The sequence below is a fragment of the Castor canadensis genome, chromosome 1, assembly GCF_047511655.1.
Source record: "Castor canadensis chromosome 1, mCasCan1.hap1v2, whole genome shotgun sequence".
NCBI classification, from domain to species: Eukaryota; Metazoa; Chordata; class Mammalia; order Rodentia; family Castoridae; genus Castor; species Castor canadensis.
In genome coordinates, this window is record NC_133386.1 from 189952588 (window position 1) to 190013964 (window position 61377).

The following is a 61377-nucleotide window of genomic DNA, read 5'->3' on the forward strand; positions in this document are numbered from 1 at the left end:
GAGCTGGCATGTAAAATTAAAGAGAAACAGAAAAGAACACTTAGTGCTTTTACACATAATGTTCAAATGGCATTTTGGTAGTGTTGAGTTACTAGGAGAAATTGAAATATTTTACAATTAATAAATTTGCTATAGATGCCACTTTACAACATAAGCATGATAAAACATGACTATACAAATAACAAAATATATGTCCAAATTTGAATTATATCTTAATCAATAATTATATGAACATAATTATTTGCAATAAGATATAAAGTCAAGAAAAAAATTTTAAAAAACAAGTAAATACAAATGTAACACTCTTTGGAAGGCTACCCTTAACTAGCTTGTAAATCAGGGTATTGTTCCCTCTAGGAAATGAGGAAGTAAGTTCAATAGATCTGCATCTTTGATTGGTATTGCTTGTACTATGATATCTGAGAGTACATTTTGATTGAGCAAAAAAGAAGACATGCCCATTGGTGACTCTTATGCCTGATGTGTTTGTCACACTTTATTTGTCAAGAAACTCAAGAGGTAACTCCTAATTCTGTATCAGATATAAATAGACTCATCTCAGACTTTATAAACACGATTAAGACTTTGTCTTATTAGAGTCACTGAGATGAGTGTCAAATAGAAAATTTTTTTTTCACTGTAATACTTTGAAAAGTTTCTCTTGCTAATTTTTATGCATATTTATATTTAAGAAAATGATTTTAAAAAGCATAGTGTAAGTGTCAAGCTTTATAAACACTAAAATATCTTTCCATATTGCATCAGAATTATGACAACACATGAATTCATCTTGTTTTAATTTACAAATGAAAAAACTGAATCATCAAAGCAGAGGGAATAAGTGAACTCAAATTGAAGAATAATTTCCAAAATCTCCACATTCATACTTTATCTACAAAATTATTTCATATCTTACATTCATGAATATTCCACAAGTGTTTGCCTTACAAAATTGACTTCTTTCTTCTTATAATTACATTTCTGTAAGTGTGATTATTTCCATTATGATTGTGAAGACCCAGTTTCCAAGAAGTTCTGTTATTTGTCAAAAATATTAATTTCAACTGTTTTTCACCCATAGGATAGCTATATAACTGTGTTAAAATATAAAGTTCTTTTGGTGAGTGTTTGAGATTATATCAGCACTGTGGCTCTTACTAGTTTACCACAGTGAAATGAACCTAGGTACAACATTTCCAAATCCTTAAGGAGTATAACAAAAAAGTAAATAAAATTTTCTCAGAATCTTGAATATATGGAGCCAGTGATGAAAAGAGAAATAAGATAATTCTACAGTTGTGACTACATTTGGATTCAACTATAATAAAACAAGATCAGTGAAGTCATTTGGGATGAGAAGAATAATAATTAGTTTTAATGGAAATGAGAAGGAAAATGCTTTCTTTCACTAGCAAATAAGAAAAGCAATAATGAAAAGAGAAGTTAACCAGAATCCAAAGTCATAGTAGAAAAGCTTTGAAAAGTAAATTATCATCCTAGCTGCAGATCATGAAAGCCAGGTTATAAAGTTTTTATTAGAAATGCTTCCTCTTCTTTCATTTTTTCTATCCTCTCCCTCTTTTTTTGCTTCTTTTCTGTAACTTTAAAGGAAAGTGGGCATCTTATTTAATCATTTATAAATATAATGCAATAATCACTCTAATGAAAAATGTAATGATTGAGACTCTCACCGTGACCTTCAAAGTCTCTAACATATGCCACTATTTTGCTTTCCAAATGTCCTCCCAGACTTCAGACCAGTTCAGTACTTGTTCCAGTACTGAAAGTACAAGTACTTCAGACTTGTTCCAGTACATTTGATACATTTTTCACAGTATAAATAAACTAGAAAGTCTCATTCCCTGAGTTCTCCATATCTCCCAATGTCTGATAACTTTCCCTTTGATGTAACCCTTTGCCATTATCTCTACTCTTCATTTTACCTGAGACTTAACAAAAAACATAATTACCAACAAAAGCTTCACAGATAACCCTGGTTATATAAAATACTTACTAAAAACCTCCCATTCTTACAATGTGTGTCTGTGTGGTTATTTAGTGTAATATGTATCTCTTTATGCATATTCTTCTTCAAACTATTTCATTCATTGTATTTTATCATTTCTTTGAAAGCAATTTCTTTTATTCTGGTGCATTTCAGGCTAAACTGGGAAAGAGGGATTATCAGAGGTATTAAAGGAATAATTTCATGAATTGGAAATAGTATGAAATTTTTAACATGTTTATATAGTGTTTTTTATCACATATGTCTCTCTTAACATATAGCTCCTAACTTCCCCAGAACATTTTTTCTAAAAACACAATTTTAATTTGGTAAGCAGTACATAATTGCAAATAAAATTTTGTGCTTCAGAACTGTGTGTTCTCAGGGAATGTAAGATGAAACCATAAGAGACAAGCAGCAAGAAGATTAATATGCAGATAAACCCACTATTTCAAGCCACCAAAAGGCCCAAGACATGAGTGTCAGTGCAGACAAGCTTCAGTAATGGGTACAAGTCACATATGAAACGATCAATGACATTGGGACCACAAAAGAGCAGCTGAAAGGTGAAGAGAATTTGTATAATGTAATACAAGAAGCACATGTCTAGGATACTCCCATTAGAGTGCCACAGAGCTTCAAGTTCATGATGGAAGAGTAGTGCAAGGGCTTGCAAATGGCCACATAATGACAATAGGCCATGGCTGCAATGACTCTGCACCACCAAAGAAGTGTTTCACAAAAAGTCGCATCATGCATCCTTCAAAGGAGATGGCTTTCCTCCCATAGATGGAGTCCACTATCATCTTTGGGGTCATGGCAGAGGAGAAGCATGCATCCAGCAAGGACAAGAAAGCCAAGAAGAAGTACATTGGGGAGAACAGCAATGCAGGGCTACAAATAATGGTTACTACAATTAGCATGTTTCCCCTGATTGCAATGTAGACAATCAAAAATATAACAAAGAGTATTTTTTTCAACATTTGGATTATGTGAAAACCTTAGGAAGACAAATTCACTTACACATCTTGTAATTTATGTAAAAGAATGATCATATAAATTTCCAAGTATGAGAATTTCCTTCAAGCCAGTTTGAAATAATATAGTCAATAGCTCATTGAATTTGTAATTTATGTAAAAGAATGATCATATAAATTTCCAAGTATGAGAATTTCCTTCAAGCCAGTTTGAAATAATATAGTCAATAGCTCATTGAATCCAAATGTAAAATTATCTTGAGTGCTTTTATTGTCACTGAGAATACAAAATTAGAAATTCATTAAGGTGAATACTTAGAGGTTAGGCAGAGTTAAGGTAAATTATTAATATTTAAATTAGCTACCATTTTCATATAGGGAAATGGAAGAATCCACACTTGGTAATAAGATAAACAGTTTTGACCCAACTGCCAGCTTTGATAATTTTGATTTCCTAAAACAAATTGTTGAGAAACATTCTGAAGCATCATTCATGTTACAAGGAAATGGGGACTAATACTAAATGTATGTCATGCCTCCAGTTGCCAAGAAATGGGGCCAGGGGTGACTAGCATGCCATCTTCAATCCTTGGTCTGTCAAGCTACAAACAGAAGAAAAAATCACATATTTTATGAGGCAATTGCAAATTATGACTATTCCCCCAAAGTTTTGTTAAAAGTCCAAACTGGGCTTTTTCAAAAATTAATTGATCTTTATAAGAGATAAAGATCTATGTAAAAGTTCCTGGCTACAAAAATTACACATCATATGCATGCACAAAATATTTAGGTTATTTTTAATTCATCATTTGAAAATTGGAATAGACATAAAAATAATAACACCTTCTAAGTGCTGTCTTAATGACAAACTGAAATAATGCAAAGAAAGCAATCACATGAGACTCACTGACTAGACATAGTCTTGGTCCTATTATCCCTCTTTTATTGGTTGGAAACTCATTCTTCAAGAGAGTAAGTGCAAGCAAACAACAGATGCTTGAACTGGGATGTTAAAGAACCTCTGTCCTCATACCCAAGTACTTTCTACTTTATCAACAGGGAAAGGAGTAGGATTTTTTTTTTTTACCATCAATATCTTCAAAGCTGGGATGGTCTTTGTAGAGTTTCCATCTACCTATAAATGTTAAAGCCTCTGTTTGCTTGGTCATATTTGAATGAGGCATCTTGACAAAAGAATCAAAGCAAATGATGAAGAATGATGGTGTTTATTGTGAGAATTAAAAATAAGCTCACTTTATAATTTCCCTTTACATTTAACAGGAAAATTTTAAATATTAAAGAAACAAACACATGGAGTTTATACAGTTTACTTTTTGTTTCCTTTTTGTTCTGGGAATGGAACCCAGAACCTCACACATAATAGACTAACACTCTACCACTCAGCTACATCTCTAGCACTTTGTCTTGCTTACTTTAAAATAACCACATCCACCATGTTCTCAGATTCATTCTGACCCAGTATCTGTACTTTGAACTCCACATCCATACATAAACTATCACCATGGCAGCAAGAGTATAAGACACATTCTAGTTTCCATGGGAAAACAAAACAAAATTTAAGGTCATGAAAGTAAAGGGGGGTCTACTGGAAAGGTGAAAGGGAAAAGTGGGTAGAAAAAAAGGGGATAAGAAAGATTAATAGAGGGGTGAATGTGATTAAAGTAGATTACATGCATATATGCAAATGAAAATGTCAGGATAAAACCCTTTGCTATGAAAAAGTCAATATATGCCATTAAAAAATTCTAAAGAATCATTGTGTCAGTATGTAATTATGAATTATAGAGGAAAGTGTATCAATATATGACCCAGCTCTGGCCAGCATAACCTGAGGCTAAAGCAGGAAAGAGAATGCAGTGAAATGACGTAGACCCTTGTGCAAATACAGGCTCTTCTACTTGTTTTGTGATATAGAGCAGGTTCCTTAAACCTTCATTTACCCTTCTGTAAATTCACTTAATAAGTATGCATCTTAATACAGTTCTTTTATGAATCAGATAAGGTCATACCAGGAAAGTATTGATGTTGTCAGATGCACAGGAGATGATGAAATGATGATGATGTGTTGTGAGCACAAGCTGATACAGTCATTGGCACAGAGCAGAAATGACAGCATTTTACTCCTAATTCCTACTTTACTATGACCAAGGCTGATTAAATGTGTTACTTATTTTCTTATGTGTTTAAGATGTAAAGTATTTTCATTGGTTAATTGAGGTACAGAAATATATTTTTTAATGCATAACACTTTTTTTAAATCTCCTGGGTATAACCTGAAAGCATTATTATGGTCGTCAGAACCACCTGCATCCAGTTCGGTTTCAAATGATCTCACTGTACAAAGAAAACCAAGTTGGGTTTAAAGACAAGTGTCTACATTAATTTATTGATTAAATAATTCTGATCTCTCTACTTCCTTTTTCTGTGGTATTCTAAGAGCAATACCACCTACAATTAAAATACTCATTGAATAAAGGCAAAGCAACTCCTCCTTTTCTCAAACAAAAGAATTTCCAAAGTTAGTATCAAAACTTTGACAACAGAAATTATAGTGTACTCATTGTTTATCATCACACAATTTATTATTTGAAGTCATTTAAAAAGTAATACAAATGATTGGAGCCTGTCACTGAGAGAATGGGTGCAGCTATTACAGCTTATGTATGGTCATACTATTTCCTGCCAGATTGCTGGATTCTGCCTTGAATGGGAATACAGACAGGTGCTGAGATGTGTGGAGAGTTGAGGTCCTGACTTTTTGGAAGCAACCTGCTGTGTCTGGAGTGTTTTGCACTTGCCAGTTATCTCTGAACTTTGGGGAATTTCTGTGTCACCATGTTGCCTTTGAGGCTCCAACTTTCTGCCTGCTGAAGGACACAAATAGCAGCATGCTCTCCAGCCCTGGAGGCTCATGCAGGAACTCAGAGAGGAGGTCAGCTGTGTGTCCCAGCATCAAACACTCAAGTGGAGAGGAGATTCCAAGATGGCCACCAGAGGGAGGAAGCAGAAAGTGTGTTTCCTAAAGTAAAATCTTGTAGAGATGCTGGAGATACACCTTGCAGGAAAAACCACCAAGAAGAGGTAAAACTCAGACACAACCCCAGCCTACCAGCCCACTCATAGCATCCCCACTCCATGGTAAATGGAGAAACCAGGAGGGCTCCAGCACCACCAGATGCCAGCTCCTACTGGCTAGAGAGAAGCAGACTACCAGCTGAGCTAAAAGGCATGAAGTACTCCCACAGACAACCTTGGACCAGATCAGCATAGCCCCCTGGACAGACTGACCTCCACCCAGGGAAAAAAGAGAAAAAAAATGAATAATAAACAACACTCCACAGAGTGGGGATGGGGAGATCCCTCACAGAACTATAAATAAACAAGCCAGCCTAAGAAGGCAGGAGTGGCAGCCACCAACCAGCAACCTTGGAGTGGGAAAGCTTGTAATAATATCATGAGGAGGGTTCCACTGGACAATGGGGAAGAGGCACTTCCCAAGCAATCTGTAAATAAACAAGCTGGCCAGAGAAGGTGGGTGCAGCACCATCTCCCCCAGTGTGCTTGCAGAAGGGAAGGCTTGTAATAGTGGCCATTGCACCCAGAAGAACTCTAAATAAACAAAGCCTGAAGGGCTAGGTGATTGATAAGCTCATTCCAGAGATCTGCAATCAATACAGCCTCCAGCAACACCTGGCTGACAGCAGCAGGCAGGTGAGTCATACCCTCAGATAGACATTCACAAAGCTGTCTCCAGATTTTTTTTCCCTTTTTTCTCTTCCTTTGATGAGACAATGACAGAACTAGAATTGGAAGCTGAAGGATTCAAATTCCATTTGAACTTGGGATTTTTGTTTTGTTTTGGTTTTGGTTTTTTGGGTTTTTTTTCGGTTTGTTTTGTTTTGTTTTGTTTTTCCCCTTTGATGAGACAAAGACCAAACTACTTCTGAGACACTATCTCCACAATTGGAGGCTAAGGGACTAACACCAAAATTATTAAGACAGACTTTCTTGCATTAGAACTTGGAGATTTTTTTTTAATCCTCTCTCTGTATTTCTAATGCCTGTTTAGCTTACCATTGATTAGTACACTATCTCTCCCTTTTTATTTCTTTGGCACGGGTTTTTTTTATTGTTTGTTTGTTTATTTGTTTGTTTTTTCAATTGTTTGTTTTTCCCTTTTTCTTTACCTTCTCAACTTTCCCTCTCCTCTCACCCTTCCATTCTAGATATCACCATTGTTATTATTACATGCTAGACAATGGTGAATTACACACACTACAGGGACAGTAACAATAGCAAGGGCAATGATGGGAAGATGGAAAAAATAGGGAAACCAGTTTCCTCCCAGTAATAAATTAGTTCAGGAACCAGAGGGAAATGAAGAAAACAGATACTCAGATCAAGACTCCAACAAAACGAAGATAAACTATACCAAAGAACACAAATGAAGCCCACAAGAACACTCTGAAAGAAGAAATCCTGCAAGTAATCAATGAGAATTTTATAGAGATGATACTGGATATGATCACCCAAAATGTACAGGAGACACTCAAGAAATTCCAAGACAACAAAAATAGAGAATTAAAGAAAGCACAAGAACAAATAAAAGAAACTATAGAAGCACTGTATAAACACCAAAGTGAAACAAAGAACAAGATAAATAAAGAGATAAATGAACTCAGATCGAAAATACACAACAGTAAAGAGAAAGGGACTCAGGATATGGAAAATCTCAGAAAAAAAATGAAACAGAAATGCAAAACAAAATGGAAGGCCAATCCAGCAGAATAGAACAAACAGAAAACATAACCTCAGAACTTGAAGATGAAATGGTAATTAAAGGAAAAACCAAAGAACTATTAGTTAAACAACTCAAGACCTGTGAAAAGAAAATGCAAGAACTCACTGAGTCCATCAGATGACCAAACCTGAGAATCATGGGCATTGAAGAAGGAGAAGAGGTGCAAGCAAAGGGAATGTGTAATATATTTAACAAAATAATTACAGAAAATTTCCCAAATCTACAGAAATCTATGCCCATACAGGTCCAAGAGGCCTCCAGAACACAAAACAGACCAGATCAAAATAGAATTACCCCACAGCATGTTATCATTAAAACAAGTACAGAGACTCAAGAAAGAATATTGAAGGTTGTAAAAGAAGAAAAACAAATAACATACAAAGGTAAACTCATCAAAAGCACAGCAGACTTCTCAACAGAAATATTAAAAGCAAGAAGAGCATGGGGTAAGGTCTTCCAGGCACTGTATGAAAATAACTTCAACCTTAGGATACTCTATTCCATCATTCAAAATTGATGGAGAAATAAAAGCCTTCCATGAAAAGCAGAAACTAAAACAATATATGACCACAAAGCTACCACTACAAAAGATTCTTCAAGGGATTTTGCACACAGAAAGTGAAACCCAACATAACCATGAAAGGACAGGCAGAACCAAACCACAGGAAAAGAAAATAGAGTAACAATGATTTAGGTATACACAATCAAACCCTCAAACAACTAAGACGATGAAATGACAGGAATCACCATATACCTATCAGTACTAACACTTAATGTTAATGGACTTAATTCCACCATCAAAAAGCACTGTTTAACAAACAGCATTAAAAAAGGAAGACCCAACAATTTGTTACTTACAGGAGACCCATCTCACCCACAGAAATAAACATAGGCTTAGGATGAAAGGCTGGAATAAGATTTACCAAGAAAATGGCCACCAAAACCATGCAGGAGTAGCAATACTTATCTCTGACAAAGTAGATTTCAAACCTACATTGATCAAGCAAGATAAAGAAGGACATTCCATACTAATAACAGGGGAAATAGTCCAAAAGGAAATAATAATTATCAACCTATATGCACCCAATGTCAATGCACCCATTTTCATGAAACATACCGTGAGGGACATAAAAGCATTTATTAACTCCAACACAATGGTCATGGGAGACTGTAACACCCCACTATCATCAATAGATAGGTCATCCAAACAAAAAGTCAATAAAGAAATCCTAGCTCTAAAATATACCATAGATCAAATGGATGTAATTGATATCTACAGAACATTTCATCCAACTTCTACACAATATGCATTCTTCTCAGCAGCCCACAGAACCTTCACCAAAATAGATCATATCCTACTGCATAAAGCAAGCCTTAGCAAATATAAGAAAATAGAAACTATACCAGGCATTCTACCTGATCACAATTCAATAAAACTAGAACTCAACAACAAAAATAAAGACAAAAAACATGCAAACAGCTAGAAACAGAATAACTCATTGCTTAATGAACAATGGGTCATTGATGTAATAAAAGAGGAAATTTAAAAGTACCTGGAAGTCAAAGAAAATGAAAACACAACCTACTGGAACCTATGGGACACAGCAAAGGCAGTCTTGAGAGGAAAGTTTATAGCCATGAGTGCATATATTAAAAAGACTGAAAGATTTTAAATCAATGACCTAGTGATATATCTCAGACTCCAAGAAAAACAAGAACAAGGAAATCCCAAAACAGGTAGAAGGAGAGAAATAATAAAATAGTGCTGAAATCAATGAAATAGAAACAAAAAAAATACAAAGAATTAATGAAACAAAAATTGGTTCTTTGAAAAAATAAACAAGATCAATAGACCCCTGGCAAACCTGACCAAAATAAGGAGAGAAAAACCCCAAATTAGTAGAATTAGGAATGCAAAATGGGAGATAACAACAAACACTATGGAAGTCCAGGAAATCATCAGAGACTACTTTGAGAACTTATATTCCAATAAATTTGAAAATCTTAAAGAAATGGACAGATATCTAGATACTTATGATCATCTAAAACTGAACCAAGAGTACATTCATCACCTGAATAGATCTATAACACAAAATTGAAATTGAAGGAGAAATCAAGAGTCTCCCTAAAAAGAAAAGTCCAGGACCTGATGGATTCTCTGCTGAATTCTATCAGACCTTTAAAGAAGAACTGATACCAACCCTCCTTAAACTGTTCCACAAGATAGAATGGGAAGGAAAACTGCTTAACACATTTTATGTAGCCAGTATTATACTTATCCCAAAACCAGGCAAAGACACCTCCAAAAAGGAGAACTATAGGCCAATCTCCTTAATGAACATTGATGCAAAAATCCTCAACAAAATAATGGCAAACCAAATTCAACAACACATCAAAAAGATCATTCACCATGAACAAGTAAGCTTCATCCCAGGAATGTAGGATTGGTTCAACATACAAAAATCAATAAACGTAATAAACCACATTAACAGAAGCAAAAACAAAAACCACTTGATCATCTCAATAGATGCAAAAAAAGCCTTTGATAAGCTCCAAAACCATTTCATGATACAAGCTCTAAGAAAACTAGGAATAGAAGAAAAATACATCATCATTATAAAAGCTATATATAACAAGCCTACAGCCAGCATTATACTTAATGGTGAGAAACTGCAACCATTCCCTCTAAAATCAGGAATGAGAGGATGCCCACTATCTCCATTCCTAGTCAACATAGTACTGGAAGTCCTACCCAGAGCAACTAGGCAAGAAGAAGGAATAAAAGGAATACAAATAGGTAAAGAAACTGTCAAAATATCCCTATTTGGAGATGACATGATCCTATACCTTATAGACCCAAAAAACTCTACTCAAAAGCTCCTAGACACCATCAACAGCTATAGCAAGGTAGCAGGATATAAAATTAACATAGAAAAATCATTAGCATTTCTATACACTAACAATGAACAAACTGAGAAAGAATATTTGAAAACAATTCCATTTACAATAGCCTCAAAAAAAATCAAATACCTGAGTGTAAACTTAACAAATGATGTGAATGACCTCTACAAGGAAAACTATAAACTTCTGAAGAAAGAGATTTAGGAAGACTATAGAAAGTGGAGAGATCTCCCATGCTCATGGATTGGTAGAATCAACATAGTAAAAATGTCTATACTGCCAAAAGTAATCTACATGTTTAATGCAATTCCCATCAAAATTCCAATGACATTCATTAAAGAGATTGAAAAATCTACTGTTAAATTTATATGGAAACACAAGAGGTCACAAATAGCCAAGGCAATACTCAGTAAAAAGAACACTGGAGGTATCACAATACCTGACTTCAAACTATATTACAAAGCAATAGCAACTAAAATTGCATGAAATAGGGGATTCCAAGATGACGGCTAGAGGGAGGAAGCAGAAAGCGAGCCTCCTATAGTGAAATCATGCAGAGAAGCCGGAGACACACTTTGCAGACATAATCACTGAGAAAAGGCATAACTTTGACCCCTCCACACATCCAGCCGGCGCAGAGAATCTCCACTTCACATTACACGGCGAAACAAGGAGGGCCCCCGGGCCTCCATTCACCAGCGCCCAGATGGCTTGGGAAGATGCGGGCCAGGTGAGCTTCACAGTACAGCAGTACTCCCACAGACAAGCCTGGGTCTGAGCAGCATAGCCCCCTGGACAGACTGACCTCCACTGGGGAAAAAACGAGAAACTGAGTAATAAGCAATAAGAACAAATAAGACACACAGGAAAGAGGATAGGACGCTCTGAGTGCTGAAGATTGGGGGAAGGGAACCCATCCTGGGACTGTAAATAAACCAGCCAGGCGGGCCAGAGAGGCTCTGGTGGGAGTGGGGGCAGGGCACGCATCCAGCAACCAGAAGCAGGGAAGCTTGTGAGAGTGGCAGAGGGAGGAAAACTCCACAGGAGAGGATGGAAGACCCACCTCTCACATGAACTGTAAATAAACATGCAGGCCTGACAACGCGGGTGCAGTGGCACCTTTCCCAGTGCTTGGAAAGGGGAAAGCCTGTAGCAGAGGCTCCCGCACAGGAGAACTCTGAGCAAACAAAGCCTGCAGGGCCAGGTGAATGCTAAGCTCACCCCAGAGATCTGTATAAATAATGCCACCAGCAACATCAGGCTGACAGCAGCGGGCAGGACAGCCACAGCTGCAGATACCATTCTCAGAACTGTCTCCAGACCTTTTTTTTTCTTTTTCTCCCTACCTTTGATGAGAGAACAACCGAATTACACCTGCAAACAGAAAAACTTACTGAAACTATATTGCATTTGAATTTGGGACACTAGGTGGTATTTTTTTTTCTTGTGTGTGTGTGTGTGTGTGTGTGTGTAGTTTTGTTCTACTTTATGCATCCCAATTGATGAGACAACTACAGAACAACATCTGAGGCACCATCTCCAGGAATAGAGACTGAGAAGGACATGCAAATTATTAAGACGGAAAGTTCATAGCATTTGAACTTGGAGGGTTTTTTGTTTTTTGTTTTTAATTTTGTATTTTCCATTTTAATTAATTTTTAATATATAGATATTTTTTCATTTACTTATTTTTTATTTTTATTCCTATCTTAATATTTTTCTATTTTTGATTTTCAATCCTATCTCTGTCCCTGTAATGTCTGTTCAGCTTACTGTCAATTAGTACACTAACGCTCCCTGTTTATAACTTTGAAACTTTCTTGTCTGAAACCTTGCTTTGCTTTCTCCCTCTTGTCTGAGTATTTGTTTTCCCTTTTCTTTAACTTCTTGCTTTCCATCTCAGCTCACCCTTCCATTCTAAATATTACCATTGTAATTATTACAAGATAGAAAATACTTAATTGCACACAGTACAGGGACAGTAACAACACCAAAGACAATGACAGGAAGACAGAAAACACAGGGAAACCAGCTTCCCCACAGCAAAAAATTACTACAGGAACCAGAGGGGAATGAAGAAAACAGGTACTCAGATCCAGACTCCAACAAAATGAAGATAAACTATGCCAAAGGACCCAATGAAGCCCACAAGAATAATTTAAAAGAAGACATACTACAGGTACTCAACGAGGATTTTATAGAGATGATACTGGATAGGGTCAACCAAAATGTACAGGAGACACTCAAGAAATTCCAAGACAACAAAAATAGAGAATTTAAAAAACCAAAAGAAGAAATAAAGGAAACCATAGAAGCACTGAATAAACACCAAACTGAAAGAGAGAACACAATGAATAAACAGATAAATGAACTCAGGACAAAAATACACAACATTAAAGAGGAAAATATCCAGGATATGGAAAACCTCAGAAAAAAGAACGAAACAGAACTGCAAAACAAAACGGAAGGCCAATCCAGCAGAATAGAACAAACAGAAGACAGAATCTCAGAACTTGAAGATGAAATGGTAATAAAAGGAAAAACTGAAGAACTATTAAATAAACAACCCAAGACCTGTGAAAAGAAAATACAAGAACTCACTGACTCCATCAAAAGACCAAACTTGAGAATCATAGGCATCGATGAAGGAGAAGAGGTGCAAGTGAAGGGAATGTGTAATCTATTCAACAAAATTATAACAGAAAAATTCCCAAATTTAGAGAAAGATATTCCCATACAGAAGCAAGAGGCCTCAAGGACACCAAACAGACCAGATCAAAATAGAACTACTCCGCGACATATCGTCATTAAAACAACAAGTTCAGAAACTAAGGAAAGAATACTGAAGGCTGTTAAAGAGAAAAAACAAGTAACATACAAAGGTAAACCCATCAAAATCACAGCAGATTTCTCAACAGAAACATTAAAAGCAAGAAGAGCGTGGGGTGAGATCTTCCAGGCACTGAATGAAAATAAACTCAACCCAAGGATACTCTACCCAGCAAAACTATCATTCAGAATAGATGGAGCAATAAAAATCTTCCATGATAAATAGAAACTAAAACAATATGTGACCACAAAGCCACCACTACAAAGGATTCTTCAAGGGATTCTGCACACAGAAAGTGAGACCCAACTTAACCATGAAGACAGGCAGCAACTAGGCAAGAAGAAGGAATAAAAGGAATACAAATAGGTAAAGAAACTGTCAAAATATCCCTATTTGCAGATGACATGATTCTATACCTTCAAGACCCAAAAAACTCTACTCAGAAGCTTCTAGACATCATCAATAGCTATAGCAAGGTCACAGGATATGAAGTCAACATAGAAAAATCATTAGCATTTCTATACACTAACAATAAGCAAACGGAAAAGGAATGTATGAAAACAATTCCATCTACAATAGCCTCAAAAAAAATCAAATGCCTAGGTGTAAACATAACAAAAGATGTGAAAGACCTCTACAAGGAAAAGTATACACTTCTGAAGAAAGAGTTTGAAGAAGACTATAGAAAGTGGAGAGATCTCCCATGCTCATGGATTGGTAGAATCAACATAGTAAAAATGTCCATTTTCCCCAAAGTAATTTACATGTTTAATGCAATTCCCATTAAAATTCCAATGACATTCATTAAAGAGATTGAAAAATCTACTGTTAAATTTATATGGAAACACAAGAGGCCACGAATAGCCAAGGCAATACTCAGTCATAAGAACAATGCAGGAGGTATCACAATACCTGACTTCAAACTATATTACAAAGCAATAACAATAAAAACAGCATGGTACTGGCACAAAAACAGACATGAGGACCAGTAGAACAGAATAGAGGATCCAGATATGAAGCCACACAACTATAACCAACTTGTCTTTGACAAAGGAGCTAAAAATATACGATGTTGAAATAGCAGCCTCTTCAACAAAAACTGCTGGGAAAACTGGTTAGCAGTCTGCAAAAAACTGAAACTAGATCCATGTATATCACCTTATACCAAGATTAACTCAAAATGGGTCAAGGATCTTAATATCAGACAACAAACTCTAAAGTTGATACAGGAAAGAGTAGGAAATACTCTGGAGTTAGTAGGTATAGGTAAGATCTTTCTCAACAAAACCCCAGCAGCACAGCAACTAAGAGATAGCATAGATAAATGGGACCTCATAAAGCTAAGAAGCTCTGTTCAACAAAAGAAATGGTCTCTAAACTGAAGAGAACACCCACAGAGTGGGAGAAAATATTTGCCAACTATACATCAGACAAAGGACTCATAACCAGAATATATAGGGAACTTAAAAAACTAAATTCTCCCAAAACTAATGAACCAATAAAGAAATGGGCAAGTGAACTACCCAGAACTTTCTCAAAAGAAGACATTCAAATGGCCAAAAAACACATGAAAAAATGCTCACCATCTCTAGCAATAAAGGAAATGCAAATTAAAACCACACTAAGATTCCACCTCACCCCTGTTAGAATAGCCATCATCAGCAACACCACCAACAACAAGTGTTGGCAAGGATGTAGGGAAAAAGGAACCCTCAGACACTGTTGGTGGGAGTGTAAACTAGTGCAACCACTCTGGAAAAAAATTTGGAGGCTACTTTAAAAGCTAGACATTGATCTACCATTTGATCCAGCAATACCACTCTTGGGGATATACCCAAAAGACTGTGACACAGGTTACTCAAGAGGCACCTGCACACCCATGTTTATTGCGGCACTATTCACAATAGCCAAGTTATGGAAACAGTCAAGATGCCCCACCACAGACGAATGCATTAAGAAAATGTGGTATCTCTACACAATGAAATTTTATGCAGACATGAAGACGAATGAAATGTTATCATTTGCTGGTAACTGGATGGAATTGGAGAACATCATTCTGAGTGAGGTTAGCCTGGCCCAAAAGACCAAAAATTGTATGTTCTCCCTCATATGTGGACATTAGATCAAGGGCAAACACAACAATGGGATTGGACTTTGAGCACATGATAAAAGCGAGAGCACACAAAGGGAGGGGTGAGGATAGGTAAGACCCCTAAAAAATTAGCTAGTGTTTGTTGCCCTTAATGCAGAGAAACTAAAGCAGATACCTTAAAAGCAACTGAGGCCAATAGGAAAAGGAGACCAGGAACTAGAGAAAAGGTTAGATCAAAAAGAATTAACATAGAAGGTAACACACATGCAAAGGAAATCAATGTGAGTCAATGCCCTGCATAGCTATCCTTATCTCAACCAGCAAAATCCCTTGTTTATTCCTATTATTGCTTATACTCTCTCTACAACAAAACTATAAATAAGGGCAAAATAGTTTCTGCTGGGTTGAGGGGGTGGGGGGGAGAGGGAGGGGACAGAGTGGGTGGTAAGGGAGGGAGTGGGGGCAGGGGGGAGAAATGACCCAAGCCTTGTATGCACATGTGAGTAATAAAAGAAAAAAAACCTTCATGAAATAAAAACTGGCACAGAAACAGACATGAAGACCAGTGGAACAGAATAGAGGACCCAAATATGAAGCCACACAGCTATAATCAACTTATCTTGGACAAAGGGGTGAAAAATATATGATGGAGAAAAGACAGCCTCTGCAACAAAAACTGCTGGGAAAACTGGTTAGCAGTCTGCAAAAAACTGAAACTAGATCCATGTATATCACCCTATACCAATATTAACACAAAATGGATCAAGGATCTTAATATCAGACCCCAAACTCTAAAGTTGGTACAGGAAAAAGTAGGAAATACTTTGGAAGTAATAGGTACAGGAAAGAACTTTCTCAATGGAATCCCAGCAGCTCAGCAACTAAGAAATAGCATAGATAAATGGGACTTCATAAAACTAAAAAGCTTTTGCTCAACAAAAGAAATGGTCTCTAAACTGAAGAGAACACCCACAGAGTGGGAGAAAATATTTGCCAGCTACACATCAGACAAAGGACTGATAACCAGAATTTTTAGGGAACTCAAAAAACTAAATCACCTTAAAATTAATGAACCAATAATGAAATGGGCAAGTGAACTAAGGAGAACTTTCTCAAAAGAAGAAATTCAAATGGCCAAAAAACACATTAAAAATTGCTCACCATCCCTAGCAATAAAGGAAATGCAAATTAAAATTCCACCTCACCCCTATCAGAATAGCCATTTTTAGCAACACCACTAACAACAGGTGTTGGTGAGGATGTGGGGAAAAAGGAACCCTCTTACACTGCTGGTGGGAATTTAAACTAGTACAATCACTCTGGAAAAAAATTTGTAGACTCCTTAAAAATCTAAACAGATCTACCATATGATCCACCAATACTGCTCTTGGGGATATACCCAATAGAATTTGACTCAGATTACTCCAGAGGCACCTGCTCAACCATGTTTATTGAAGCACTATTCACAATAGTCAAATTATGGAAACAGCCAAGAAGCCCCACTAGCAATGAATGGATTAAGAAAATATGGTATTTATACACAATGGAATACTACTCAGTCACAAAGAAGAATGAAAAGTTATCATTTTTAGGTAAATGGATGGAACTGGAGAACATTATTCTGAGTGAGGTTAGCCTGGCCCAAAAGACCAAAAATTGTATGTTCTCCCTCATATGCGGACATTAGATCAAGGGCAAACATAACAACGGGATTGGACTTTGATCAATAAAGCAAGAGCACACAAGGGAGGTATGAGGATAGGTAAGACACCCAAAAAACTAGATATCATTTCTTGAGCTCAACACAGAGAAACTAATGCAGATACTTTAAAGCGACAGAGGCCAATAGGAGAAGGGGACCAGGAACTAGAGAAAAGGATAGTTTGAGAAGAATTAACTTAGAAGGTAACACACATGCACAGGAAACTCCCTGTATAGCTATCCTTATCTCAACTAGCAAAAACCCTTGGTCCTTCTTATTATTGCTTATACTCTCTCTACAACAAAATTAGACATAAGGGCAAATAGTTTCTGCCTAGAAGAGAGGCGGTAGTGGGGGAGAGGGAGAAGTTGGTGTGGTTAAGGGAGGGGGCGGGGAGAAGGGGGGAGAAATGACCCAAACATTGTATGTATATATGAATAAAAACAAAAGTAATACAATAAGACATTCTGGATTGAATACAAGAGGAAAAGCATAGCTATAGGAAAATTAGATACATAAATACAATCTGGAGTTTAAAGAAGCAAAATTTATCCACGTTTATTTCCCAATCTTAACTAACTGAGAGATTCACAGGATGTTTCTATACTATTTAGCAAGTTTTCTGTTAATCCAAAGTTATTCCAAGTGAAAACTTAATTTTTAAAAAAATGTTGAGTTTTTGCAACCAAATGCTAGCCATCCATGCTTCATTCCCTAGTAGCCATGTGTCATTCAGTAAACTACCAGGTCTAAACTAGAGAAAGTAACACTGGTCAAGCTGTCAGACCTGCAAGAGTCAAATATATTATTATTATGTATATGGTTTGCAGAGTTTACCTCAAAAGGATTATATAAAATATTAATGTCAGCATCATTTTAAATAACATATACACATATACCAGAGTGAGCTGGAAATTGAATCAATATAATAATAAAATATTTTTAAATCATGATTTTTAATGTATACCTGGTAAAATTGCAAATAAACTGGCTCTCTCCTATAATTATTTTGAAAAATATATTAGTAAATAATTCTAGAGTCACATGCTTCACTTCTCCTTTTTTGGTTGTGGTGGTGATAGTAAGGTATGAACTCAGGACCTCACCCTTGAGTCACATCTCTAGTCTTTTTACTTTGGATATTTAGGGTTATTTAGAAGATAGTGTCTTGTTTTTTGCCCACGGACATGGACTGCCATTCTGTGTTAGCTGGAATAAAAGGGACAATGCCGAGCTTCTCTCCATTGAGATGGGGAGGAATGGGATTCAAATTTTTGTTTTTACCAAGGCTATCATCAATCTGTGATCCATCCAATCTCAGTAACCCAAGGAGCTAGAATTACAAGTGTGAACAACCAGCAATGGCCTTAAATATGTGTGCATTATTAATACTAGTTATCTCATGAAATGAAATTAGATTCAGGGTATAAGTAATACTAGCAAAAATGGAAGAAATAGCTAAAATATCCAATAATAGAATAATGATTACATAAATAAGACTTATGAATTAGCATAAAATGTTATAAAACACTGATAATATGAGCATTTAGAAAATGAACCATTTTGGAATATGTTAAATGAGAAAATCAGAAGAGAAATTCTAATAACTTTCCTCATTTGCACCAATATTCTAAATACAACTTTATAGTCTTCAAGGAAACACATCAAAATGACAGAGAGTTTAAATTTGCAATATATTATCTGCAGACTATCATAAGAATATTTTCAATTAAACATAAATTTAAACACACAATATCCAACTGCACTTTATTTAAAGTTCAGTACTGATCTGTGGACTCTGTCACTTCTGGGGTAGTGATTTTGAGAAGTTTGCCTTCCTGTGCCTCACTAGCCACACTTCCAACTATTTCGTTCTCAACTAATTCTGAAAATAATTGTTTCAAAAGTAACAGAATATAGAATTTGCTTCATTTTGCATATATATGTGAATATATCTATATATATTAAAGAAAAATTAGTAAGGTTGTCATTATAACTAGTGTATTGTAACTATATTTCAGTAGTAAATTTCATTTGCATTTTTACATACTCATTTATGCCTAGCAGTCACATTTGCATATATCTTATTAAATAATTATTGTTAGGACCAATTACAAAATTAAAACATTATTTATAACTACCATTTCTGTAAGTTCCTTAAATCCATCCAACATATCTGATTATTATTCATCAGTACAAAATTTATTCTTCGATTCTACATAAGCCAATTCCCTTTTGTAACTATCTGGGAATTATGTTCTCTTCAGACTTCAGTAACTTTTTGCTCCCTTCAATGATGTTCTAGCCTTTCTTTGTTTCCATTTTTATCCTTCTTAATGGATAACAGAACTTTCTTTTCCATTGTCTTATTGATTTAGTTCATTTTAGGATTGACAGGAAACCATGACTGCAATCATAAAAGTTCAGAGCTTTGTCCTTTTCATTTATTTCTGAACAATTCTGAGACAGGAATCTAATGCCATTGATGACATCAAATATAATTAGAGACAATTAAGTGGGCATAGTTGACTCAGAAGACTCTGTGACTTGTGTCACACTTTCTTAACTTTTATATTCTTTCTTTTGCCATATGTTAGTTTGTGGATGTGGAAATGTTAAATGCAATATTATAGCATAACTGTAAATGCTGTATACGGTAGCAGTTGAATTTACCATTCTCCTATGTCAGTATTCTTTCAATAGCTTCTGAAAAATTAACTTTGTTATCTAAAACAATATCAAGATGAGGAAGTTTTAGAAAAAAGAATCTGAATTAAAATATGTTAAAAATAACAAATCAGATGTTAGAGAGCTAGGACAAAATGTGCACTTGTTGCATTTCTTACTTATTTGGATTAAAGTTGAAGATGGAAATATAAAGATAGGTTTAATTTCATTAGACTTGAAAGGACAGGAACTTCAAGTCACTCTACCCACCTCAGAGACTGGGTTATTATAGAATAGTTGCCATTGTTTATTAGTCACTTACTGTGTATCAAGTGCTATCCTAATCACATATCCATACATATCATTTTATACACTTCTCCTTCTACTGGTCTTGGTAATACAATCCCATTAAAGATGAAGAGTCTCAAGTCCAGAAAGATTATATAATGAACTCAAACGTACACAGTTATAGGTAGGGCCATTGATAGCATTAAACATGGTAGCATGACCACAACCCCTATGCTCTTAAGCACTACATCACAATTTTAAATCCTCTCTGAAACTGTAAAAATATGAATTATAAGTCTCAGGATGTATCGGCTCCTGGAAAATTCTAATGATGACAATTTCCTATTCTCTGTGCAGAAAAATCCACTCAGTGTCTGGTCAAACTGTCCAGATTCTTTCTAACGCTCCTCATCTGGGACAAAGGAAAAAGCAGCTCTGGAAAACCAGGTAAGAGTCACACTGCCTGTCAGGTGCTGTGTTCAACATGGTCTCAGAAAAATCTGAAGAAAAAAGAGGTTTCCTCTTGATTTCCAACTACAATTTAAAGAGGTTTCTCTGAGAGTTCATGAACCAGTAATCCTACCCACCCCTGGGCTTGGAAATTTTCCATCAGTTTGATTTTCCAAGATACGGTTGTGTGTGTGTTTTTACTACTCAAGAGTTTACAAAACTTTATGTGCTCAATTAGTTTTTTTATAAAAAAAACTTCTGCTTTTCCATTTCAAAATCCTTTCATTTTCAATCATGTTCAAGAATAGAACACTGCATTTATAGGGTGATAATGCAGTGTTCTTTTGTAGCATTGGGACAAAATACTTATATACTTTTGCATTGTTACACCACCTCATACCCCCCTAAACTAATTTTTACTGTCTTTCCCTACAGAAGTTACCTTCTAACAATAAAAATTTGACAGCAACTTCAATTCTACTAATAGCAAATACATCTCAAAACAAGATCACATTGCACTGGTGCAATTCTTGCTTTCTGTCTTGGTGCTTTCTGCTTGTGACACTTAGGGAAAAATGCTTCATTATTCATTATTCATCACATATGTACTCCTAGAAATATGATATAATTACCACCTTTGGGGAAAATGTTTACCATTCATAGATAGGAGGCAATGGATAAATTGCAACCAACTTAACACAATCTTGGTCTAGCTTTTTTCCCTCCCTGTTTCACGCTCCCCAATGCTCCCATTCTGTTTTCCAAAGTAAACTGCCTACATATGAGACTTTTTCATGGCTTTTGATTTTTGGTACTTGAAGCTGGGATGCTGACCTACATTTATCATTAGACATATCTAAAACTTGGAAAATGTTATATGAAGTTTCATTTGTGTATTCAATGTATATACTAAACATTTTCGGTTGAAGAGTTATGGGACAGATAGCTCACATCCCAAGAACTCTCCACTTATCAATGGCTATACCATTTCCATTGAATGTCTACATTCTAAAATTTGACTGTTAATATTAATACATATTGATGATATCTACTGAAACTCTACTATGTGTTATGCAGTGAAATATCCTATGATACATTTTATTCATTTTAGAGATTAGATTCTGTGCTGTAAAGAGGTAGAAAAAAAGTTCACAAAACTAATAAACACTTAAGCCAAATTAAAATCTGCTTTTCCTGATTCCAAATTAATACTAATAACAATCTGCATTGTTTCTGTTACATTAATACAGAGTGCTCATTATCAATAAGATATTGTCCTTAATGATATAACTCCATTTTCATTACTCTTCAGTGAGATAGCTTTATGATTACTGTGTTTTTTAATTCAATGATTCTACAGTAAAAACAATAACAATCCCACAAGGAAGAGCACACTGAGTTCACACCCCAGTACTATGGGGAATAAAGGAAAGGAAACTTAAGTCTTTCTCTGCTCCAAGGAACCCAAATCTACAACTTAGCTGATACCACCTCCGCATGTGAGCCAGAATCAGAGGGACAGCATAGTGCATGGTGGTACCTGCCTGTGATCCCAGCCCTCAGGAGGTAGAGTCAGGAGGATCATTATTTTGAGGCCAGCATGGTCTCCATAGTGAGAGTGCGGCTAGTCTTTAATTCATAGCAAGAATTTATCTTTTAAAAAGATAGGAAAAAAAGAACTACTTCAGTAATTACCAAACGTGACTTTGCTAAGGACACAAGCAAAAGTTGTGGGCCATTTGGTTCAAGTATAGCAGAGGCCACTGTCTTAATTCTTTCTACCTTGCTGAATATAGTTGACAGTTGTCAATAAATTCCCTGAAAATTCTATAATATATACTAATCCCAATCTCTCGCACATCCAGCTCAAGGACTTCAAAAGTTGTTCTTGAATAGCCCTAATGAACTGGAGAGAGCCATTCTTTTCGTGTGTGTGTGTGTAAATGGGGATTGAACTCAGGGCCTACACCTTGAACCACCATCTCTTTTTTATGTTGGGTATTTTAGAGATAGGGTCTCATGAACTATTTTCCAGGTTGGCTTTGAACCGCAATTCTCCTGATCTCTGTCTTCTGAATAGGTAGGATTACAAGTGTGAGCCACCAGTGCCCAGCTGAGAGAGCACATTCTTAAAAATTAAGACAACTTGATTTCATTCCTTCTTACTCTACTTCCTGGTACATAATGTTACACTGCTCATCCGTCTGACTCTCAAAGAGGTTGTCATAGATTAGTGGGATGCTTGGAGTTCAAAGGAGCCATCTTTGGGTCTTGGTTCCTTTCAAAAACAGCAACTCAGCTCAATTTGCATTAAGTTATTATACTTTCAAGTAAGATTTCCTTTAAACAATCACAAGACCTAAAATATTTTAAAACAATGTGTACTAAAAATAATAACCCCACTTCTATCTTAAAATCTATAAATCTATCACAATTCTCTTGTGACTCACTCAACTTAGCCTGACATTCAAAAACTTCCCCAACAGTAATCAATTCCCTGTTTTGTATGTCTCCCTCCAAGAGCAGTAATGACAGCTTACTGCTAGAAAACACACCTCAGCCTGTTTCATAAAATGGAAATATTCTGGGTTCAGAGTGAGTAAACTTAGTTTTTTGTCTCAACAAAGCTATTTACTGATTTCAGGTTCTTCAAAAACTAAACAATAAAATTTAAACTCAATATATGCTAAGTGATTATTAAGGATGCTGAATTCTCTTTTAATACCCCCAAAATACGTGAAATAGAAAACATTGTTCCCCTCATTTTCAGACGAAACAGATAAGTCTTAGAAAACTCTGCAAAACTTGATACAAGCCTTCTAGCAGGTAAGTGATTAAGTTCATAGCACGGGATACTAACTACTATGCTCTTCAGCTTTACTAATATATTGTGTTCTGCCATACAGCACTTTCATGATAATAAAGGAAGTAGCAGGCATAACAATGTTTGGAGGGCATAGCTCAAATATTCCTCATGATTATTTTCCATTTCCTGTAAGTATAACTTCCTGCTACCTCTGCCTATGCCATCTGGCAACAGATCCTTTGCAACACGTCATCCCTCACTCCTTCTCCTTTCAACATTGTCATCCTGGATCTTTGTAACATGCACCTGTATTGCATATTACAATATGCAATATTAGCATAGTATTGCATATTAGCAATAACTAAATTATCTTCATTGCTCATTTTTAGATTGGTTTTATCTTCTTTTGAGGATGCTTACAGATGGTTAGCTTATTATCTTTCTGTCAAATTCCAAATACTGTGGTACATATTAGTTAATTAAATCCATATAATTTAATTCATCCAAGAAAATTTTCACTTAATCATGGGTCTCAGCAATGCCAATGCCGTCCCTGCCTCCAAAAATGAGAGTGCTATAATCCAAGCCTCACTGCTATTCCTCTGGCATGCTAGCCACAAGTCCCATTTGTCATCTTTATCTTTATCACTTCCATTCTTAGACATGTGTTAATTAAATTCAGGAGCTAAATTATGCCTTGGACTCTCAATTCATTGTTAAATCACTGCCATCATATCCTCCTTACAATATAAATCTTGAAAACTTGCCAAAAGATGCTAAAGCAAATAAAACCACAAATTGTTGGGAGCTCAAGACTCTTCATTCTGAGACCACAATTTGTGCACACAAATAAAACAAGTTGGTAGATAACTGAAATGTTCAAAATATAGCTGTGAATGTGTCAGTTGATTTAATTATGACAACATCTTCAAAATAAGAGCTCACATTAATAGAAATATATTGAATACTCAAGTAAAAATTTAAGGCTTCTGCCAAAACTCAATGTGGTGTCATCACAAAGATAGCACCAGTTACTTAAAGATCCCGGTAAGTAAAAAGCAAAGATTGTGCAGGTAATGCTCAAAGATCAGGTTAAGGTGACCAGGGGTCTAGCCCCATCTGGGAAATACTCACATAAACTTTCTTCCATAAAGGAGCAAGGAATCATAACAGATTAGATTTCAAAAATAAGTAAGGACTTGTTCAAAAAACAAACAATCCAATTATTCCCCAAAGAATTATTTTTATTGAAATAACTTTTCTAATAATTTTACTGAAACATTAAAAATAAATGCTCTCAGTGTCTAGGACTTACATAGGAAACAAGTCTTGTGTTTAGCAGAAGACTTAAATTTTCTCTAACTAGGAAAAGTCCACAGAAGAAGCCAGAAATAAAACTGCTTACAAAATTATCAGTGGTACTATGTCTGTAATTTGGCTGAATTTTGAGTTTAATTTATAAACAGTTAACAAACAACACTTTCGAAGCAACACCATTAATTAGAAGTTGTTCTTTGAATAATAGACCTGGGTTAAAAGAGGACAGAGTGCCATTTGCAAATGGCTCAGAATTTCAAAATGGGCATACTTGCATCATTCCAATTGTATCCCTTTGTGGCTGTATCTCAACTACTTGAGGACCTAATCATTGTACCAGTAAACTCTCAACTACCCCTGCAGTGATCTGGAATTCCCTGGAACAGACTTTCACTGGAGCTAGGCCAAGCTGATACTTCACGAGCAAAAAACCAGATTACAGCATGACCTATTTAATTAACTACACAAATGAGCTCTGTTGTTCAGTAACAGGACAGCCAAACTAGGTAGGGCCTCCTACCCAGCTCTGGGCTACCTAGCAGGTACCCTGGTTCAAAGTTTTCTAACAACCAGTCTGGAACTCTATTCACCTGTTCAGATTATTGTTGAAATTGTGTCACATCTAACTCCATGGTAGCTGCCATTTTTAACAACTTTATTAAAAAATGGACCTCAGCCAAAAAATTAAGAACTAAATTCTTTCATACTTCATAACAGTTACTATTCTAAACTAATGTTTTCAACTTAGAAATAGTTGGTATTATAACATCCTCTTCTTTCTCTACCTTCAGTAGTAAAAATATGTCAATACCCTCTATTTACAAATACTTCAGAGATTACAATTGGTTCATTCACATATTTGACTTTCAGTCCATTGCATTTCACTCATGTTGCTCTGAAAACAAATGCCTCAATTTTACTAAATTTGATCTTCACATATGATAGTCCAACCACAGCACTTGTTCACTGTATGTTCTCAACTAACCACTTAGACATGGGTTAGAACAGTGTTTATCCAACGTTTTGTGTTATTGACACCCCTGGGAGATTTTAGTTGTTTTGTTTCCCCTTATCACCCTATTCCTGATATATCACAAGTATACTATCCACATATTTATGCATCTGATGCCTATCTGTGTTTCAAATGTAAATCAAGAAATATTTTTTCATCCCTCAAGATGCCATTTTTACTTATTTACAGTATATATCATATTCATTGTAAATACATACCTTAGATCACTTGTCATTTTTTTTAAAAAATGGGAAATAATGTGGTTATTTACATTTAAGTCTAAAAAAACACTAGCAATGCTTCAACAACTGTTAAACATCTACCCAGTTCTTTTCTTCTGCATCAATAGCTTAAAAACTATTTTCTGCTACATACTTTTAATGCATCAATAAAACTGTGTAGTTCATTAATGTGTTTGCTTATTATCCATCCACCTCCCATGAGAATTGAAGTTCTACTCAATCATGGCCCTTATTTATATTGTTCAAAACTCTATATCCAGCTCCTAGTATTATTTGACATGCTGTTGACACTAAACAAATATTTGGGTGGAGGATAAACAAAATAAACCGAAATTTTATAAACCATCCATAGCACCACTTTTCAAGTTTATACATATATATATACATATACATATACATATATATATAAAAACTTGAAAATGCATATATATACTTAATATATAAACACACATACATATATATTTTAATATATATACACAAATACATTATATATATGTGTGTATATATATACATATATATATATATTTATAATTCTCTAGAAATTAGAATAATGGGAAAAACCCTACAAAAAAGATATTTAAACCTACAAGGCTCTGCCTTTGTGTCTAAAAGTTATATCAAATCAACTCCATGATTGCTTAGCTTATTTTTCTTCCAAACATCCTTTAACCCATATGTCAATTTCTATGAACCCCTTGTATCCCACTTTTCATGATGCTCATACATCTGTGGGAATGGGGGTTTCAGTTGATTTTTTGCTGGCAAAAGAGGAATCAAGAGAGTATGAGTAATCTGGGAAGTGAAGGTAGGAAGAGGAATTGAAGAAAGTATCCCCCACCAAATAATTGGAAAAGCTTCAAGATATTCACTATATGACCAATGATCAAATCTATGATTTGATATTTTACATCATGCTAGGAAAGTGTATGAGACATAGGAAGATTGAAGGAAGTAGGATCCAAAGACTTGACATGTTACTTGACCTTATTGAGTCTCACAATCTTGTATAAAATGGCACAAACTTATCTAACAATACTTGTTGGTGCATTAAGAGAGTTAAAATATGTAAAGGACCTGACAATACATAAGCCTCATACTGTCCTTAACAATAGTTCAATCAACCCATTCACTTACATAGTCCTAATATTTTCCCTGAATAAAATGTCTAATTTAAATCAAGCATCCTTACATATCAAAACCAGTATTGTTTATCTTATAGATTTAAAAAAAAAGTACTTTTAGATTATTTTATTTTTAAGGACTAAAAATGATCAAGTGGCAGCAGTTTTTATGAAAGACTCCTGATAGGTACTAAGAAACACCTTAGCATTTCTTAAAGTTGTTTATTAGCCAGCAAGATTCCAACAAGTGAGAATGACAGGTTTGCTTGAATTTTCCTTCGTTTTCTGTACCTTCCAAGTTTCCTGTTGACAGTTTTTAATTTATCTCATTAAACTTCTCACTCCTCCACTGACTAATTGGGATAGCCTAAGATACAATCTTTGGTCTCAGTTTCATCTTCAAATAATACTTTTTGTCTTAGATTTGAAGTGACATTTTCTCAATACTTTTGTGATCCTTATTTCTGGCTTACCTTACTTCCTATCTAATCTTAAGACAATCATTTAGTCTGAAATTTCTGCTTAATTCTTAGCAGTAACTACAAATGATCATTTTAATACATTGTTGCTGATTTTGTCAACTTCCAGGCCTAGACTGTGGGAAAATGCTATATTCTTCTTATAAGTTTGAGATATTCATGTGCAATACAGAATACAGAACACACAATCACACCACAAATCAGGTGATTTCATGATCTGGCATTACTACATATTTAAATCAGCTGCAGATGGCCAGTGAGTTTGAGAAAAATTACATTTGTGAAAATGAACTGTCATTACAGTGCTGTAGTCAAAGATTCATAAGGTATTTTGTAGTTCTATTAAATGACCTGGTGTTTTTCATGTACATGGAGGACTTTTGCTGCCGAAAATGTTGATACATGTGAGAAGCAGCTACAATAAGGTTGAATTTATTTTTCACCAATGACAGCATGAATTATTAGTTTTATTTTGCATTAATAATCATAGGATATCAATTTATTTGAATTCAGTAAATCACAACAAAATCAGGATAGGGAAATGCATCACTATTATAAATAAATTACTTCTCCATAGTCATGAACATACCACAAATAATTGTGTTGTTTTATTTTTTTGAAGAAATTAGACTGAGAGCTCAAAGACCTTCATGAGAATTTTGTAGCTGAAATTCTTAAACCTATGACCTGAGGAAAGTATAACTTACAACTTTCATAGTTGCTTCTTTGTATATGGCATTAAAATTAGCAGCTTAATACATGGATCAAATAACCTAACTTAAGTGAATGTGTCTGATAGATGAAAAATAAAATATTCATTTAATATAAACCTATCTATCTATATCATACTACAGAGAAGTAGCTTTGCAAACATATATGTCTTTTGATAAGATGAAATAAGTGATTATGTAATTTTATTGCTGAAAATGTCTCCTTAATATTGGCAAAAGGTAAAAGTCTTCATGTATATTTTAAAAAAAAAGGTGAACTATGAGGATATTAAAGAAAAAATAGGAACAAATTGGAAATAATTTCAAATTTTCTGGCCTATTATTTCTTCCAGGAAAAAATTAGCAATAAGTTATAAATTGTTTCCTATGTAAGGAATTGTTTCTCCTTTTGTGAGTGACTTTTACACTGTTTTGTTTTATTTTTGTATATTCATGATACAAAAACTTACAAATTAAATAAAAATTAAAGGAAAATCAACAATGATTCACCTTCCATTCATCCATTTCATAGTTGATAGATTCTTTTTATAATAGTGTGTATTAATTATACAAAACAATGGGATTTAATGTAACATTTTCATACATGCAAATAAAGTACTTTGATTGCAGTTATACCCTAAATTGCCCTCTCTTTAATACCTCACTCTTCCCTCTGGTCTTGTTCTTTTCCCAAGAGGTTCCCATCTACCTACATACCTTTTCTTAAAAATCCACATTCCACATATTAGAGACAACATGTGATATTTGTCTTTCTGAATCTGGGTTATTTTGTTTAACATGATGATCCCCAGTTTCTTCAATTTTACTGAAAAATGACATGATTTTACTCTTCCACATGGTTGTATAATACTCAAATATGTATATGTATTCTTCATCTATTCTTTCCTTGATGGGCACCTAGGCTGAATTCATTCCTTGTTTCATCTTTTTTTTTCACTTTAACACATGCCAATGAAAACTTTGGAAAGTTCTGATGTCAGGTACTATGGAAAGGACAAGTGAAACATGTATGAAGAACTTAGTAAAGTAGCAGTGTGACTGTGGAGGAAAATTCTCTAGAATCATAAAGCTAGAGACTGCTAGATCTTTCCATTACAAATCCAGAATCTATGCATATGAGCTTTGAAGGCCTGCTACAGCACAATGAAAGCTATTAAGAGCAATTAGCAAATGGTCTAGACAAAATTAGGTGCCCAATAAATGTAGCTACTGGGGTTTTCTATCAAGATTTCTGTGACATTCTTCAGAGAAATAGAAAAATCAATCCAAACACATATGGAAAAACAAACAAACAAACAAAAATCTCAAAAAGCCAAAGCAATTCTGTGCAAAATATCCAATGCTGGATGTATCACCATACCCAACTTCAAACTGTACTGTAGAGCCATGACAATAATAACAGCATAGTATTGGCACAAAAACAGGAAGAGCATGGGATTAAAAAAAGAAGACCCAGATATAAACCCATGAATCTATACCAACTGATCTTCAACAAAGGAGCCCAAAACATATGATGGAGAAAAGACAGTCTCTTCAACAAATGTTGCTGGGAAAACCAGATATCCACATGTAAAAGACTGAAACTAGATCCCTGTCTTTCACCTCACACCAAAATCAACTCAAAGTGGAAAAAAGACCTTAATATAAGGTCTGAAACTTTGAAATAACTCCAGGAAGTAGTAGTCAATACACTGAAGCCTATAGATATAGGGAATAACTTCCTAAATTGAACTCAAAAATCTCAGTATCTAACAGAAATAATGAAGCCAAGCCCTGGTGGTTCATGCCTGTAATCCTAGCTACTCAGGAGGCAGAGATCAGGAGGATAATTGGACAAAACCAGCCTGGGCAAACAGTTTATGAGGCCCTATCTCAAAAAAACCCATCACAAAAGGGGATAATGGAGTGGTTCAAGGTGTAGGCCCTGAGGTCAAGCTCCAGTACTGCAAAAAAGAAAGAATGAACAAATGGGAGTGCATTAAACTAGACAGCTTCTGCACAGCAAAAGAAATAGTCATTAGATTCTAGATACAGACCACAGAATGAGAGAAAATCTTTGCCAGCTATTCATCCAATTAAAAACTAACATCCAGATTCTAAAGGGAACTCAAAAAACTCAACCCTGGTGACATCCAAGACAGTGGCTAGGGCACAGAAGCAGACAGCATGAACTCTGAGACTCCAAAACCTCTCTGAGACACTGGAGCCACACTTGATGGAAACAAAGCAGCAAGGAAAATCAAAACTTCAACTCCTTGAACCCCTAGCCCATGGAAAGCTTCTCCATGCCACGTTACACTGAGAAAACAGGAAGGCTGCCACGCCACCAGACCCTGGCTTCAAACCTGCTTGGGAGACATTTGGCAGACCAACAAGTGAGCACCAAGCATCATACAGTATTACCCCATCCACCCCTAGGATAAACTAGTATAGCCCTCTGGGCACACTGACCACTTCCTTGCAAAAAAAAAGAAAAAAAACTGAACTATAAACAGGAACTTAAAACTACCACACAGCAGAGGGACTGAGTTGCTGAAAGCACACCAGAGAAAGGGAATGGGCAAGAAGCTGATCTAGGCTTGAACTTTCAGTTAACAAAGGCTGGAAAAGCAAAAAGGCCAAAAGCAGGCCAGTGATAAGCTGCTGCCTGAAATAGGGCAGGTAATGGTCCACAAAGCTCATCTCCTGAGCCAGTGACATCCAAAGGCAAACAACACTGCAAAATTGAAAAATAATCGTCAAACCATCACAACTCGTGGACAGCTGGGGGCTGGCTGACAGATCACTGAACTTGCCCAAGAGGAAGAGGGTGAAGCAAAGAAACAAGTACCCAGTAATCAAGCACAGTGATAACTCAACTCCAAAGCAGGACAACTGATGGGCTACTGAGCTGATTCCAGAACCTGAGGACAACAAACAAATTTAAACTGCCACACCCCACTGAGGGAGGTGCTGACCAAGCAGATACTCTGAAAGACAGAAGAAAAACAAAAAAACACTACTCAACCACCTGCCATGACTAGAACAGAGCTTCTGATTAATACCAACACCAGGATTGGATACTGGAGGAGTAACACCAGAACTTAAAATAAGACTGAAATACTATTGTTCCTAAACCAAGAATTTTTGTTTGGTTGTTTGTTTGTCTGTTTGTTCTGTTTCTAGTTTGTGTGTGTTGTTTGCTCACTTCTCCACATTGATTTATTTGCTTTTTTTCTTTTTTTAGTTTTACTATTTTGAATTAGAAATCCTATGCTATACCCAGACAAGGGACAGAAAAAACACACACATACACTTAGTGACAAAACCAATACAGCCACAAAACAAAATTAAACCAAGGGAAATAAAACAGGTGACTAAAACCACCAACTAGCCTATCAAGAATATAGTTGGACAGTACCAAGTGGAGTGATGAGAAGATGACAAAGGGATGGAAATGATTCTTCCCCAAAAAATAATTCAGTATGGGATTCAGAGGGAAATGAAAAAAATGAATACCCAGTACCAGACTCCAGGAAAACAAAGATAAATGATGCCAAGGACCCAACAATGCCCACAAGAACATCCTCAAAAAAGAAATCCTGCAAGTAATCACTGAGAATTTCATGGAGATGTTAACAGACATGGTTGACCAAAATGAATAAGAGGTACTCAAGAAATTTCAAGACACCAAAAATAAAGAATATGAGAAGGAACAAAAACAAATAAATGAACTCATAGGGGCCCTAAATAAACACCAAACTGAAACAGAGAACACTATAAATAGAGAAATAAATGAATTAAAGACAAAAATAAACAGTATTAAAGAGGAAGTGACCCATGATATGGAAAACCTCAGAAAAAAGAATGAAACAGAAATACAAAACACAATGGAAGGCCACTCCAGCAGACTAGAACAAGTGGAAAACAGAATCTCAGAATGTGAAGGTAAAATGGAAATTAAAGGAAAAACTGAAGAGATATTAGTCAAACAACTCAAGACCTGTGGAAGGAATATACAAGAACTCATTGATTCCATCAAAAGACCAAACCTGAGAATCATGAGCATTGAAGAATGAGAAGAGGTGCAAGCAAAAGAGATTCATAATATATTCAACAAAATAACAGAAAATTTCCCAAATGTACAGAAAGCTATACCCATTCAGGTACAGGAAGCCTCCAGCACACCAGAGTTGACCAAAATAGAACTACCCACAACATATTAAAATTAAAACAACAATCACAGAGAATGGAGAAAGAATATTGAAGGCTGCAAGAGAGAAAAAACAAATAACATACAGAGGTAAACCCATCAAAATCACATCAGATTTCTCAACAGAAACCTTAAAACCCAGAAGGGCATGGAGTGAGATATTCTGAACATGGAATGATAACAACAACAAACCTAGGATATTCTACTTAGCAAAACTATCATTCAAAATAAATGGAGCAATAAAAGTCTGCCATGATAAAGAGAAACAAAAACAATATGTGACCACTGAGCCACCACTACAAAAGATTCTTCAAGGAATTCTGCACACAGAAAATGAAAGCAAACAAAACCATGAGAGGACAGGCAACGCCAAACCACAGGAGAAGAAAAGACAAGTAATCAGACAATAACATTAATTCAGCTACACATAATCAATCCCTCAAACAACAAAAACAACTATATGACAGGAGTGACCACATACCTATCAATATCAACACTGAATGTTAACAGACTTAACTCTCCCATCAAAAGACACCATCTGGCAAACTGGATTAAAGAGGAAGATCCAACAACCTGTTGTTTACAAGAGACCCATCTCAGTGACAGAAACAAGTAAGGGCTTAGGGTGAAAGTCTGAAACAAGATTTAACAAGCCAATGGTCCCCCAAAACAGGAAGGAGTAGCAATACTTATCTTGGACAAAGTAGACTTCAAACTTACATTGATCAAGCAAGATAAAGAAGGACACTCCATACTAATAAAAGGGGAAATGCATAAAAGAAAATAACAATTATCAACCTATATTCACCCAACGTCAGTGTAACCAATTTCATCAAACATACTCTGAAGGACCTGAAAACATATATAGACTTCAACACAGTGGTAGTGGGAGACTTTAATACCCCCTATCACCAATTGATAGGTCATCCAAGCAAAAAATCAACAAATAAATTCTATAAATAAATCACACCATGGATCAAATGGACCTAGCTGATGTCTACAGAATATTTCATCCAACATCCACACAATATACATTTGTCTCAGCAGTCCATAGAACTTTCTCCAAAATTGACCATATCTTAGGAAACAAAGCAAGCCTCAGCAAATATAAGAAACTAGAAATAATCTCATGCATTCTGTCTGATCACAATGCATTAAAACTAGAACTCAACAACAAAAACAACAGTAGAAAACATGAAAAGAATTGGAAGCTGAACAATACATTCCTCAATGATCAGTGGGTCATCTATGAAATAAAGAGGAAATTAAAAGGTTCCTGGAAGTCAAAGAAAATGGAAACATGACCTACCAGAACCCATGGGACACAGCAAAGGCAGTCTTAAGAGGAAAGTTTATAGCCATGAGTGCATACATTAAAAGGACAGAAAGATTCAAATCAATGGCCTAATGCTACATCTCAAACTCCCAGAAAAACAAGAACAAGAAAACCCAAACAAGCAGAAGGAGAGAAATAATAAAAATAAGGGATGAAATTAATGAAATAGAAACAAAAATAAACATGCAAAAATCAATGAAACAAAAGCTAGTTCTTTGAAAAAATAAACAAGATTGATAGACCCCTGGCAAACCTGACTAAAATGAGGAGAGAAAAAACCCAAATTAGTAGAATCAGGAATGCAAAAGGGGAGATAACAGCAAACACAATGGAAATCCAGGGAATCATCAGAGACTACTTTGAGAACATATATCCCAATAAATTTGAAAATCTTGAAGAAATGGACAAATTTCTAGATACTTATGACCACCCAAAATTGAACCAAGAGGATATTAACCACATAAAAATATCTATAACACAAAATGAAATTGAAGCAGCAATAAAGAGTCTTCCAAAAAACAAAACTCCAGGAACCATTGGATTCTTTGCTGAATTCTATCAGACCTTCAGAGAAGAACTAATACCAACTTTGCTTAAACTTTTCTATGAAATGGAAAGGGAAAAAAAACACTGCCTAACTCATTTTATGGAGCCAGTGTTACACTTATCTCAAAACCAGACGAAGACACCTCTAAGAAGGAGAACTATAGGCCAATCTCTTTTATGAACATCGATGAAAAATTCCTCAATAAAATAATGGCAAACTCAATCCAACAATATATCAGAAAGGTCATTCACCACAAGCAAGTGGGCTTCATCCCAGGGATGCAAGGGTGGTTCAACATATGCACATCTATAAATGTATGCAGCACATTTATAGAAGCAAAGACAAAAACCACTTAATCATGTCAGTAGATGCAGAAAAAGCCTTTGATAAGATCTAAAACCTGTTCATGATAAAAGCTTTAAGAAAACTAGGAACAGAAGGAATGTACCTCAACATTGTACAGGCTATATATGACAAACCTATAGCCAACATCATATTTAATGGAGAAACACTGAAACCATTTCTCCTTAAGTCAAGAATGAGATGAGGGTGCCACTATCCCCACTCCTATTCAATATAGTCCTGGAATTCCTAGCCAGACCAACTAGGCAAGAAGTAATAAAAGGAACACAAGTGGGTAAAGAAACTGTCCAAATATCCCTATTTGCAGACAGCATGATCCTTTATCTTAAAAACCCAAAAAACTCTAAACAAAAACTCCTAGACACCATAAACAGCTTCAGCAAGGTGGCAGGATACAAAAATCAACTTACAGAAATTGTTAGCTTTTCTATAGGCCCACAATGAACAAATTGAGAAAGAATATATGGAAACAATTCCATTTACAATAGCCTCAAAAAAAATCAAATACTTAGTAATAAACTTAACAAAGGATGGGAATGACTTCTACAAGGAGAATGCAAACCCCTGAAGAAAGAGACCAAGGAGGACTACAGAAGGTGGCAAAGTCTCCCATGCTCATGGATCAGTGGAATCAACATAGTAAAAATGGCTATACTACCAAAAGCAAGCTACATGTTCAATGCAATTCCCATTAAAATCCCAACAACATTCATCACAGAGATTGAAAAATCTACCTTAAAATTCATTTGGAAACACAAGAGACTGGGACTAGCCAAGACAATACTCAGCAAAAACAGCAATACTGGAAATATCAAAATATCCAACTTCAAACTATTTCACAAAGCAATAGCAAAAAAGACAGCATGGCCCAGAAGACCAAAGATCATATGTTCTCCCTCATATATGGACTTTAGATCAAGGGCAAACACAACAAGGAGATTGGACTATGATCACATGATAAGGCGAGTGCACATAAGGGCAGTATGAGGATACATAGGTAACCCAAAAAAACAAGATAACATTTGATGTCTTCAATACAAAGGAACTAATGCAGAAACTTTAAAGCAACAGAGGCCAATAGGAGAAGGGGACTAGGAACTGGAAAAAAGGTTAGTTCAAGAAGAATCAATTTAGAATGTAACACATATGTACATGGAAGCAATGCTAGGTATCTCCCTGTATAGCTATCCTTACCTCAACTAGCAAAAACCCTTTGTCCTCCTTATTGTTTATATTTTCTCTTCAACAAAATTAGAGATAAGGGCAAAATAGTTTCTATTGGAAGCGAGTGGGTGAGGACAAAGGGAGGGGGTGGGGGGAAGGGAGGAGCAATGACCCAAACATTATATCCACATATGAATAAAAGAAAGAAAAATGGTACTGGCATAAAAACAGATATGAAGACCACTGGAACAGAATAGGGGACCCAGATATGAATCCACACAGTTATGTTTTTTGAGAAAGGTGCCAAAGACATACGATGAAAAAAAGACAGCTTCTTTAACAAATGTTGCTGGGAAAAGTGGTTATGTGCCTGCAAGAAAACTGAAACTAGATCCATATTTATTTACCCTATACTATATATTAATGCAAAAGGGATCATGGACCTTAATATCAGACCCAAAACTCTGAAGTTATACAGGAAAGAGCAGGGAATTCCCCGGGAACAATAGGTATAAGCAAGGACTTCCTCAATAGTACTCCAGCAGCCCAGCAACTAAAAGAAAGGATTCACAAATGAGATTATATAAAATTAAAAAGCTTCTGCACAACAAAAGAAATGGACTCTAAACTGAAGAGACCACCCACAGAGTGAGAGAATACATTTGCCAGTTATACAACAGACAAAGGTCTGATAGCGAGAATATACAGGGAGCTCTAAAAACTAATCTCTCCCAAAATCAATGAACCAATAAGGAAATGGGCAACTGAACTAAACAGAACTTTCTCAAAAGAAGAAATTCAAATAGCCAAAAAACACATGAAAAAATGTTCACCATCTCCAGCCATAAAGGAAATACAAATGAAAACCACACTAAGAATCCACCTCATCCCATTATTTTTTTTTACACTTTAACAACAAATAAGAAAATATTTAATCTGTGTTTTATCCCCCCATAGGAAGAGACTAAGAAAGTTGTGTCTTAATTTTTTTTTTCTGCAAAAAGAAAATGAAGACTAAGGGGCAATATGATTAAAGTGACAAATGGCCTTCCCATTTTATAACCATGCATGGATTTTTTCCCAGCAGTCCCAGAAATATGAGAAATGGCACAATGCATTATTTAAAGATTTACATTTTCATTCTGAAATGTTTTCTAGTTGATCTGCCCAGAAATTCAGTCTCTGTCATTACCATTTTCATCTTTTCCTCAACAGTTGTGCACAGACAGAATGTTCCAGAAGGCCTCACCATTCTTGATCCATGCTGGTCATTACCAATGGCTTCTCACGATGATTTGAAGTCAGGAAGTACTCTGGCTTTCCCATTTGGGGTCAAGAAGCACTTCCCTATACTTTGGGGCACGGGAGTTTTGGTCTCGCCTGGAGGTCTGATGTATACATTAAACTTTCCTCTGAGAGTGTCACTACTGTCATTTGTCCAAAACTCATGCTGAAATCTGAAATCTGATTCCAGTGCAGTGATGGTGAGATGTGATGAGACTGTTGACCAGTAAGTAGGTCGTGGATCTCTCTGCCTTTTAACAAACTAATGCAGTCTTTTATTATTACTATTATTATTCATATGTGCATACAAGGCTTGGGTCATTTCTCCCCCCTGTGCTCACCCCCTCTCTTACCACCCACTTTGTCCCCTCCCTTTCCCCCCAACCCCCTCAATACACAGCAGAAACTATTTTGCCCTTGTTTCTAATTTTGTTGTAGAGAGAGTATAAGCCATAATAGGAAGGAACAAGGGTTTTTGCTGGTTGAGATAAGGATAGCTATACAGGGAGTTGACTCACATTGATTTCTTGTGCATGTGTGTTACCTTCTAGGTTAATTCTTTTTGATCTAACCTTTTCTCTGGTTCCTGGTTCCCTTTTCCTATTGGCCTCAGTTGCTTTTAAGGGCAACAAATGCTAGCTAATTTTTTAGGTGTCTTACCTATCCTCACCCCTCCCTTGTGTGCTCTTGCTTTTATCATGTGCTCAAAGTCCAATCCAATTGTTGTGTTTGCCCTTGATCTAATGTCCACATCTGAGGGAGAACATACGATTTTTGGTCTTTTGGGCCAGGCTAACCTCAATCAGAATGATGTTCTCCAATTCCATCCATTTACCAGTGAATGATAACATTTCGTTCTTCTTCATGGCTGTATAAAATTCCATTGTGTAGAGATACCACATTTTCTTAATCCATTCGTCTGTGGTGGGGCATCTTGACTGTTTCCATAACTTGGCTATTGTGAATAGTGCCGCAATAAAAATGGGTGTGCAGGTGCCTCTAGAGTAACCTGTGTCACAGTCTTTTGGGTATATCCCCAAGAGTGGTATTGCTGGATCAAATGATAGATCAATGTCTAGCTTTTTAAGTAGCCTCCAAATTTTTTTCAAGAGTGGTTGTACTAGTTTACATTCCCACCAACAGTGTAAGAGGGTTCCTTTTTCCCCGCATCCTCGGCAACACCTGTTGTTGGAGGTGTTGCTGATGATGGCTATTCTAACAGGGGTGAGGTGGAACCTTAGTGTGGTTTTAATTTGCATTTCCTTTATTGCTAGAGATGGTGAGCATTTTTTCTTGTGTTTTTTGGCCATTTGAATTTCTTCTTTTGAGAAAGTTCTGTTTAGGTCACTTGAACATTTCTTTATTGGTTCATTAGTTTTGGGAGAATTTAGTTTTTTATGTTCCCTATATATTCTGGTTATCAGTCCTTTGTCTGATGTATAGCTGGCAAATATTTTCTCCCACTCTGTGGGTGTTCTCTTCAGTTTAGGGACAATTTCTTTTGATGAACAGAAGCTTTTTAGTTTTATGAGGTCCCATTTATCTATGCTATGTCTTAGTTGCTGTGCTGCTGGGGTTTCATTGAGAAAGTTCTTACCTATACCTACTAATTCCAGAGTATTTCCTACTCTTTCCTGTATCAATTTTAGAGTTTGTGGTCTGATAGTAAGATCCTTGATCCATTTTGAGTTAATCTTGGTATAGGGTGATATACATGGATCTAGTTTCAGTTTTTTGCAGACTGCTAACCAGTTTTCCCAGCAGTTTTTGTTGAAGAGGCTGCTATTTCAACATCATATATTTTTAGCTCCTTTGTCAAAGACAAGTTGGTTATAGTTGTGTGGCTTCATATCTGGATCCTCTATTCTGTTCCACTGGTCTTCATGTCTGTTTTCATGCAAGTACCATGCTGTTTTTATTGTTATTGCTTTGTAATATAGTTTGAAGTCAGGTATTGTGATACCTCCTGCATTGTTCTTTTGACTGAGTATTGCCTTGGCTATTTGTGACCTCTTGTGTTTCCATATAAATTTCACGGTAGATTTTTCGATCTCTTTAATGAATTTCATTGGAATTTTGATGGGAATTGCATTAAACATGTAGATTACTTTGGGGAGGATAGACATTTTTACTATGTTGATTCTACCAATCCATGAGCATGGGAGATCTCTCCACTTTCTATAGTCTTCTTCAAACTCTTTCTTCAGAAGTGTATACTTTTCCTTGTAGAGGTCTTTCACATCTTTTGTTAGGTTTCCACCTAGGTATTTGATTTTTTAGGGGGCTGTTGTAAATGGAATTGTTTTCATACATTCTATTTCAGTTTGCTCATTGTTAGTGTATAGAAATGCTAATGATTTTTCTATGTTGATTTTATATCCTGCTACCTTGCTATAGCTACTGATGATGTCTAGAAGCTTCTGAGTAGAGTTTTTTGGGTCTTTAAGGTATAGAATCATGTCATCTGCAAATAGGGATATTTTGACAGTTTCTTTACCTATTTGTATTCCTTTTATTCCTTCTTCTTGCCTAATTGCTCTGGCTAGGAATTCCAGTACTATGTTCAATAGGAGTGGAGATATTGGGAATCCTTGTCAGGTTCCTGATTTTAGAGGGAATTGTTTCAGTTTTTCTCCACTAAGTTTAATGCTGGCTGTAGGTTTGTCAGATATAGCTTTTATAATGTTGAGGTAATTTCCTTGTATTCCTAGTTTTCCTAGAACTTTTATCATGAAATGGTGTTGGATCTTATCAAAGGCTTTTTTGGCATGTATTGAGATGATCAAGTTGTTTTTGTCTTTGCTACTGTTAATGTGGTTTATTATGTTTATTGATTTTCATATGTTGAACCAACCTGCATCACTGGGATGAAGCCTACTTGGTCATGGTGAATAATCTTTTTTGATGTGTTGTTGAGTTCGGCTTGCCATTATTTTGTTGAGGATTTTTGCATCAGTGTTCATTAAGGAGATTGGCCTATAGTTCTCCTTTTTGGAGGTGTCTTTGCCTGGTTTTGGAATAAGTGTAATACTGGCTTCATAAAATGTGTTTGGCAGTTTTCCTTACCTTTCTATTTCATGGAACAGTTTAAGGAGGGTTGGTATCAGTTCTTTAAAGGTCTGATAGAATTCAGCAAAGTAGCCATCAGGTCCTGGACTTTTCTTTTTGGGGAGACTCTTGATTGCTGCTTCAATTTCATTTTGTGTTATAGATCTATTCAGGTGATTAATTTCCTCTTGGTTCAGTTTCCAATAGTCATATGTATCTAGAAATCTGTCCATTTTTTAAGATTTTCAAATTTATTTGAATATAGGTTCTCAAAGTAGTCTCTGATGATTTCCTGGACTTCCATGGTGTTTGTTGTTATCTCCCCTTTTGCATTCCTGATTCTACTAATTTGGGTTTTTTTCTCTCCTCATTTTAGTCAGGTTTGCCAGGGGTCTATTGATCTTGTTTATTTTTTCAAAGAACCAACTTTTTGTTTCATTAATTCTTTGTATTTTTTTTTTGTTTTCTATTTCATTGATTTCAGCTCTTATTTTTATTATTTCTCTCCTTCTATTTGTTTTGGGATTTGCTTGTTGTTGTTTTTCTAGGAGTTTGAGATGTATAATTAGGTCATTGATTTGGGATCTTTCAGTCTTTTTAATACATGCACTCATGGCTATAAACTTTCCTTTCACGACTGCCTTAGCTGTGTCCCATAGCTTTCGGTAGTTTGTGTTTTCATTTTCATTGACTTCCAGGAACTTTTTAATTTCCTCTTTTATTTCATCAATGATCCATTCTTCATTAAGTAATGAGTCATTTAGTTTGCAGCTGTTTACATATTTTTTGTCTTACTTTTGTTGTTGAGTTCTACTTTTACTACATTGTGATCAGATAGTATGCATGATAAAATTTCTATTTTCTTATATTTGCTGAGACTTGCTTTGTGCCCTAGGATATGATCTATTTTGGAGAAGGTTCCATGGGCTGCTGAGAAGAATGTATATTGTGTAGAATTTGGATGAAATGTTCTGTAGACATCAAGTAGGTCCATTTGATCTATTGTATATTTTAGATCTTGGATTTCTTTATTGATTTTTTGTTTGGATGACCTATCTATTGATGATAATGGGGTGTTAAAGTCTCCCACAACCACTGTGTTGGCGTTTATATATGCTTTTAGGTCATTCAGGGTTTGTTTCATGAAATTGGTGCGTTGACATTGGGTGGATACAGGTTGATAATTATTATTTCCTTTTGGTCTATTTCCCCTTTTATTAATATGGAATGTCCTTTTTTATCTCATTTGATCAATGTAGGTTTGAAGTCTACTTTGTCAGAGATAAGTATTTTTACTCCTGCCTGTTTTCGGGGACATTGGCTTGGTAAATCTTCTTCCAGCCTTATATCCTTAGCCTATGCTTATTTCTGTCAGTGAGATGGGTCTCCTGTAAGCAACAAATTGTTGGATCTTCCTTTTTAATCCATTTCATCAAGCAGTGCCTTTTGATGGTTGAATTAAGTCTGTTAACATTAAGTGTTAGTACTGATAGGTATGTGGTGATTCCTGTCATTTAGTTGTCTTAGTTGTTTGAAGGTGTGATTGTGTGTACCTAAGTTGAGGTTACTCTCTACTTTCTTGCTTTTTCTTTTCCTGTGGTTTTCTGCTGCCTGTCTTTTCATGGTTAAGTTGGGTGTCACTTTCTGTGTGCAGAATCCCTTGAAGAATCCTTTGTAGTAGTGGCTTTGTGGTCACATATTGTTTTAGTTTCTGTTTATCATGGAGGACTTTTATTGCTCCATCTATTCTGAATGATAGTTTTGCTGGGTAGAGTATCCTGGGGTTGAAGTTATTTTTATTCAGTTCCTAGAAGATCTCACCCCATGCTCTTCTTGCTTTTAATGTTTCTGTTGAGAAGTCTGCTGTGATTTTGATGGGTTTACTTTTGTATGTTACTTGTTTTTTCTCTCTTACAGCCTTCAATATTCTTTCCTTAATTTTTGAACTTGTTGTTTTAATAATGATATGTCATTGAGTAGTTCTATTTTGATCTGGTCTGTTTGGTGTCCTGGAGGCCTCTTGCATCTGGATGGGAATATCTTTCTCTAGATTTTGGAAATTTTCCGTTATAATATTGTTAAATATATTACAGATTCCCTTCGCTTGCACTTCTTCTTCTTCGATACCCATGATTCTCAAATTTGGTCTCTTGATGGACTCAGTGAGTTCTTGCATTTTCTTTTCACAGGTCTTGAGCTGTTTAATTAATAGTTCTTCAGTTTTTCCTTTAATTACCATTTCCTCTTCAAGTTCTGAGATTCTGTCTTCTGTTTGTTCTATTCTGCTGGATTGGCTTTCTGTTTTGTTTTGCAGTTCTGTTTCGTTCTTTTTTCTGAGGTTTTCCATACCCTGGATATTTTCCTCTTTAATGTTCTGTATTTTTGTCCTGAGTTCATTTATCTGTTTATTCATTGTGTTCTCTCTTTCAGTTTGGTGTTTATACAGTGCTTCTATGGTTTCCTTTATTTCTTCTTTTGGTTTTTTAAATTCTCTATTTTTGTTGTCTTGGAATTTCTTGAGTGTCTCCTGCACATTTTAGTTGACCCTATCCAGTATCATCTCTATAAAATTCTCGTTGAGTACCTGTAGTATGTCTTCTTTTAAATTATTCTTGTGGGCTTCATTGGGTCCTTTGGCATAGTTTATCTTCATTTTGTTGGAGTCTGGATCTGAGTACCTGTTTTCTTCATTCCCCTCTGGTTCCTGTACTAATTTTTTTCTGTGGGGAAACTGGTTTCCCTGTGTTTTCTTTCATCCCGTCATTGTCTTTGGTGTTGTTACTGTCCCTGTACTGTGTGCAATTAAGTATTTTCTATCTTGTAATAATAACAATGGTAATATTTAGAATGGAAGGGTGAGCTGAGATGGAAAGCACAAAGTTAAGGAAATGGGAAAAACAAATACACAGACTGGAGGGAGAAAACAGAACAAGGTATCAGACAAGAAGGTTTCAAAGGTATAAACAGGGAGCTTTAGTGGCTTTAGTGTACTAATCGACAGTAAGCTGAACAGACATTAGAGAGAAACAGAAAGGATTGAAAATCAAAAGTAAAAAAATAAAGGTACAAATAAAAATAAAAAATAAGGAAATGAAAGAAAAATCTATTTATAAAAATGTATTAAAATAAAATGAAAAATAGAAAATTTAAAAAAAAGAAAAAAACCAAAAAACCAAAAAACCCTCAAAGTTCAAATGCAATGAAGTTTCAGTTTTAATAATTTGTGTGTCCGTCTCAGTCTCCAATCCTGCAGATGGTGCCTCAGATGTTGTTCTGTCGTTGTCTCATCAAAGGGGACACATAAAGTAGAACAAAACTGCACACACATGCCCCACCAAAAAAACCCACCAAGTGTCCAAGTTCAAATGCAATACAGTTTCAGTAAGTTTTTCAGCTTGCAGGTGTAATTTGGTTGTTCTCTTATCAAAGGTAGGGAGACAAAGGAAAAAAAGAAGAGTCTGGAGACAGTTCTGAGAATGGTATCTGCAACTGTGGCTTGCCTGACTGCTGCTGTCAGCCTGCTGTTGCTGGAGGCAATATTTATGCAGATCTCAGGGGTGAGCTTAGCACTCACCTGGCCCTGCAGTCTTTGTTTGCTCAGATTTCTCCTGTGCGGGAGCCTCTGCTACAAGCTTTCCCCTTTCCAAGCACTGGGAAAGATGACATTGCACCCACATTCTCAGGCCTGCATGTTTATTTACAGTTCATGTGGGAGGTGGGTCTTCCCTCCTTTCCTGTGGAGTTTTCCTCCCTCCGCCACTCTCACAAGCTTTCCCGCTCCTGGTTTCTGGGCAAGTGCCCCTGCTCCCACCAGAGCCTCTTCGGCCCACCCGGCTTGTTTATTTACAGTCCCAGGAAAGATTCCCTTCCCCCAATCTTCGGCACTCAGTGTGCGCCACCCTCTTTCCTGCGTGTCTTATTTGTTGTTATTGCTTATTATCAGTTTCTCTTTTTTCCCTGGGTGAAGGTCAGTCTGTCCGGGGGCTATGCTGCTCTGGCCCAGGCTTGTCTGTGGGAGTACCGTGGTACCACAAATTCACCTGGTCCGTGTCTTCCCAACCCATCTGGGTGCCGGCGACTGGTGGCCTGGGGGCCCTCCTGGTTTCTCTGTTTAATGTGAAGTGGAGATTCTCTGCGCCGGTTGGAGGTGTGGAGGGGTGAAAGTTATGCCTCTTCTCAGAGATTATGCCTGCAAAATGTGTCTCTAGCATCTCTCCAAGATTTCACTATAGGAGGCTCGCTTTCTGCTTCCTCCCTCTAGCCGCCATCTTGGAATCTCCCACCACATCCCATTAAAATAGCTATCATCAAAAACACCACCAACAACAGGTGGTGGTGAGGATGTGGGTTAAAAGGATCCTTCATACACTGATGGTGGGAATGCAAGCTTGTGCTACCACTCTGGAAAACAATATGGAGGCTTCTTAAAAAACTATCCACAGATCTGCCATATAATCCAGCAATCCCACTCCTGGGGATATACCCAAAGGAATGAGTCACAGGTTACTCCAGAGGCACCTACACACCCATGTTTATTGCAGTGCTATTCACAACAGCCAACTTATGGAAACAGTCAAGATGCCCCACTACTGACGAATGGACTAAGAGAATGTGATATTTGTACACAATGGAGTTTTACTCAGCCATGAAGAATGAAATCTTATTCTCAAGCAAATGGATGGAACTTGAGAACGTCATCCTGAGCAAGGTTAGCCAGACTCAAAAGACCAAATATTGTATGTTCTCCCTCACATGCAGACTTTAGATCTTGGCTAAAGGCAGTAATGTTCTTTGACTTGGGTCACACGCTAAGGGGAGAGCATATACAGGAGGAATGGGGATAGGTAGGAAGCCCAAAACTTAAAAGTGCTAGATGTCCCCATTCAAGAGAAGATACTACACTAACCTTAAAGCAATAGAGGTCAATATGGGAAGGTGACCAGGAAGTAGTGAAGAAATCAGGTAGAGATGAATCAGTTTGGGTTGTAATACACTTGTGCATGGAAGCAATGCTAGGAATCTCTCTGTAGAGCTATCCTTATCTCAACTCGCAAAAACAGTTTGTCTTTCTTATTATTGCTTATGTTTTCTCTTCAACAAAATCAGAGAAAAGGGCTGAACAGGTTCTGCCTGGAAGCAAGGAGCACTTGGGGGCAAAGGGAGGTGGAGGAAGGCAGGGGGGGTGAAATGACCCAAACAAATGTATGCACATATGAATATATGAATAAAGAGAAAACAAAACTCAGCCCCCAAAGAATCAACATTCCAGTGAAGATATGGGCACATGAATTAAACAGGGAAGTCTCAAAGAAGAAGTACAAATGTCTAGTAAATACATGAAGAAGTGTTCAACTTTCCTGGTGATAAATGAGATGCAAATCAAAACTACACTTAGATTTCATCTCACCCTAGTTAGAATGACCATATTCAAGGGCAATAAAAACAAATGCTGGTGAAGATGTGGCAAAACAGGAACCTTTATACACTGTTGGCAGGAGTGCAAATTAGTACGACCACTGTGGATAGCAGTATGGAGTCTTCAAAAAAAAAAAGCTAAAGACAGAACTGCCATATGACCCAGTGATATCGCTCCTTGGCATATACCCAATGGAACATTAAGTCAGGATGAAACAGAAACACCTGTACACTGATGTTCATCATAGTATTATTCACAATAACCAAGCCATGGAAATAACCCAGGTGCCCTATAACAGATGAGTGGATCAAGAAATTGTGATACCAGCTTAGGCAGACACATCAGGATACAAGGTTGTTGGTTTTTAGACAAAACAGGAATCACATTCTCCATCATCTGTTAAATAAGAATTGGTCCAGGAAATATTGTCATCAAGATACCAGGATGCTCTGGAAACATAAAGCACTGCAGAAATATATGGAAGACTTGAGTAAGGAGTACCAAGCACTTGGTCAGTGTTTGCAGGATAGCTCTGTGAAAGAAGGAGACCAAAGGTCTTTAAAGCAGAGGCATGCTGAGTTGGCACCATTCACAGCCATTTACAAAGAAATTCAGGAGGCTGAACAAGCAGTTGAAGAATTAGAATCAATGTGTAAAAGTCTAAGTAAACAAGATGATAAGCACTTACAAGAACTTGTATTGGAAGAAAGGCAAATCATTGATCAAAAAATCAATACACTCTACAGTGAACTTTTCCAGAATCTAGTGCCAAAGGAGAAATATGATAAAAATAATGTTATTTTAGAGGTGACATCTGGAAGAACTACTGGAGGTGTTATCTGCCAGCAATTGACCCAAGAAATATTTGACATGTACCAGAATTATTCATGTTATAAACACTGGAAATTTGAACTGCTGAATTACACAGCAGCAGATTATGGTGGACTGCATCATGCAGCTGCCCTGATCTCTGGAGACAAGGTCTATAAGCATTTGAAGTATGAAGGTGGGGTTCACCGAAGTCAGTGGATCCCTGAGGTGGGCCTGTCCTCAAGGATGCAGGGTATCCACACAAGAACAATGTCAGTTATTGTCCTTCCTCAACCAGATGAGGTAGATGTGAAAGTGGACCCCAGAGATTTGTGAATAGATACATTTCGATCCAAAGGAGCAGGAGGACGGCATGTTAATACAACAGACAGTGCTGTCGGGCTTGTCCATATCCCCACAGGGCTGGTAGTAGAGTGTCAACAGGAATGATCACAGCTGAAAAATAAAGAAATAGCTTTGCGTGTGTTGAGAGCTAGACTCTACCAACAGTTTATTGAGAAAGACAAGTGCTGACAACAAAGTGCTAGAAAATTACAAGTGGAAACAAGAGCCCAAGCAGAGAGAATTCGGACTTATAATTTCACCCAGGGTAGACTCACTGACCACAGGATAGCATATGAAGTTCGTGACATTAAGGAATTTTTATGTGGAGAGAGGTCCTTGGATCAGCTAATTCAGAGACTGCTTCAATCAGCAGATGAAGAAGCCATTGTAGAACTTTTGGATGAAAACCTTAGATCAGTAAAATAAGTGCTTTTTTATTATTATTATATAAATGGAATGGTTCAAACCCCAGTACCGCCACCCACCCCACCCCACCCCCAACAAAAGGAATGGACTTCTATCAAGAAGCGGACTGAGGCACGGAAATCTTTATGAATAATCATAAAGTGATTCAGTTTTCACTGAATCAGAATCACATTTTTTGGGCTGGAGGCATAGCTCAAGTGGTAGAGTGCCTGCCTCACAAGCATGAAGCCCTGAGTTCAAATACATACTACCACCAAAAAAAGGATTTATTTTAGGTTTCATCCAACTCTCCAAGTAGAAAATAAGCTTATGATGTTGAAATCAGAACTAAAGAACTGAGAAATATTGTATAATTTAAGAAGGATCACTTGTTCTTTTATCCCCTTTTTTTAATGACCTACAGACATTTTTCATTTACTACTTCAGGAAAATGTAAATTTCATAATATAAGATTTATGAAGGGCTGAGAATGTAGCTCAGTGGTAGAACACTTTGCATATGCAAGGCCCTGAGTTCAATTCCCTGGACTTCAAAAAAATAAAAATAATATATTTATACTTATTTGCAAACTCCTTATATAAAGAAAAAGTACTCTTAACCATGTCAAAGTTTAATCATGTCAAAGTTAGGACTTAGGTTGCTACTTTCAAGCAAAATAAAAATTGTGAAGAATCTAAAAAAAAAAAAAAAGAAATTGTGATATATTTACATAATGGAGTTTACTCAGCCATAAGGAATAATGCCATGTGGTTTGAAGGAAAGTGGATGCAATTGGAGGGCATCATGTTAAGTGAAATAAGCCAAATTCAGAAAGACAAAGGCCACATGTTTTCTCTTATATGTAGAAAATAGATCCAAAAGATAAATATGCACAAAAATAAACATGATCTATACAAATTCATATGTAGAACATGTTAGTAATAGTGGCAATACTCTATGTAACTCTGGGAAAAATAGAAAGAAAGTAAGAGAGAATGACAAAACACCAGTAGTATCATAAAACACAACATCTATGAAGGTGGAGCATATAAGAATGTGTATTGAAAGCTGTTGAAAAGGGGGGTAGGAGGCCAAGGTATAAGGGAGATTAATGGAAGGGGTTCAAGAGACCAAACTAAACTATACCTACAACAGGGATACATAGAGAAACCTCTGTGAACATCAACTTACATATTAATAATGAAAGACAGGACCTTAAAATAGGTACAGTGTGTGGGCAGGTACAAGTGAGAATGGGAGTGAATGAAGGAGATTAAGGTGAGAGTATATGGTGAATGGACTTCATATATTTACACAAAATAGAACAAAGAAATATCTTCCAATTGCTTTAAGTTGGGTGATATAGTTTTGGGGGAAGAGAGAATGGGGGTGATCTAACCAATGTACAATATAAGCCCAATAAGAATTGTCACTTTGAATCTTCCCTGTACAATGAATATATCCTAATAAAAATTTTATAATAAAAAATGTTGTGGGGATTTGGTTTTCCTTTCTTGTCACCATTCTGTAAAATTTAACACAGATATAATCCTATTTAGTATACCATCATCTACTTAGCATAATGAGCAAACTACATTACTGTCCTCTTCAGCAAATTCCTAATGGCATTTTTCACCTCTGTGTTTCTCACTGTGTAAATTATAGGATTAAACATGGGAGTGAGGATTGCAAAAAACACAGTCACCCACTTATCCACAGGGTAGGTAACCACAGGCTGCATGTAGGTGAATATACAGGGAACAAAAAAGAGAACAACAACTGTGAAATGGGAGCCACATGTGGAGAGGGCTTTGCGCCGTCCTTCAGATCCATGACATTTCAGGGAGTTCAGGACAACTGCATAGGAGACAAGTAACATGGAAAGAATGAGCAAGCACATGGCTCCACTGTTGGCTGCCACTACCATTCCAAGCCTATAAGTATCTCTGCAGGCAAGCTTCAACAATGGGAAGAGATCACACATGAAGTGGTCAATAACATTGGGACCACAGAAGGGTAGGTTGATCATGAAAAGAATTTGCACAGTAGCATGCAGGATCCCTCCAATCCAGGCTACCACCACCAGAAGGTAGCAGAGCCCCTGCCGCATAATTGTCATGTAGTGCAGGGGCTTGCAAATGGCCACATAGCGGTCATAGGCCATGACAATGAGGAGGATGATCTCTGAACCTCCCAGGAGGTGCTCCACGAAGAGCTGAGTCAGGCAGCCACCCAAAGAGAAAGTCCTCCTCTGGTAGAGCAGGTCAATGATCATTTTAGGGGTGGTGACACAAGTGTAGCAGCCATCTATGAATGACAAGTAAGTGAGAAAGAAGTACATAGGAGCTGACAACACAGGGCTGAGGGAGATGGTGACAACAATGAGCAGATTGGCCAGCACAGTAAATAGGAAAATGAGTAAGAAGACAAAGAAGAGTATTTTCTGCAAGTGTGGGTTCTGTGTGAGTCCCAAGAGAATAAATTCAGTCACATTGGTGGGAGGCATGTGGTGATCCATTCAGAAATTTACACATTATTGAGGCCTGAAATTCCTACTAAAAGTTAAAGAAAGAGATAATTAATCATGAATGGATGATACTCTGAATTTTACAGTATAGAAATATAGTATAGTCACTTTAACTGTGGAGCATAATCTTGGCACTCACAATTGTTTTGTCTTTATCTATGTCTGTCTCATCAGATACCTGATACTGACTAACACCTGTAAAATGTCATTAGCAGAATAGTCATTGTATAACTACAGAGATAATATTGGGATATCTCCATGAGATACATATTCTCCTTCTATTTCTAAGTCCTTGACTTTGCTAAGTCATTCCAGTGATCGATGCCTCTGAACCCTCCCTCTGTATCTGTGTACCTGCAAATTATAACTAGGAGATGTATTTTGTAAACTGTAAAGTTCTGTACAAAGGTTCAGGTTATTCTTTCTTATGTTTAAACTCACAACTTTAAGTTGTGAAAGAAAAGCATATCTACTGTAAATAAGCAGATCAGAAAAATTTCTAAATCTTTGGAGAAACACCCCACCCTCCCTGGCAATCTACCATAACACATAGGCTATTCATGTCTATTTCATCTCTGTGATGAGTACAGAGTCTGGACCAATGTCTTCAGTGTCCAGCATCTTTTAAGTTATGAACAATGTGTGATGAATTACCACACTTCCTGCATTTCCATGTGGAAAATACTCCTGCATCCCCAGTCAATGCACCAAAGAGTTCAAGTGCTCTCTTCCTCCCACTCATCATCAACACTATGTACTATATAAGAAATGCAAACAGATTTTTGAAAGAGAAGATCCATTCCAATTTAATAGTTTTTGTCATATGTTGTAGGACATGAGAATATTAATTGCCTTTAATTGCTGAGTAGTTTGGCTTTCAAGATAATTAAATGATGGCTAATTAATGTTTATTATTCAAAATTATGTTCCATATATCAATTTAACATAATTTTATTCTGAAAATTTATCTTTTCAATACACTGGGATGCAAAAATACTCTTAGATAGGTATTTCAATTAATGAAGATCTACAAAGCAAAGGAACCTCCATTTTTAAGAGTTCAAAAATAGCAATTTGATGTACAGAACAGAAAGAGACTACTAGATAAAATAAAGTACTGTACTTACATATACATGCATACAAGCATGTATAGTTAGATATGTAGATAGATAATTTACTATATATAAGTATCCATTATGTGTTTGTTGGACAATTACCTTGTATATTAATGTATGGTTTTCCATATACAGTCCATAAAAATATGTCTGTAAAAAGCCTTTAGTAATTCATCTCTTGACCTTTGATTTCCACACAGCAGGGAGATGAATTATCACCTTTACCTTTACATATTCTCAAGTCTTCTCCCATAGCATGCATCATACATCACTCTTCATTAGAGGATAGTACATTATTAATAGAATGGAGAAATTTATCTTAAATTTAAGGTCATACCTTTTTCAAAAATTGAAGAGAAAAATATAAATAAGGCAAAAATTATTTTTCTTTCAATGCAAAATGCATAAAGACCTTTATTTTATTATTTACCAAAGATGAAAATCTTATATATATGTGAAAAGGAAGTGCAGCAACTTTGTTATACTCTCTTACTCTAATGTAATTCCTAAACAGATCTGAAAAGAGCATAGTGAGTATAATTTAAGACAATACCAGTGATTTGGAAATAACTATGAAGAAATGGAACTCATTTTGTCTTTTTTCTTAGACTATACGATCTTAGTCCAAGAAATCCTAAGACAAAGTATTTTACAGAAAGAATATTATATAAAAATATTTTCAACATAATTATTAAAGGATGAGAAAACTAGAAGCTATGTGGGATGACCACATGAGAGAAATGGGTAAGAAAAATATACAACATATATTCCATAGTATGATATGTAGTTTTAAGCCAAGATTTTTTAAATTTATGTGACATAGAAAATTCTTATGTTGTAATATTAAATGGGGAATTCTGGAATGCCAATTTTGATATATTGTATGAATATCCCTAGATATTTTTACTTCTAAATTGGTGGAAATTATAATTGATTCTATGTTTATTAGTGCCTACATGCTGAAAAAGAGATTCAAACCTAGATTGGTGGGGATGAGGGACAATTGTATGATTTGTATTGGTTTATATTAATTATACATCATATATGGATTCACAATGTCATTTCATATATTCATACATGTATTCTTATCATATTCAATCCTTCATTACTCCCACTTATCCCTTTATCACTTTTTCCTTTCCCTTACACCTCATTAAATTATGATTATATGATGTTAAGGTTCATTGAATCTTGATAATATATCATTATATGATTTCCTTTTTTGAAAAAAATCTCACCTATCCACTTGTCTGACATAACTTCATGGCCAGAGTCCCAAATAGTTGTTAGTTCATAAAGAAAGAAGTAAAGTTGTGAGCATAAAATGTTTACAAGCTCAGCCATTGTAAGTCTTTGTTGATTTATAAACACTGCCTTTGGATAATGCCTTTCTCTGGAGCTCTGCCCAAACTTGCCACATACCTAGTGCAGGAGAACTTTCTTGACTGTGGCTAATTAGGCCTCGGGGGAATTTCAATACTATTAGCAGACCTTGCTTACAACCCAATTACTTCACTGTACTTAATTAAACATGAGAGGAGAAACTTCATAGCATTCATCTTTAATTGTGAACTTTTTTGTTAAGTCCACACGAAGACAAATTACTATGCCAGAGAAAGCAAAACAAAACAGTTGACTGCTAATGAATTTGGATATTTGAAGGCAATAGTACGCTTGTATAGAATCTGGATATTTTATCTTGCATAAATCAACATTTAAGTAGGTAACTGTCAATCTTTTAAACTTTTTATTAAAGTATTTTATCTTGTGCCAACACAACCTTCATTATTACCACAATTTTAAAGTATTCTTTTGGAGTATACATTAAGTGACAGTTGTAGCCCATCTTATTATTGAAGCAGTTCACAGTAAGTTTACAATATGTCTCCAAAGGAGTTGTTTCTCATCCCAATGGGATTAACATGATAATGGTGAAAATAATTACATTCTTGAATTATATTCGGAGTTGTAAAATGCATTTTTATTCATAAGTTTAATATAACAATATCCCTATGGAATAGGAAAAAAATACCAATATTCCCGCTTTACAACAGAGAAAACTAAATCAGGAAGTCAGACTATCATCTACCAAGTGAATATAAAAGCCAAACCTTCTAAATCTTGGTCAAGGGTCCTTATTTTCAGATTATTGTTTTGAAACTTATGTGTCATGGCACTTTCATGCCGTCACCAATATGAAATGTATTGGAATTATCTATTAAAAGAAGCACATACTGACATTTGAAATAATTTGCATTAAATATGGTATCAATCCTATATCAAACCTCATTCATCCAGGTTCAAATATGCTTTCTAAAATATGAGAAAAGAAAAATTATACTTAACTATGAATTGGCTTGAGAGAATGCAGTTGCTGTGAATAGCAGGTGTCATGTTAAAAACATTGATGAATATTATAGAAACACATTATGTATGTGTACAAAAATAGCACAATGAAATTAATCAACAACTGTTTAAAAGGAGGAGGGAGAAGGAAGTGTAGTTAAGAAATGCACTGGGCAAATTTGGTAAAGTACATTATATATATGGTATAAATATCACAATGAAGCTTTTGTATAATTAACCTCTGCTAATTAAAATTTGAAAATATAGAAAAGAAGAAGGAAGAAAACTGAGATCATCTGACTGAACTAAATTTGACTTAAATAGTTTAGTGTCATGATAGTATTTGTGATGGCAGGTGATAAAAGTTTGAATGAAGACTCATAGCTACCTTATTTAACTCTCATCTGTGAAATTGTTGTAAATGTGTCTTTCAGCATGGGATGATGAGATAAAGTCAGATAAGATAATGAGCATACTTAAAAAGTTTATCATGCTCAACCCAATAAAATACTAAAATTCATTATGGTGGTCCATTGACTATTCACAAAGCCTCTAATTAGCTAGAGTAAAGGTGGAGAGAGATTTTTGAAATTCTCACACCTGTCTACTTGAGTTACCCTGAGGCTGAAGTAGCATGAATTGGAAAAAGGACAAAGTTTATAGAATCAGTAATAGCTGTCCATGAAGTTCCAGAAATTTTCAAATGAAGAGTTCCTGGGACTAAAGGCAAAGTCTGTTTCCAGAATACAAGAACAAGGAGTGAGTGGACAAAAACACTGAGAAACACAGCAACAGAGATAGGTCAAACTGAAAGTGTAAGCCAGATTTTTAAAAAAAGAAATGATATGTGGATTAGATCACATTGGCAAGAAATGAGCTGAGAGGTTAGTATGACATTTCACAACTTTGCTACCTAATACAACAGAATCCAAGTACCTGTGTAAATGTTCATATAGAGAGTATTATGTTCTTCAGTGGCCAGAGGAACACTCCTCAAGGCAACCAAACACTCAAATGCAGGGCTAATATTTTACTGTAATCCAGTCCCTTCATCTCAAGTTTCATCTAAACAGTTCACAAAAATGACAAAGTTTAGCGATGCAGTAAATTGCTCACCTGTTATGTATAACCTCTCAAAACCTTTCCAACTTGATTTCTGCATGAAGCGGAAGCAAATAAAACAACACTTAAGGCAATAAGTATACTAATATAAACTGAATCACAGAACATATGCTTCTAAATGTACAAAGTAAATTGCTTATAGAAACACGATGAGTTCATTAAGATCCCGGAATTAGATGACTCGGTGTGGAAGAAACCCATGTCTCCCAATCCTGGGGCTGGGATTCTTGTTCTTCATCTTGTTTCTACAATCACGTTGTGTTTGCTCAATATTGTTACAACACAGAGTCCACCAATTTCGTCAATAAAACATGTATTACCTATGAGATGGGAGCCTGGATCTTTATGTCAAAAAACTAATCTATAAACATGATGTTCATATTTTTTTACTGTAAAAACAATAAAAGACAGTTTAAAAGATCCAAAAGTTATTCACAACAAAGCCTTGCAAGTCAGGTATGTTGCTTTTAAGAACTATTTTCTTTGATTGACTGTGCAGTAATGATTCCTGTTTTCTTTCTAAATACCTTACAAACCATTTCCTAAAGCAATTGTCAAAGAGGATTCCATATTTAAGGCATTAAATATAAACCAACTTTTTAATAGTGAGATTGATTAATGGATACTTTTTATTATATGGTTTGAAAAACAGTATTTAATTTCCACTGATAAATTTCAATCTAATAAATTGATACTTCATAAGGCATATAATATTAAATATTCCAAACCATAATCAAAAAATAAGCTCTAAGGAATTCTATATGATAAAATATGGCATATGAAGTAGAGATATTTGGACTCAAAGCTGCTGTACATTGGCAGTTATTAACTTATTTAACATTCAGAGTCCCCTTTCATTGTAATGTAGAAGCACTTGATTTCAATTTTATAAAGTTTGTGGACCAGGTAAGGACACTTGAAAAATTTCACATAAGCTTAAATATAATTAATTTTTATAATCATCGTACTCAACACAAGATACCCATTATAATTTTAAATCAGAGCTATTGAGAGCATGCAAAGAGATTACTGACAAGTATCTTTCTTCTTATTTTCATTCCACTGTCTTAGACATCAGTAGGCATTACAGTACCAACAGCTGATATATTCAGGCACATTGTGCAACTCTGCAATTAGAAAAGAAACATTTTCATGTTTTAGTGGTTTTTCTCTCTAATACCATTTGAAATGTTTGAAAGGACATAAAATTTGGATACAAAAGAATGCAAATTGACCATTGTGTTTATTATTCTCCTTTGAACTTCTTTTTTCCTTCACTTACAAAATAGAAAAAAAATCATAATATCCTCCTTGAAAAGTGCTTTAGGATTCACATGAGAAGTGTGAGAAAGGATTTAAGTATAGAAATATCAAATTATCCATGGTTCTGTGATTAACTATGTATCAAAAATATTAAATGAAAACTTCCAATGTCAACCAGTCATAAATTTTAAACTGAATGCCATTTTTGTAGTATGAAGAAATCTGACATCATTCCACTCCATCCAGCTTGAGACAAGAATCATCCATTTGTCTAATATATCTACATGGTATAAACTACTTGCCCATTAGGTAGTTCCTCTCTGGGTTATCTGTCATGTTATCATAGTGCTGTGTTCAAGTAACCTATATTTTAGTTAATAATGTCCCCAAAGAGCAAACTTTTATTATAATATATATTTGTAATTGTTTATTAGTTGTTAATTTCTTATTATGATTAGTTTATAAAATAGGTTTTATCCTAGATATATATGTATAGGAAAAATTTATTATATAGAGAGAGGTATATATTTTTTCATTTTCATCATATATATATCATATGTACAATATATATCACATATATGATGAAGATGAAAATATATATGTATGATTTAGTAATATCCATGGTTCCAAGTATCACTGGAGGTTTCTTGGAATTTATCCACACTTGAATAGGGAGGTTTACTCTAATAAAATATAAAATTGCAAGGGTAATGTTAGAAACAAAACATTCATATTATGTCATTTATTACTTGGAACTGCATTCCTGTTTCATAATATTCTAATAGTATTTTTTACTTCTGCATTCTTCACAGTGTAGATAATTGGATTTAACATGGGAGTGACAATAGTATAAAACACAACTATGGCTCTATCCATGGGAGAGGTGGCTACTTGTCATAGATATATAAAAATACAGGGCACAAAGAGCAAGACAACTGTGATGTGGGAGACACATGTAGAAAGGGCTTTCCCCTCCCCCAGAGCTGTGAGTCTTCAAGGAACACAGAATGACCCCATAAGATATCAACAACATTACAAAGTTTATCACAGGGATTACCCTGCCATTGGCAGCAACAAAGAGACCAAGAAGGAAAGTATCAGTGCGGGCAAGTTGTATCAGAGGAAAAATGTCACATATGAAGTGATCGAGGATGTTGGGACCAAAGAATGGGAGCCAGAAAGCACCTAGAATCTGCCCAAAAGAGTGGAAAAAACTCACTCCCAATACACCCCCACTAGGAGATAGCACATGTGATGATTCAACATGGTTACATAATGCAGAGGTCTACAGATACCCATATAGTGGTCATAGGCCATGACCACAAGTAAGACAACTTCTGAACCACCTAAAAAATGTTCAACAAAAAGGTGTATCATGCCCTCATTAAATGAGATAGTTATTGTTTCAGAAAGCAAGTCAGCTAGCATTTTAGGGATTATGGAAGAGGAATAGCATGCCTTTATCAAAGATAAAAAGGCCAAAAAGAAATACACTGGGGAATTCCAAGTCTGGCTGCCCCATTATGGTAACCACAATGAGTAGGTTTTCTGTGATGGTGATAATATAGGTGATAAGTAACAGTAAAAATAGAATTTTCTGCATCTGTGGATTGTGTATCAGTCCCATTAGAATGAATTTAGTCACATTCATTCTGTTGATTCAATGTTGATGTTGAATTCAGAACTGGTGGATTAACCTGTAAAAGCAATATCATTAATAGCAAATGTGATAACTAGTATATTGTGGGTTTTGAGATGAGCCAAATAAATTTTAATAATGCAACCTATTTTATTTCATGCAAAGTCAGAAGAAAAGAAACATGCTATTTTCTCATTTTATAAAAAAGATATTTGAATAAACATGTGCAGTTGTTTACTTTGACTTCTTATAAGGATGCTGAAGCCTGCCTTTACAACATCTTCGAACAAATTGTCACTAGATCTGTGTTCAAAAATCATAAAAGTGCAGCAGGCATTGTAGCTCCCTACTGTAATCCCAGCTACACAGGGTGCATAGGACGGAGGATCCCAGTCTGAGGCCAGTCATGGGCAAAAATGTGTGTGATTCTATCTGGAAAATAAAGACAAAATAGTTGGGGTCAGGGTTTAAATCGTAGAGTGCCTGCTTAGGAAGTATGTGGTCTTGAGTTCAATCCACTATGTTATCAAAAAGAATCATAAAAATCCACATATTCTTATTCTATATGTTATTTTATTATGAACTTTTCTTCTTTACTATATTTGGTATTTGTATCTATTTTAAGTTAAGTGGAAGTAAAATATGCTATTAAAGACGATTTTTATGAACTTTCCAACTCCACTTCCACCTGTACTTAGCTAATATGAGCTAAATAAATCAAATAAAAGTAAACTCTTGAACAAGTTATGTCAATTCGGCCATTGTGTGTGTGTGTGTGTCTGTACAGGGGAAGAGCTACCTAAATGGAATATACATTCAAAATTTGTTTAATAATCTCATTTCAAAATATTTCCTGATTATTTAGCATGTGTCTGCCATGCTAGAAAGTAGAGATATAGTACAGAATACACAGACAGTCTTTTTCATTCTTTCTCTCTAAAAATGACCTGCTTTAAGTCTATTGAAAGTATATTCCCTTCTTTACAAACTTTACTATCACTTTTACTTAAAAAACTATAGATCCTCAATTTTTGTGTCCTAGCAGAGGGAGACCATGGCAAATATGAAAAAAAATATATATAGATAATGCCAGTTTATAGTACCTGTTATGAGACCAATAAATCAGGGTAAACAAAGCATGGAGTCTGAGGACAAGGATCATTCATTTTCCTTAAGGTAGCCCAAAGGACTTCACTGAGAGGAAACACCTAATAACCAAACTGGAATATAGCAAATAAGGAGCCAAGAAGATATCTAAAAGAAGGCTCCAGATAGAAATATTTGCAAAGGAATATCTGGGAGAAGGCAGCATATTAGTACAAGTGATCTAAGGGGTCTGATAGCTAAGGTGGAGTGATCAAGGATAGTAGATGGAAGATCTTTCAGAGCTTTGTAGACCATTGTAAGAGGTGTGAATTTATTTTAAATGAATCGTGAATGTACTGGAAGGTATTGCACACCACAGTGGCTTGATCTGACTTGTCAGATGAGTCATTCTGGCTACTGTATCAAGAGTAAGTTATAGAGGAGCAGGAGAAGGAGCGAGACTAATTTGGATTTCATTGTGACAATTCAGCTGAAAGGTGATCATGACTTAGACTAAGATAGAAGTAGAAATAGATCTATTGTAAAGGTAAATCCAATAGAATTTGATTCACACGGAATATAAAAAGTGATAAGACAACAATTACTTTCTTTTTGTTCATAACACCTGAAAAAAGGGTTTCTACTAAGACAAATTTATGTGTAAAGGACACAAGCACAGTCAACATTAGCTTGACTAAGATTATCAAGTGCCAGACACATTTAACCCTTATATCAACAATGAGTTTGACATTATTCTTACTCCTCTTTAACAAATGAAATAAGTAAGGCTTAGAGTCTGTAATGAAGCTGTTCAGTGCTACTTAGTAGTTTGCAATCTCAGCTTTATGATGAAATAAATAGCAAAAATAATTATTGTAGAAAGTGCATTTAACCTGTAAACTCTTGAATATTTTTGGTAATTTGAAGATAGTTTGCTTGAGGTTCAACTGTGAGAATGAAGGAAAGACTAGCTCACTAACTTTAAACTTACTAGGTTAGCAGATGAAAATATCAGCTATTTCATTTTTATGGAAAAATTTAGAAGAGTGGGATATCATTACTTATTAGGAAAATAGATGACATGTAAACATGACTGGTAAAATCATAGTGTCCTTTCTACTAGGCTACATCTATGCTTGTTACCCAGAAGCAACAAATTATTTAAAAGAATACCATGCTTATCTATCATTTATCTGCATGTTTTTAGCCACCAAAGTGAATTTTTTCTTCTGTACAAAGAGACTGTGAACTATTTAATACACATATACACACACAGGTCAGATTTATTGTATAATTTTCACATGAGGCAGAATCAGACAGTGGTCACCAAACATCATTACATTTCTAATGTAAACATCAAATATTATTTTCTGATATGAAGAAACATATTTACTTAGAAAGGTTGTTATTCACTAAAACCCTTTCCCAATAAACATTTCTTTTGATTTTACTACTCAGTTACTTTCCTATACTACAAAAGAAAATGATGTCTACTTCTTCACTGCCTTCAATCCTTTTGCAATTCCTCTATATTTTTATATTATTCCCATGAAGATGGGGAATAGTATTTTAGCTGCCTAATCTTGAAAGATCCACCTGAGTTTCCCACCACTTTAAAATATAGACAACTTATTTCTTGTGAAAAGAGGTTTTGAACTTGTGGATGATGAGGGTTCAATTATTTCCCATATTTTTCCAAATAAGCTTATGTCTACTCTTGGAAAGAAAGGAGTCCTTAGTTTGACTGCTTTCAAGTATGATACCAGAAGCCACAACTCCCACTAATAACAATGGTGTTTTCACTATCTTCCTGTCCTGTAGGAACCATGCCGAACAACAAACTGCACCTGTCCAAACGGTGCCCTCTCATTAAGAAACAAACTACATGGATGTGGAGAAGAAACAGTGCTACTAAACACCCGATTTGTACAAATGCTATATGTAATTCCATTGTGTTTTTGAAAGACAGCCTTTTTTGCATTCAGTAATTAATCATTTCTTCAAAATCTTTTCCTTGATAGAAATGTGATTTGCCAAATTATTAAAGACACTAAATCACTAAATTATTATTATTTTGGGAAAAAGTAAGCATAGTTAGATAAAATTTTGCATAGAAATGTATGGAATGTAGATATAGTAAATCAGCATTATAATGTTATAGTTTATTGCAAACTAAAATATATAATTTTTATTTACTTTTATTTACTTGTAGTTAATATTTTTAGTACTGTATTATTCTCATTTTAGAAGACACTCAAAGAAATTTTAAAACCCTCTCAAATTTCCAATCATTATTTCTCATATCTCTTTTCCCTTTTCTATGGTCTCAGAAATATGTACAAGTTTTGAGAATTTTAAGAACTAGGGAAATTCAGTCTACTATTCTCATAATCATATGAATTCCTTGATGAATTCTAAATTCTGTCCAAATGTTAGCCATTAATATTATATGTAAAAATCATATGCTAATAGTAATTATTTTCTTAATACATAGAAACACTTGATATAAATTATTTTATTAATTTATTTAAAAAAACTGTATGTGTCACAGAAGTTACTCCTCCTATTTTAAAATAGGAAAAATGAGATTTGGACAAGTTAAATTTGTACTGCAGAGAATGTGGTTACTGAAGAGCAGATATAAAGATATAAGTTTATCTCCCTTAAGTCTTGTTCTTTACTTTATTGTGCAGCACCTCCCATGTAACAACTTACCTAAATAGGTAACATTATCTTTCTTTAACATGGCCTTTCAACTAAGACTTTTTAAAAAATTTTTATTGTTTTATTATTCATATGTGCATACAATGCTTGGGTCATTTCTTCCCCCTGCCCCCATCCCCTCCTTTACCACCCACTCTGCCCCCTCCCTCTCCCCCTCCATCCCCTCCATACCCTGCAGAACCTTTTCTGCCCTTTTCTCTAAT

At 35.5% G+C, this 61377-nt stretch overlaps 1 protein-coding gene and 2 pseudogenes across 1 annotated transcript; 1 reads left to right on the forward strand and 2 right to left on the reverse strand.

The window, feature by feature from the left end:
- The first annotated feature begins 2821 nt into the window (after positions 1 to 2821).
- LOC141416789 (peptide chain release factor 1, mitochondrial pseudogene) lies at positions 2822 to 47432 on the forward strand (annotated as a pseudogene).
- A 1511-nt stretch (positions 47433 to 48943) lies between these two features.
- Positions 48944 to 49870, reverse strand: LOC141421680 (olfactory receptor 4C3D-like). Its single transcript, XM_074068800.1, has one exon. It carries the CDS (start codon positions 49868 to 49870, stop codon positions 48944 to 48946), a length of 927 nt encoding a protein of 308 aa, XP_073924901.1.
- A 6593-nt stretch (positions 49871 to 56463) lies between these two features.
- On the reverse strand, positions 56464 to 57376 carry LOC141421683 (olfactory receptor 4C46-like; annotated as a pseudogene).
- Between the last annotated feature and the right edge of the window lie 4001 nt (positions 57377 to 61377).

Excerpts from the sequence above, each read along its gene's own strand:
- LOC141421680 (XM_074068800.1), bottom strand. The coding sequence starts at position 49,870 with ATGGATCACCACATGCCTCCCACCAATGTGACTGAATTTATTCTCTTG.